General features: G+C 36.3%; 1 long non-coding RNA gene across 2 annotated transcripts; it reads left to right on the top strand.

The window, feature by feature from the left end:
* Positions 1-42,603: 42,603 nt before the first annotated feature.
* On the top strand, positions 42,604-66,517 carry LOC128576455 (uncharacterized). Of its 2 annotated transcripts, XR_008377379.1 has the most exons (6): positions 42,604-42,792; positions 44,385-44,556; positions 46,695-46,930; positions 55,087-55,219; positions 56,096-56,239; positions 66,025-66,517. It is a non-coding gene; the product is annotated as an uncharacterized LOC128576455 (long non-coding RNA). The 2 variants fall into 2 exon arrangements; XR_008377380.1 differs by lacking the exon at positions 55,087-55,219.
* Positions 66,518-72,089: the final 5,572 nt, after the last annotated feature.

Raw genomic sequence — 72,089 nt, 5'->3', positions numbered from 1 at the left:
GAAATCCAAAAACAGAATCAAGTAAGATATGAATGATATGAAGAATATAGAAAGGATATAGCAGAGCTAAAGGAACTGAAGCAGTCAATTAGGGAACTCAAAGATGGAACGGAAAGTATCAGCAACAGGTTAGACCATGCAGAAGAAAGAATTTTAGAGGTAGAAGACAAAGTTCTTGAGATAACTCAGATAGTAAAAGAGGCAGAAAAGAAGAGAGAGAAAGCAGAACACTCACTGTGAGAATTATGGGACCTTATGAAGCATTCCAACATGTGAGTTATAGGAATCCCAGAAGGGGAAGAACAATGCCCCAGAGGAATGGAAGCCATACTAGAGAATATTATAAGAGAAAATTTCCCAAATATCACCAAAGATTCTAACACACTGCTTTCAGAAGGATATCAAACACAGGGTCGCCTCAACTCTAACCGAGCTTCTCCAAGACACATTGTGATGAACCTGTCCAAAGTCAAGACAAAAGAAAAGATTCTGCAAGCTGCCAGGAGTAAGTGCCAGTTGACCTACAGGGGCAAATCCTTCAGAGTGACTGCAGACTTCTCTAATGAAACTTTCCAAGCAAGAAGACAATGGTCATCTACCTTTAATCTACTTAAATAGAACAATTTCCAGCCCAGAATTTTGTACCCTGCTGAGCTAAACTTTAAAATTGACAGAGAAATTAAATCATTTATGAATATACAAACATTGAGGAAATTCGCCACAACAAGACCAGCTCTACAGGAAATACTTCAACTTGTTCTACACACTGACCATCATAATGGATCAGTAGCAACGTAAAAACTCAGACATTAAAGAACAGACCAAACCTCCACACAGATGCAAAAGATAAAACTAAGCAATGCACTCTCACAAAATAAGATGAATAGAACACTACAACACTTATCAATTATCTCAATAAATGTTAATGGCTTGAATTTCCCACTGAAGAGACATAGATTGGCTGACTGGGTTAAAAAACACAAGCAATCCATTTGCTGTCTGCAAGAAACACACCTGGCTTCAAAGACAAATTAAAACTGCAAGTCAAGGGTTGGAAGACAATTTTTCAGGCAAATGGAGTTCAGAAGAAAAGAGGAGTTGCAATCTTATTTTCAGATACATGTGGATTTAAAGCAACTAAAGTCAAAAAAGACAAAGATGGTCACTTTATATTGGTCAAGAGAAAAATACAACAAGAAGACGTTTCAATTCTAAATATTTATGCACCCAATTTAAATGCTTCCAGATTCTTGAAACAGACCTTACTCAGTCTGAGCAATATGATATCTGATAATACCATAATAACAAGGGACTTTAACACTCCTCTTACAGAGCTGGACAGATCCTCTAAACAGAAATTAAACAAAGATATAAGAGATTTAAATGAGACCCTAGAACAATGGTGCTTGATAGACACATATAGAACACTCCATCCCAAAGATAAAGAATACACATTCTTCTCATCACCCCATGGAACATTCTCCAAAATTGATCGTATCCTGGGACACAAAACAAATATCAACAGAATCAAAAGAATTGATTGTATATCTATTGTATCTTCTCAGACCATACGGCACTAAAGTTGGAACTCAACGCTGACAAAAATGTTCGACCCCACACAAAGACATGAAAATTAAATAATCTTCTGTTGAATAACAGATGGGTGCAGGAAGAAAGAAAACAGGAAATTATTAACTTTCTTGAGCATAGCAACAATGAAGACACAATCTACCAAAGCCTGTGGGATACTGCAAAAGCAGTTTTGAGAGGAAAATTTATCTCTTTAGATGCCTACATTCGAAAAACAGAAAGAGAGTGCATCAACAAACTCACAAGCCATCTTATGGAGTTGGAAAAAGAAGAACAATCTAAACCTAATGTCAGTAGAAGAAAAGAAATCTCCAGACTCAAATCAGAGATCAATGAAATTGAAAACAAAAGAATCATTCAGAAAATTAATGAAACAAGGAGTTGGTTTTTGAAAAAATAAATCAAATAGATAAACCATTGGCCAGACTAACGAGGAATAGAAAAGTAAAATCTCTAGTAACCTCAATCAGAAATGATAAAGGGGAAATGACAACTGATCCCACAGAGATACAAGAGATCATCTCTGAATACTACCAGATTCTCTATTCTCAGAAATTTGACAATGTGAAGGAATGGATCAATATTTGTAATCACACCCTCTCCCTAGACTTAGTCAGGTAGAAATAGAGCTCCTGAACAGACCAATTTCAAGCACAGAGATTAAAGAAACAATAAAAAAGCTTCCAACCAAAAAATGCCCTGGTCCAGATGGCTTCACTCCAGAATTCTATCAAACCTTCAAGGAAGAGCTTATTCCTGTATTGCAGAAATTATTCCAAAAAAATCAAGGAAGAAGGAATGTTCCCCAACACAGCTATGAAGCAAACATCACCCTGATACCAAAACCAGGAAATGACCCAAACAAAAAGAAGAATTTCAGACCAATCTCACTCATGAATATAGATGCAAAAATTCTCAACAAAATCCTAGCCAATAGATTACAGCTTATCATCAAAAAAGTCATACATCATAATCAAGTAGGTTTCATCTCAGGGAAGCAAGGCTGGTTTAACATACGCAAGTCCATAAACATTATCCACCATATTAACAGAGGCAAAAATAAAGATCACATGATCCTCTCATAGATGCAGAAAAAGCATTTGATAAAATCCAGCATCCTTTTCTAATTAGAACACTTGAGAGTATAGGCATAGGTGGCACATTTCTAAAACTGATTGAAGCTATCTATGACAAACCCACAGCTAATATTTTACTAAATGGCGTAAAACTGAGAGCTTTTCCTCTTAGAACTGGAACCAGACAAGGTTGTCCTCTGTCACCTTTACTTTTCAACATAGTGGTGATAGTTCTAGCCAATACAATTAGGCCAGACAAAGAAATAAAGGGAATCCAAATGGGAGCAGAGGAGGTCAAACTCTCCCTCTTTGCTGACGACATGATCTTATACTTAGAGAATCCCAAAGTCTCAACCACAAGACTCCTAGAAGTCATCAAAGAATACAGTAATGTTTCAGGATATAAAATCAATGTCCACAGTCAGTAGCTTTTGTATACGCCAATAACAGTCAAGATGAGAAGCTAATTAAGGACACAACTTTCTTCACCATAGTTTCAAAGAAAATGAAATACCTAGGAAGATACCTAACGAAGGAGGTGAAGGACCTCTATGAAGAAAATTATAAAATCCTCAGAAAGGAAATAGCAGAGGATTTTAAGAAATGGAAGAACATACCATGCTCATGGATGGGAAGAATCAACATTGTTAAAATGTCTATACTTCCCAAAGCAATCTACTTATTCATTGCCAATCCTATCAAATAACAACATCGTACTTTCAAGATTTGGAAAAAATGATTCTGCATTTTGTATGGAACCAGAAAAAACCCCATATAGCTAAGGCAGTTGTTAGTAATAAAAATAAAGCTGGGGGCATCAGCATACCAGATTTTAGTCTGTACTACAAAGCCATAGTGGTCAAGACAGCATGGTACAGGCACAAAAATAGAGACATAGACACTTGGAATCTAACAGAAAACCAGGAAATGAAACTAACATCTTACAACCACCTAATCTTCGATAAACCAAACAAGAACATACCTTGGGGAAGACTCCCTATTCAATAAATGGTGTTGGGAGAACTGGATATCCACATGTAAAAGACTGAAACTGGACTCACACCTTTCCCCACTCACAAAAATTGATTCAAGATGGATAAAGGACTTAAATTTAAGGCATGAAACAATAAAAATCCTCCAATAAAGCATAGGAAAAACACTGGAATATATTGGCCTGGGAAAAGACTTCATGAAGAAGACTGCCATGGCCATTGCAACAACAACAAAAATAAACAAATGGGACTTCATTAAACTGAAAAGCTTCTGTACAGCTGAGGAGAGAGCAACCAAAGCAAATAGACAACCTACACAATGGGAAAGGATATTTGCATATGTTGAATCAGACAAAAGCTTGATAACTAGGATCTATAGAGAACTCAAATTAATCCATGTGAAAAAAGCCAACAATCCCATATATCAATGGGCAAGAGACATGAATAGAACCTTCTCTAAAGAAGACAGACAAATGGCTAACAAACATATGAAAAAATGTTCATCATCCCTATCTATTAGAGAAATGCAAATCAAAACCACCCTGAGATACAATCTAACCTCAGTGAGAATGGCCCGCATCACAAAATCTCAAAACTACAGACGCTGGTATGGATGTGGTGAGAAGGGAACAATTTTACACTGCTGGTGGGACTGCAAACTAGTACAACCTTTCTAGCACTCAAGCTAGACCTCCCATTTGATCCTACAATCCTGGCATGGATCTGGGCATATACCCAGAAGTAAAAAAAACCTTTTATCATAAGGACACTTGTACTAGACTGTTTATTGCAGCTCAATTTACAATCGCTAAAATGTGGAAACAGCCTAAATGCCCACCAACCCAGGAATGGATTAACAAGCTGTGGTATATGTATACCATGGAATACTATTCAGCTGTTAAAAAAAATGGAGACTTTACATCCTTCGTATTAACCTGGATGAAAGTGGAAGACATTATTCTTAATAAAGAATCACAAGAATGGAGAAGCATGAATCCTATGTACTCAATTTTGATATGAGGACAATTAATGACAATTAAGGTCATGGGGGGTAAGGAAAAGCAGAGAGAGGGAAGGAGGGCGAGGGGTGGCACCTTGGTGTGTGCCACAACTTCTGGGGGCAAGACATGATTGCAAGAGGGTCTTTACCTAACAAATGCAATCAGTGTAACCCAGCTTATTGTACCCTCAATGAATCCCCAACAATAAAAAAAAAAAAACACTTATGCTTAATGGGACTTCAAATTAACATATCTATGAAAAACAGTATGGCTATTCCTCAAAGAGAGAAAAGTAGACCTACCATTTGACACAGAAATCCCACAAAGGGTGTTTGCCCAAAGGAAGTCTACCAAAAAAGACATGTGCACTGGAATTTTTATTGCGGCACAATTCATAACTGCAAGGATCTGGAATCAACCCAAGTGCCCGTCAATTCATGAGTGGGTAAAGAAAATATGGTATATGTATACGATGGAATACTACTTAGCCCATTAAAAAAGATGAAGCAATACCTTTTACAGAAATTTGGATGGAACTGGAAACCATTTTCTTAAGTCAAGCAGCTCACAAATGGAAAAACAAGCACCACATGTACTCATTATTAAATTGAAACTGTGTCCATTGAATGCTTTTTCTCATTATTGCTAGCATTTGATTCTTTTTTCACATGCTGGATTTCATGTTTTTGAGTTCTGGATTATTATTTTGAGGGACAGATAGTGAAGCATTTGAAGGTGAGTTTTATTTCCTTGGGTTTAATTTTTAGCTTGTCTAGGAAGGCCTAATGCACTGTTAGGGAAGCCCTAATTTACCCCTACTCCTTATGAGCTGTCTACCGAATACATATTCAAAAAAATCTTTTTGTTTATCTGTAAAAGGTCTGGGAATTGCTCTTACTGCTTCCGGATTATTGTTCTTCTCTTGATATTTTATTTTCACTTCTAGCATAATAATACTTTATTCTGTTGTGTGAATGGTAGTCAGGAGAATCTCATGCGGAGAGTTAAGGGATCTCTAACTCAGCTTAGTTCTCTTCTCTGGAAATTTCCTGCAAATTCTGGCTAACTTGATTCCCTCTAAATTCATATCTTTGTATTTCCTCAACTCATTGAGCTGTCAGTGTTCTGCGTGGTTTACTCCCAGCTGTCTGCAGCTGGCAATTACCTTCAGGTAGTAACCAGGACCATCAAGGTATCACCCCATTTCTTTCCCTTAGTTTAGGAATCATAGGTCTTCATTGACACTCTCTAATGCCTGAATAAGTAATTTTACATATTTTGCCTTATATTCCACGTGCTCATGAAGGAAAAGAAAGCTCTGATGTAGTTAATACGTGATAGATGGAAGAAGTCCATTGCCTTCTCCAACATTTTTTCCCCTACTTGGTGTTCGTTATGCTGCATTTTCCTCCTCTACCTATAACCATGCTGGATGTCCTTTCTCGGTTCTTTTTTGTTCTATCTACCCCTTCTTTTAAACTCCTAATGGTGTATTAGACCTCTAATGTTTTAAATCTCTGTCCTCACTTTCCAGCTTATCTCCCGCAGTTCCATGGCTTCAAACACAACCCGTCCACCACAATCTATCAAAAATTAAACTCAGAATTTGCCATTAAAACCTGCTCTAGCCCAGTGAATTTCCTCACAGTAAGTGACATCATCCTGGACTCTCTTTTTATTTATTTATTTTTGTGCCTTACATCCAATTCTTCAGAAACTCTTGTGTACTTCCTTTTCTGGTATATTCTGAATCTGTCCATTTCTTATCCACCTTCACTGTTACAACTCTGGTCTAAAGCACATGATTGCCTGTTATATATAATTTTGTGATAGTCTTTTAACTTGTTCTCCACTTGGATTTTCACCTCCCAAGTTATTTTTTATACACAATTAGAAATTATCCTTTTAATACATGACAAATAATTTTCCTCAGCTGTTTAATCTTAATGGTTTCCATTCAAACTTGGGGGGGAAATGCAAAGTCTCACAAAGCCCTAAAACATCTGATCTCTTGCATTCTTTCCAATCTCATCTCTCACTACTTTTCCTTTGGGTTTTCATAGTCACATCATTCTCCCTGCTGGCCTCAGGACCCCTGCTGGTTCTGATCCCTCTTCATGTAACATTGTTCTTGCAGTTTTCAACATGGCTCTTGTTGCATCAAGTTTCTCATTAAGGGTCATGTCTCAGAAGCAATTTATAAGACTTTTCCCTATATTAAGAATTCCTGTCATCCTCCTTCTCCTTACTCTACATTTTAAATATTTATACATAGATTTTAACTTTACTACCTGAAATTATGCCAAGCCTCCACTTGCTTATTTGTTTTAGTCTCGTCTCTCTCACTTCACTGTAAGCTCCAAGAAGACAGAGATGTTTTGTTCACAGCTGGGCTGTTTTTTTTTTTTTCTTGCTGATTTGTTTTAGTTTCTTACAGATTTTTGATATTAGCTCTTTGTCCAGTGTATAGTTTGCAAATAGCTCATTCCATTCTGCAGACTGCTTACTCAGCTTGTTATTTAGTTTGCTTTAAAGAAGCTTTGTAGGTTAAGTAAGTCCCATTTGTTTGTTTTTGTTTTTGTTGTATTTGCTTTTGGGGTCTTAGTCATAAATTCTCTGCCTAGACCAATGTCCAGCAAAGTTTGTCCAAAGTATGGATGCAGGATCACTAGCTCAGTGGCCCTGGAAGGTAGGACAACCACCCAAGGCAGAACATTAAGTCAAAGGGAATAATTTTTGAGTCTTAAGGTCTCATACAGCTTGCTTTGCTAGGGTTTGGGCTCATTCAGAGATGTTCACACCCTCCTTTGTGACTGTTCTCCCTTGTGGAATTGGAATATTTGTCCAATGCCTATCCCACTATTGTATTTTAGAAACACATAACTTGTTTGGTTTCACAGGGTCATAGCTGGGAAAGAATCTTGCTTCAGGATGAGTTCAACCTCCAGTTTTACTCATATCTGAATTAGATGATATTTAGTTGAGACTTTGGACTTTAAACTCTGAAGTTGATGCTGGAATGAGTTAAGACTTCAGGAGTTGTTGAGATAAAGTAAATGTATTTGTCATGTGATAAGGACATGAATTTTGGAGGGCCCGAGTCACAACGATATTGACTAAATGTTTAATTCTTCACCAAATTCATATGTTGAAATCCTAACCCTCAAGTTGATACTATTAGGTGGTGAGGCCTTTAGGAGGTAATTAGGTCATGAGAGGGGGAACTTCATGAATGGGATTGGTGACCTCACAGAAAGACACCAGAGAGCTTGCTCTTTTAGGTTCTGTTCTCTGCTATGTGAAAACACAAGAGGTCAGTCATCTGCACTGTAGACAAGGGCCCTTACCGGAACCTGACCATCCTGGCATGTGGTCTCAGACATCTGCCTCCAGAACGCTAAGAAATAAATTTCAGTTGTTCATAAGCTACCCATTCTATGGTACTTTGTTAGGGCAACTCTAATTGACTAACAATTCTAGGCTGCACGGATGCTACTTTTCCTATTCTTGAGCTTCTGAAATCTTGATGGTTCTTTAATATGATTAATCCCTACTGCTAAGATTATAATATGTCATGCTCAATTTTTTTTTTTTCTGGCACTCACCTTCATAGCATAGATCTTAACTGTTTTTAATTAATACTTAATTCAGTGTTAAGTAGTCCTTGTTTCTTCTGTTGCTATGGTAGTTGAGTTGGTTTTTGTTTGTTTGCTTTTTTAGTTTCTTTCTATTTTCATCAGTTAAGTTGTTGAATTAGCTATGGATAGCTTTGCATGACACTTCAAACTGTTCAGCAACTAAAGTCAATTCCAGTTGTTTTTAGAAACATAGCTGTTCCCTAGCGTACTTCACAGTGTTTTCCTTCACTCTTTCAAATATCAATTGAAAAGAATTATTAATTGCATTGCAATAGTAGGTCTAATTATCAATTTAGTAGCCAAGAGATGACTTTCTTTTTTTCCCCCCTGGCTTTTTGTTCACACATTTAGTTCCTTTTAAAAGTGAATATTGTTTAAGCTTAGAAACAGAGTAACTAGAATTTTCTTTTTCCCAGTCCATACAATTTCATCTCCAATACCATGATGCATTTCTCCCAGTGCAGTATATGACCTGAATGACTGCTCTCTGACCTCCTTTGCTCTCCTTTAAATCTAACAAAGACTATGACAATTGCTTCACACTGGGGCTGCAGCTGCCTCCATAGTTCTCAGCATTTGACTTCTCTCTCTTTTTTTTTTGGTGTTATAGCATTGAGGATTTTTTTTTTTTTGAGGGAGTTTTTTTTTTTATTAAATCATAGCTGTGTACATTGATATAATCATGTGGCATCATTCACTAGCTTCAGAGACCATTTACCAAGTTTCACATATACCCTTGTAAGATGCACCGCTGGTGTAATCCCACCAATCCCCTTCCCTCCACCCCCTCCCCCTCCCTCCCCTCCCTTTCCCCCTTCTCCCTATTCTATGCCTATGCCGATAGAACTTTTTTCTGAAAGAAATGATTACATTCCTGTCTTTTGTCTAGTGAACATAAAAATGATATTAAATAGTAAAATATTCTTATAACATAAAAAATATATTCCTTACATTTCCCCAGTTTGACAGCCCAAGGGAAATGATGAAGCTGGTGGAACTTTGTCACCTGCTGTCATCCCTGCCTGACAGTAGCATGCAGTGCGCTCTCTGTGGTGGTCCAGCCATCTTCGTCTGCTTCTGTCTTCTCAGCAACCAGCTAAGATGATTTTTTTTTCTTATTTCCATCAAGCTCAGAGTTCTCCTGCTGAATTTTTACATGTATATTAGCTATTAGTTCTACTATTAATATTTAAATTTACTTTTAGTGTAAGTATCTCAGACAGAGGATCATACTCTGATTCTGCCTGTTCTTGCTCTATGAACTAGGACAAGTTGGTCATTATAATTTCACCTTGGCTTCAGTTTGTATATTTGCAAAAACAAGACTCAAAGCTACTTCATGAGACTTTCTATAAAGATGATGCACATTAATTAATATAAAATGATTAATGCAATTTCTGAGTGAAAAATAGATGCTCCTTCCTGGTGGGTTTCTTTGACTTTTGCAAGTGTGAGGAAGACTGAACTACTTTTCAGATTTTATCATGTCTTACATTTTCTTCCTTCATGAATAATGTCCATTGTTGATTATAGATAGGATTTGTATGTGTTATGACTTGCTGTGTTTTTCTTTTCCATTTCAGCATTATCTGATTATTTAACTACTAGGAAACTACTAGGTTTCCTCCTTATGCAAAGTATTAGATGGAAAGAGCTTATATGTACTGCATAGAGAGGATAAGACCCTTGATTTTCTTTAAAGGATTAGAGAAACCAAACTACTTTTTCTTTTTCAAAATACTTTTGATTGTCAGTGTAGAGAACCCAGAATGATAGAAGCTTCAAGTGGGTTGAGAACTCTGGGATCATAGTTTCATAACCCAAATTTTCTGATCCTTAGAAGGTTTAAGTACCTGTGTCCTCAAGAAACATGATTATTGTGGATCAGCTAAATTAGCTTATAATAAGGGTCTTTCCCCTTGGCCCAAAAGTATCTCCTCTTAGTTTATCTTTTGATTCTCGCTCAGTGCTCTATAAACTCACATATGTACACATTCTCTGAAACTATGTGCACTGCTGACAAACATGCTATAAAATTCTATGCAGCACATAAAAATATCACATTCAGTGAATGGTCATTTTACCCATAAACTATATCATCTTATAACCTTATCTCCAAATCTAATTATTTAAATATAGTTTCCTAAGGACAGAATATGGTGAATATATTTTATTCAAAGCCCATGCCAACCAACAAAAATACAACAATCATAAAATGGTTTAAAAACTTTCCCATTAAGGATGCAGTATGTAAATTCTTATCTATTGAACATGAAAGTAGGCCACTTTCTGGGTTAAGATGAAAAGCAAATGAAAATAAAAGAGAGAAACAGAGATGAAATTTGAATAAGAAAATCTAAAAGGCCTAGTATCCTAAATGTAATTTCAAACTAGAATTTATTTCTGTAATAAGATTCATGTAAATACAAATATAAACATAGTTTGTTGTGCAAATCACAACATTCAGAGAGCACTGAAAGAATTTTAAAATGAAATGTACACAGATGAAGGCATACATTTTCTATATGGGGATTTGCTTTTATTTTTTTAAGAAAAAAATTGAACCAGACAACCTGTACCTCCTTTTACAAATTAGGTTTAGAAAACTGTGGTCTTCATCACCATTATCCTCTTATACTGTTAGACAGGAGAGATTATTTCTTATACCAGATGTGATACACTGCTAGACACCTAATGTCAGAAAACTGATTGGGAATATTCTCCTAGATTCTGTCCTATGGGAAAGAGAAAGATATCTCTTGAGGTCTTTCAGACTACAAAACCAGATACCAATGGGTATCTACATTAATGAAGATATAAGCTCAGGAGGAGGAAGAATCTTCTTATATTTAATGCCATGCAGCAATGCTGTAAAACCCATTACTTTCCATTGCAAGGGAATCTAACAGAATCAGATAACCACATATCAAGTTGGTAGCTGCTGTGACTTCATTGTGGTCAGAAATTGAAATAATCTCTGGGCTTTTTCTTATGCCAAGATTACATGATTCCTACTATGGTATTGATTTCTCGGGTCTACAATTGAGCAAAATTCAGGAGGAGAATAATCAATTGAGATTTGTATCTTTTGCAGACCCTATGTTATCTGAGAGCAGATTGCACTGTGCTGTGCTTTCAACCCATTGTGAACATCAAATTCTAAATGGCAATGGTGTTTCATTGTAGCCATGTGATATGAGATCACTTAGAAGTGAAGGAGGAATAGAAGGGGTAGATAAACAGGAGGAAGTAAGTGAGATGTAGACATTCAGTCTCTCTTTTGGAATACAGACATTAGTTGCATGACCAATGCCCAGGTACTGATTAGTGTCAGGAGTAAATTTTTTGGGGGGAGGGGGTCATATATTAACCATAAAAATATGAGTATGATAGATTTTTACAGTGAAGAAAGTTTAGAGATAATATGTCCGTTAAATGTAATAGAAAATAAATGTCTGATTTTTGCAAAATTTAGATAATAAACCATTGTAATATTTGGAATGAAATTAACAAATAATAGGTTTACTGAGAAGAAAAGACTATTCAGATACTGGAATGCTGAACCACCATTCATGTTATAATGCTACCGCGATACAAAGTGGTGGGTCTACATCGCTGACCTGGGTGTGGTAGAGGAGAGGAGGAGAATTCTGGGATTTCTCACAGATTTACCAGACATTACACAGTGTGAGGAACTGATTAGAAACGAAAGGAAACAAAGGTGAAACTAGAGGAAGAAACCAGAAAAGGAAGAGAAAGGTGTGAGTGAGTGTGTGTTTGTGTGTTTGTGTGTGCATGTCCTATGTAAATCCCAACTGACTTTCCCATGGTAGAGGCTGTGGGTTTAATTGAGATTGTAGGATTCAATTACAGCCTGCTCCTATTCACCTATTACTGAACCATGTGCACTGCTAACAAGAGGGGTTACCAACTGTGCTGAAACAGAAGAGTCATGCACCTCACCAAATATTTCTTTTGTCTGTGCTATGCTTCCAGAAAATTCCTTAAGTAATCCCAGTACGTCTGTCTCCCCGTCATTCTCCGCTATGCAGCATGTAGGTTTTGACCATGACCTGCCAAAATCTGATCTTACTTTCTTGTCTGTCAGTTACAGATTCCATAGCAGGCCCGCCATCATCACTGCACAAATCAATTCCAAAACTAATATGTGTTATATAGAGTCAATTTGCTAGTGAGAAAATTTTTTTCACTGTAGAACAAATTTAATTTGTTTTTGTTCAGGGAGGAAGCCTGATTGTGTTTTATAACTTGAGGGATAAGTCTGCTTCAATGATTTTTAAAAGATACTCTTAAATTATCCAGGAGAGCTAAAGAAAACATGGACAATAATAACATTTACAGATGATATTGGATGTCTGGAGGGCTCAGTTGCTACAGAATTATTATCAGAAGCAATTCTTAAGACATTTTCTATTATTTCCATTACTAAAGCTCTTGTCTTATCTCCAAAATATAAAATCTGAACCACAAGAGGAAAAAATTAGGCTAAATTCTCCAAGAAAGTTATTAACATCAAAATAACTAGATGAATATTTTTCAAAGAAAATAAGTGGAAGATCCAATAGAAAAGAAATAAGCTGAGATAAGAACTTAGACAGCATCACTACTAGCTATAAAATCTTGGCAAGTCATGTAACTTCTCTGATTCTAAACCTCATGATTTCTTAATTGAGGAAATTGTGCTAAATCACAAAAAAAAATTTATTTAACTTGATCTTATTTTGCCAATTGGCACATGCCAGTTACAAAAGTATGGCAGAAGGGTGTCATAGTACTTTAACATTAAAGTAACTTTTAAGTCTAATTGTAATACCAATTTTCCCAAAACTGACTTAGGGTAGGTAGATCAATAGGCATATAGTGCCTTGATTAAGAAAATGGAATTTTCTATATTTCTTACTTGTTTTTCTTTAGTAGTTGTTAGCCATATACTTTAAGAGGGTTATCAGAAACATTAGAACACGTCCCTAAAGGGTGAATGAAATAACGTGGTAAGGAGGCTTAATTCTAAGTCATATGAAGAATGATTGCAAAGTGGAAACTCTTAGCCTAGAGAAGATAAACATTAATTAAAGATGTAAAATATTTGAAAAGTCATCACATGAAACAGGCATTAAATATATTTCAGATGATTAAAAATTAATGGCAATAATTGGAAGTAGAAGCAAGCAAATTTTGGCTTAAATCATTGTCACTAAATACAGCTACCCACAAAATAAGATTAGATTGCTTCAGAAGCTACTGAGATCAGTGAATCTCACTGGATAGACTTAAATGAGATGGTTATCATGAAAGAATAGTGTATAAAGAATTAATGAAATGAGAGAGGAAAGGACTTGATTATATATGAGGTGTCTTAAAGTCTTAAATTCCATTTGTCTACTTCCATTTTGTTATAATTTCTCAGGTAATGCTTCAATAAATAAAATACTTGAATGATAACAGACAAAATTTTTTATCCTAGCCAATCACTATGAGAATGGGAAGAAGTTTACATATATTTAATTTGTGATTTTTCAAGGTTTATTATCAAGTTTTAATGTGTGTGATATGGTGACATATATACTCTCTTTTGTTATAAAGTGTGCTTTTCTGTTTTTTACATTTTTTAATTGAATCATAACTGTGTACATTAATGGGGTTAATAGAAGCTAAAAAATCATAACACTTTCTCATTGCCTGTAAAGTGATAAGAATCTCAGTCTAACCATATCTCAAAGAGTTCTTTCACTAGATATAAAATACGTATGACTTAATTGACCTTTTTCTAATGGCATATGAAACAATGGTATTTTTTGCAATTGATAGCATCATAGATTTAATAAAATATTGTTCAGAAAATGTAAGAAAAAATAAAATATCTCCCTATTATATCTCTGTATAATAATATTTTCTACTTGAGGACTATAAGCAAGTTTATTTTTTTCCAGATCACATATAATCTAATAAATTAGACTCCCAGTAACTATTAATATTTGGAATGGACTAAGTATAGATATACATGGTTTTGAATAAAATCATGAGTTCCATATTGCCACTAGAATGACCTATACATAAAGGTGGGAGATTCAAATTGAGCTGAAAGCTAATCTATCAATGCTGGCATCCATTTGGCAACAACTTTGTACAGATTTTGCTAAATATAGTAATAGTGGGGAGACAAACCTATGACGATACTGAAGGTCAGTATATTCTCCCTCTTGAAAAAGGAATATATCCAGAAAGTGCATCAAGAAAACCAATGCAAACTCAGCTTCACCAAGCAAAATCACATCTGGTTGAATATTATGGTTAAATTTAGCCTTCCTAATTGATATACAGTAAGTAGAAAAGATTTCTTCTTTATGATTGCAGGCATGATCTAATAGAAAGAAGTAGACTGGGTTTGAAGACAAGTTCATTACATGAGTCAGATGAGGAAGTCATTAGCTTTTATTTCACTGGCAGCATTTGAAAGGTGTAACATTCATGGTCCTCCTATTTCTCTCAGAAACTGTATAATACAAACCTGAAAAGATATGGACCACTTGGGCCTTTACTGCTGCAATGGAAATAGTTACTCCCATTTGTATGGGCAGTTTATACATGATATGTGAGTTTGAGGTCATAAAATACATCACTGTTTTTCCCATGTTACTTGAGAATCAATTGAGAAAAAAGACCAAAGGAAAAACATAAAGTGCATAATATTGTCAAGTGTTTTTATGTTCTAAGTGATTTACATCTATTAACTAATTTCATCCTCAAGGGACCCGTGAGGTAGGTGATACTATCATCCCATTGTGCGTATAAAGAAGACTGATACAGCAAAATATTAAGTGATTTGTCCAAGGTCACATTGCTAGTAAGTAGCATTGCCCAGATCTGAACATTGGCAGTCTGGCCCAAGATTTTTCACGTTGCCACTGTGCTTTACTTTTTCTCTAACTGGTATTAGAGATTGTGCATTCATATCTGTGCACTCATGGGCACTCTTATCTATCTATAATCAGCAGATTCTCTGGCCTGGAGCAGAACTCACACAAAGGCACCCAGTTTGACTGTGGCAAAGTCCAGTAGGGAGAAGCAGAGCTGAAAGCATAAATTTTGTGGAATTCCTCTTGCTCTCAAGAGGAACCATGAGGAAGTTGGGCCATGTATGGCCATTTTCTTTCTCAAAATCTACCAATAGATCAGTGTCTTGCCCTCCCTAGAGGAGTGAGTGAAAAGATGGAGAGAAATATGTATCTTGTATCACGACTTTTATGTGGAAGAAACTACATGAATGGAGAGGCATCCCTGCCCCCACCCACCACCACTATCTTCTCCAACTTGTTGTTCTCTTGAATGTGGCTAATTCTATGGCCAGTCAGGGCTGTGGGCAGAGAGATCCGCAGTGTCAGGACAGACTTATTCCCATCTTCATGAGAGAACGAATCACTGCAACTTAGGGTGGTCTAAGAACCATTGGTAAGGATTTGAGATTTTGCCCACAAAGGGTTCTGAAATAAATTTGAATATTCCCAAATCGATAACTTTTCAGTTTACCAAAGCAGCCATTATCAAGAAATATCCTTCCAGTATTGAATAATCTCACCCAGAGGAGTTCTTTCCATAGTCCAACCTTTAAATAGTCCCAAATTTGATTTACTATTATCTTTATTCTTCTTGGCTTATCTTGAATATGCTTTATTTTTTCTTTTGTTCCCTAGAGTCTTAAGTCCAAAAATTCCATGGACATGGATCCTTAGGCATAGTTAATAGCTCTACAATTCCCTTCTTGATGTTAAATAAAGAGTGAAATTTTGGACACATAAACTATTGTCCCAGACCTATGCCAATTATCAACAATTTTAAATCAAAATCTCAGTAGTGCTCAGTAGCTCAAGCAAAAACTGTTTAAGAGCAGAAAAAAATGATTGTATGAATCATTGAAGCAGAAAGACCATCTTGTGCTCGAATATGTACTTCCTTCAACCACCTTTGCTTACACAGATCTTTGTGCATCTGTAGCCTGCTAGTGTCCCAGGGGATTTTTACAATGCCCATGCATGTGTGCTAAGGCCAACAGCTATGAATTTCAAGATTAAACTGTAGCAACACACTTTCTAGGTCCCACTCCTATAAAACTTTTTCATTTTCTGTCCAGTGTAGCCATACACTTAACTCTACCCATACACTACTTGACCTCTAGAAAAGCCATGTGTATCTCAGCATTTGACTAAGGCCCTCTTTCCTGAAGCTCACGGATCCTACCTTCCTTGAGACACTTTTCTATGCATAAAGTGGAAAAAGTCTGTAGGTAGGTAACTTAAGATCCAGAGTTAGATGCCCTGTCTTTATGAAATGTCATGTACCTGGGATTTTGCCAACAAGGAATGTCAATGGCTCACTAAAAGAAAATCCTACATAAGTAAACCCTAAAGTTAATGCAATGTGGCCAAGTTATAACAGCTAAAGGCTAAGCCTGCTTACAGAAAGAAGGGATGTGATTTATTTATGGCTTCTATAAATAGATAAGATATATAGCACCTTAAATCTTAAAGACATATTTCCTCCGAACACCTCAGAAGCTAATAACACTTCACATACATTTTGCTTCTTAACATTTCATTCCTTGATTATTGTCAGTTTTTTGGGTCCATGCAGCCAGTTTGAACATGTGTCTCCTGACTCATGTTTCCTTCCCTTATGAGCTCAAGCCCTTCTAAACTCACAACATGAGGAGCACAATAGTAGGCAGTTAGTTCACGTCTAAGGAAAAGCAGAGAAATGAGATGGACCACATATGCCAACTTTCTTCCAAGAAGTATTATCGGAGCTTCCTATATACAAAAGGAAACATAACGAGAAAGAAGACTGTAATTCTTCTGTGCTGAAATAGAATTAAATATGGCAAGCAGAAAAAAGCTAAAAACCAAAAATTCTTTAGAGAAATAAAAGCAAGGAAAGAAGGAATGAACAGAATTGAATTTCCAAATATCTTCTCATTTTCCTACATTACTGGATCTTTGAATTATTAATTTGATTTTGTGTCAACAAGCTCTGTACATTAAATTCTGAGGGTAATTTAATAATGACATGACAGATAGTGAAGGTAACCAAGGAGAAAGAAATCTAAGTTGTTTATGAGCAAACTTCAGACCTTACCAGATTGGCCTTTTTTTTATCCTGATAAGATGTAAACATGCAAACGGAATAGAAAAACAAAGAAACAAAACAGGTTCCAGTTAAAGACTGTATAAATAAGCGGCGCCCGTGGCTCAGTCGGTAAGGCGCCGGCCTCATATACCGAGGGTGGCGGGTTCAAACCCGGCCCCGGACGAACTGTAACAAAAAAAAAAAAAATAGCCAGGCGTTGTGGCGGGTGCCTGTAGTCCCAGCTACTCGGGAGGCTGAGGCAAGAGAATCGCTTAAGCCCAGGAGTTGGAGGTTGCTGTGAGCTGTGTGAGGCCACGGCACTCTACCCAGGGCCATAAAGTGACACTCTGTCTCTACAAAAAAAAAAAAAAAAAAAAAAAATCAATTAAAAAAAAAAAGGACTGTATAAATGAAAGATAACAAACATTGTATTAAAGAATCCAAGGAGGATCATGTCTTCTCAAATGATATTATAATTTTTTTAAAGATCCAAAGAAGTAAACATAACTGTACAATAAATACTTGTTAAAAAATTGTTAAAATTTTGACTCTGTACTAGTGTTTGTCAAACTTTTTTATCTCATGGCACACTTGACCCTATAGAAAACTTCTGAGGCACACTTAAATTATGTCAATCAAAACAAGAGTTTATAAAAGGCCAAAGCGAGTGGATTGCCTGAGCTCACAAGTTCAAGACCAGTCAGAGCATGAGTGACACCTCATATAAAAATAGCTGGGCATTGTGGCAGGTGCCTGTAGTTCCAGCTACTCAGAGACAAGAGACAAGAGAATCATTTTAGCCCAAGAGTTCGATGTTGCTGTGAGCTATGACACTATATCACTCTACAGAGGTTGACTCTGGGTCAAAAAAAAAAAAAAAAAGAAGAATATACTTACTGTGCTTTGAACTTCTTTTGGAAATAATTTAATTAATGATATTGAAAATTTTCACAGTACACCTAAGATCCTCTCATGGCACACCAGTTGAAAATCACTGCTTTATACATATAACTAAACAACTTAATAGTTTATTATGTATATCATGTCTATAATCATTAGCTCCTAAGAATAAGGCATTTTTCCTTTTAACAACACCACTTATGAAATTTGTGAAATTATCTCAATAGTTTTTATAGCCTCTTTATTTCCATACAAAGATCCAGTTATGATTAGCACATTGCATTTCATTGTTCTTTAATCTAGAACAATTACCCCTCTTTTATGGATTCATAGAATTGATGTTTGGAAGAGCCTAAGATGATTATTTTTTAGAATGTTTCCTGTATTGGATCAGTCTGTTTCCTCAGGCAGTTCTTTATTTCCTATCTTCTCTATTTCCTGGAACTTGCAAATTAAGTCAATGAGCATGTTTTCTAGTTTAGGTGATGTACAAAAACACGTATCCAGCTTAGTGGACAAGAAACGTAAAACTTCTTCTGTAACCTTGCTTCTGTGACTCCACCAATGCCTGGGAAATCTGTGCATCCTGGAAAAAGTCTGAGACATGGATGCAACTGATCTTTTTCCAAATAGCTATCCAATTGCATGAATTCCCTTTATTAAACATCCATCTTCCCCAGTTATTTGAAGTGCCATTTTTATCATGCTTTATATATTTCTATGTACTCCAGTCTGCTCAGGATTTTCTGTCTTGTTTCATCTGTTCATTAATTCATGCACTAATATCACATGGTTTTAGGGATGGGATAGGATGTTTTATATGTGATGTGACTACATTTCCTTTGTTACCTTTCCATTGGCAGAGTTTTCCCAGTAACTATTATTTATTTTTTCATATGAATTTTACAATCAAGTTACTAGATACACAATACAAAGTAGTTGTGGATATTTTTATTGGGGTTGTGATAAATTTATAATTTAACTTTGGGAAAGTTGACTTGTTTTATGATGTTGAGTTGTCTTATCCAAAAACAAAGTTCTATCCATTTGTATTCAAGACTACGTTTGTGACCTTCCAAAGTTTTTGAATGTCTTCTACATGTAAGGTTTTCACATTCTTGTTAGACTTTTTTCTAATTATTTTGTCTTATTTTTTTTACTGCAAATATGGTCATACCATTCATTATATTTATTTACCAGTTATTGTTTAAATTTAAATACACTAGAACCTCCATAGCTGACCACCTCGCTACATTAAAATGACCTAATTTTTATAGACTAGACATGTAGCACATGTACATATCTGTACAGTAGGCCTAGCTCCTTATGTTGATACCTCCATATGTTGAACAATTTGTTACAGTCCCTTGGGTGGTCAAGGGTAATTTAATAATGACTTGACAGATAGTGAAGGTACTGATTTTTGTGAATTTGTTTTATATCCTCTATAACTAGGAATTTCCTTATGATTTGTATTTATTTCAGCATTAATCTTGGGCTTTCACACTTAAAATTCTATCATCTTCAAAAAAAATCTTTGTGTTTTTCCATTTTTATCTTTAATGTTTCTAATTTACTTTCATCTGACTGCATAGCTTATATCATCAATGTGATGTCAAAAAATAATAGAGAGAGGTGATTCCATTGTAATGGTTGATTTTCAGTGTCAATTTGACCGGATTAAGTGATACCTAGGCAGTTAATAAAGCGTTATTTTTGGGTGTGTGCTTGTAGCGGGCTGTAGGAGGAGACTGTCAGGTGAGTCAGTCAACTGAGGGGAACAGCTTGGCCCTCAACATGGTGGGCACTAATCAGTTGCCTGGACCCTGCGTAGAAAAATAAGTGAATTTGTTTTCTCTCTCTTAGAGCTGAAAGACACTTTTTTCTCTGCCCTTGGACATAAGAACTCTAGGTTCTGTGGCCTTTGGATTCCAGAACTTATACCAGCACCTCCTCCACCACCTCCATCCCCCCCAATTCTCAGGCTTTTGGTCTCAAACTCAGAATTACACCATTGGCTTCCCCGGTTCTGAGCCTTTTGAATTTGGGCTAAGCCAAGCTACTGGCATAGGTCTCTAACTTAAAGATAACTTACTGTAGGATTTCTCAGTCTCCATAATTAAATGATCTACGTCCTCTAATAAATCCCCTCTCACCCATCTATGTATGTATGTATGTATGTATGTATGTATGTATGTATCTATCTATCTATCTATCTATCTATCTATCTATCTATCCATCCATCCATCCATCATACTGATTTTATCTCCACAGAGAACCCTGACAAATACTCTCACTTTGCTCCTGATTATAAAAGGTAGAGCTCTAGTATTTGTCCATAGAAGGACACTAGCTTTTAGAATGAGATATGTACGCGTTTTATCATTTTAAGGAAATATCAATTGATAACTTATTTAATAATTTCCTTTGAATCAGAAATAGATGTTGAGTGTTATTAAAGTCTTTTCAACATATATGCAGGTAATCAATTGTTTTCTTTACGTTTATTAATATGAATAATTATATCTATAGATTTCCTAAAATTAGATGATTTGTGAAATAAATCTTATGTAGTCACGATGGGATTTTATAATATATTTCTAGATTTCATTAGATTGTATTTGCACCAATACTCATAAGTGAGATTGGTAGGAAGTTGTTTTGTCATCAGATATTTTTAAAAGTAAGTTCATTTACTTATTTATTTGATGGTCTGTATTATTTTCTGGTATACTTTAAGAGTATTGGGGTTTATGGTTTCTGAAGCTTTGATAGAATTCTCTGCTGAAATAAAGTGATTCTCGTGTGTAGCTCTTTGAAACTTTTTCTATTTATTTTCCTCTTGTAATTGGTTGTTGTAAGAATTCTATATCTCCTGGGGACATTTTGGTAAACCATATTTCTCTCAAAATTATCCATTTCATGTACATTTTCAAATTTCTTTGCATAGAGTTATACCAATTGTCTCATGGTAATTTTGTGTCTTCATTTTTATTATGCATGGTTATTCATTCTTTCTTTTCCCTATTTTGAAAATTAGGTTAATTAAATGTTTTAGAACAATTTGTTAACATTTTCTCCATTTTCTATTGTTTATTTCTCTCTTATTCTTTTAATTTTCTTCTACTTTTTTAATAGTTATAATTTTCTAGTTATTCAAGACAAATATTAGTCATTTATTTCTATTACTTAATTTTATTTATATAAACATTCATTATTTTATTATCTTTCTATCACTTGTTAATTGTATCTCACTAATTTTGATAGGTAGTGATTCTATTGTTATTCTCAGTATTACTTTCTAAAATAATTATGACATTTTGACATGTAATCTCTCTTTGTGATGCAAGAGTTATGTAAATGGCTTTATGTTTTCAAAGTGGAATAGCTCCTTAAAATTGTTTGTAATTTGTTTGTTGAAAATGTAGTTTATGCTATTTCCACTTTATAAAAACTACTGAGGCTTCTTTGGGACCTAATTTATAGTCAGTTTTTATAATGCTTCATGTTCTTGAATAGAAAATATATGTTCTATTATAAGGAGGTAATTGGCATGTATTTACGGGTTCTACCTTTTTCATTATGTAGTGTAAGTCCTCTACATTCTTACTCTTTTCTACTTTAAACTAAGGTCTATATGTTAAATTCTCATATTATCAACTTAATGTAGTCAATTTCTCCTTGAATATTTTGCATGTTATCCTTTATATAGGTATTTGATTTGATAATTGATACATTGTCATAGATAATCATCATCACTCATTAGCATTCATAAAATGTCCTTTTTTCTTTCGTTTTAATGCTTTTGTGACTGAATTGTATTCTAATTCTTCTGAATTATCAAAACTATAATATTTGCTTCTTATGTTTGCATTCAGCTGGTCTGCTTTGTCTATCCCTTATTTTTAGCCATTCTACAACATTTTGTTTTATAAAAGTTTTACATGAGGTTTTCCTTTGTAACTCAGAATTACAAAGGAAACAAAACTTTTTGTGTACATTCCATTGGTCTATGTATCCATTTTTATGCCAGTACCATTGACTTCCCTGGTTCTATGAATATTATAATTTTTTCTATTAATAAGTTACTAAATAATATTTTGATTTATTACTAAAGCTGATCATTTTAATTTCAATTCAATCTTTTCTTTTCATTTTATTTTACTGTACATATCCTGGGACACATAGTGATGTTTTCATACACTTAATGTGCAGTGATCAGATCAGGGTAATTAGCATTCGTCTTCTCAAATATTTTTTATTTCTTTATGTTTGGAAGGTTCAATATCCTCCTTCCAGCTATTTGAAATTAAATAATCTATTAGTGTTAACAACACTCAGCCTACCATGGTACAGAATACTTTAGCTCATTTCTCCTATCTTGCTGCAATTTTGATCCTTTAGCAAATCTCTGCCTATATCTCCCTTCTCCCTACATTTTCCAGCCTCATGTAGGCCATGTTCTACTTTATACTTCTATGAGATCAATTTTTTTAACTTCTGCATATGAGTGAGAGCATGTAGTGTTCAACTATTTGATCCTGGCTTGTTTCACTGAACATAATGTCCTCCAGTTCCATCCGTGTTGCCCTGTTGACAGGATTTTATTCTTTGGAGCAGTTGAATAGGATTCCTGGTATAAATGGACCACGTTTTCTTCATCCATACATCTGGTGTTGGACACTTAGCGCTATTCCGTACCTTGGCTATTGTGAATACATGTAATGCAGCCATAAACATATGGGTACAAATATCTCTTCAACACGCTGGTTTCCTTTCATTTGGATTAATTCCAAGTAATGGGATTGCTCAATCATGTGGCAGCTCTCTTTGTAGTTTTATGAAGAACCTCCATACGGCTATCCATGGTGACTGTACTAGTTTAGTATCACACCAACAATGGATAAGACTTCTCTTTTCTCACCAGCACTTTCTATTTTTTAATTTTTTGGTATCATAACTGAGCTGAGATGATACCTCTCAGATGATACCTGACCTGATACCTGTAGTTTTGATCTGCATTTCTCTAATGGTTAGGGTCCATTTATATTTCTTCTGTTGAGAAGTATCTGTTCAGATCAGCCCCCAGTTTTTAGTTAGATTATTTATTCTTTGCTATTGAGATGTTTCAGCTCCTTGCACAGTCTAAATATTATTCCCCTGTCAGACTAGTAGTTTGCATCTTTTCCATGTTCACTATGTTATTTTCTGCACATTGTCTCTGTCTATTGTTTCCTTGCTGTGCAGTAACTTTTTGGTTTGATAGAATTCCCTGTATTTATTTTTGCTTATGTTGCCTGTGGTTTTGATGCATTGTCTTATTCAATAAAATTTTGAAGGTTTTGAGGTATTATTAATAAAATTTTTTCCCAGACTAATGTTCTCAGAGTTTCCCTTATGCTTTCTTCCATTAATAGTAAGTTTTGTTTTAGGTCTTAACATTTAGGTCTTTTTAGGTCTTTTGTCCATTTTGAGTTGATTTTTTTACAGAGGGAAGAGTTAGGGAGTCTAGCTTTTTTTTTTTTTAATTTTATTTGTTTATTTGTTTTAAAAGCCAGTGTCTGACTCTGACACCCAGGCTGCAGTGCAATAGTATCATCATAGCTTGCTGCAACCTCAAACTCCTCCTGTCTCAAGAGACTCAAGTGATCCTCCTCCTCAGCTGCCCGAGTAGCTAGGACTATGGTGCGCACCACCACCCCCAGCTAATCTTTCTATTTTCTCACAGGTACTTGGTCTTTCTTTGTTCCTTAGGGTATTCTGGAACTCCTGCCCTCAAGCAGTGTTCCACCTGACCTCCCAAAGTTCTGGGATTAGAGGTGTGAGTCACCACGCTAAGGGTGGTTTAAATCTCCTGCATACGAATGTACAGTTTTCCCAGCATCATTCATTAGACTGTTTTTCCCCAGTGAGTATTCTTGGCACCTTTGCCAAAATCAGGTGACTGTAGATAGGTGGTTAATTTCTTCATTTTTTATGTGTATTCCATTGATCTATGTATCCATTTTTATGCCAGTACCATGCTATCTTGGTTCTTACACCTTTGCAGTATATTTTGAGGTCTGACTGTGTGAGAACTTTGTTACAATACCTTTTTCTCAGGATTACTTTGGCTATTCATGGTATATTCTGCTTCCATACACCTTTTAGCATTTTGTATTTTCTCTTTCTATAAAGAATGTTTGGTGCTTCAGTAGGGATTGCATTGACTCTATATTTTTATTCTATAGTCTTCTATTTTATTTGAATATTTCGTGCTGTCAGTATATTTATTTTGGTAGACATCGTAATAACAATACCTTCTTAAAACCTCCTAGTTTACTTTTTCCTTATGCGCATTTACCCTATTTGGTTTTCTTTCAGCTTTAAATGGTAGCGTTTGACTTATACTTACTGCCTATGCTAACACAATAAACTTACTTTACTTTCTATGTATTTCTCTTGTTTGTGTTGTTTTATTTTTCATTTCAAAGAGTGTTTTATATGTAGTGGAGCCTTTACATCCTAGAGTGCCTGGGAGTTGTTTTGGTTGATTTTGTTTGTTTTGTTTTGTTTGTTTTTTTGAGACAGAGTCTCATTCTGTCACCCTGGGTAGAGTGCTGTGGTGTCACAGCTCACAGCAACCTCAAACTCTTGGGCTCAAGCGATTCTTTTGCCTCAGGCTCCTGAGTAGCTGGGACTACAGGAGCCCAACACAAAGCTTGGCTATTTTCATAGATGGGGTCTTGCTCTTGCTCAGGCTGGTCTCCAACTCCTGAGCTTAAGCAATCCACCCTCCTTGGCCTCCTAGACTGAAGGCGTGAGCCACCACACCTGGCCTATTTGTCTTATTCTTTAAAGTGAAACAAATTTATTTGACATGTTTTAGATTCAGTTCCTCTTTAGTGATCAGTAAATGGTTTTAGAATGCTGAACTAGACATTCTATTATCTAAAAGTATTTTTTTGAATTATGTGTGCAATTAAATCTATTCAGAATTCTTAGTGACTCCTTTATATACATATTTCTGTTCTTTAGCTATAACTTTCTCTTTATTTTGCCCCTTTATGTCCTTTTCTTCTTGGTCATAATTATGTCTCATTTTTAGCTGGGTTATTATATTTGTAATTATGTGTATTCCTGCTGGTAGGAATCATTCACTATCTATCACTGAGGTTGTTTTGCCTTTCGCTTCAATTTTTCTCCTGTTTCACTCCTTGTGTCTCTTTTTTCTTCTTGTAGTTTACAAATTTTTGATTTACATTGTGTTTTCATATCTTGTCTTCATACCTTATGTTGCTTTTTGTATATCTTTTAGCTTAATTGTTTAATTACATTTAATTAATGCTGCACTGCTGTGCTTTAGCTCATTTCTTTTGGGGAGGAAAATTTAATAATCATTATCTCTTTCTTGTTTTTGCTGCTTTTTAGAGATGCTGTATCTTTATTTTTTCCTATCATGATAATGCATGCAAAGGAATAGGAGCTCTATACCTTCATCTCTGTCTTGCCATTCCCCTTATCATGAGTAATTCCACAGTGGGGGAAAAGGATTTGGATGCCTAATTTGGTTTCTTACTTGAAGAGTGGTTGCTACAATTGGTGCAACTGGACTGCATTTAATTTAAAAATGCCAACTTTGGCAAAAAGTGTTTTACCTCCTAATTATCAATTTTTGTCATATTTAATCAACACTTTTTTTGGAAGCAGCTTCCTTCTTTCTCTTCATTACCAAGTCTCCAAGAGACATCACACTTTTTAAGATGCCTTCTTTTCCCATAGATAGGTGCCTTATTTAACTGTCATCTTCCAGTCTATGTAGTTTCCAACAATTTCTTTTATTCTTTTTGGATCCAGCGTTCTGCTTTACCAAGCGTTCCATCTGCTTTTATTATTTTTTTAACAGGGTGAACCCTCTACTTTTGCAGGTGCAAATTAGACGGTGTTTTATGTGTCCTGATGCTGACATACTCTCTACTCATCTAAGGGCTCCAGAGAGGATTCAGCTCATCTCGTGTGTTTATTTCCCAAATGACCTGTAAATTTGAAGTTGGTAGCATTTTCAATCTCCCACTTCTACTGTAGGTAATTTAACTTCCTTGAATGTGTTGATTTGCATGGTTTAGGGAAGATGTTTGAAGGTAATCCAATTTATTTGGACAACATTATCCTATGAAAATCAGTAATTAGCAGGATTATGTACATTATTAAATGTTTATTGTAGAAAATAGAGATAATATAATGAAACAGCCTTTGAATTTTCAGCAAAATCAAAGGAAACAGGAATTCAAAGAAAAAAAATATGATGATTGAATCCATACTGAAATACATTCCTTACAACAAAAGGCAGAAATGCAATGCACTATCATAATTAAAACCTGTATTGAAATTAGTAAGGCACAGAAACTAACACTGCAGAAAATCAAATTAATGATTTGATAGAGCCTTGATAAATTTTCCCAAAATAAATATAAAGTCAAGTTAGAGAAGGAATAAAATTATTTACAAATATATCTGGAAAAAACTCATAACAAGAATCTTTTTTCTTTTTAAAAAGCCAAAACAAACACAAAAGGAAAACAAACAACCTAATTAGAAAATGAATAAAAACCACAACCATTTATTTTACCAACCAGGAAATATGTGCATATGGATATCAAATAAAGCAAATGAAAATATTTTCTACATTATTAGCCATTAGGGAAATTTAATTTAAAACCACAACAAGATATTACTACATACCTATCAGAACATCTCAAATAAAAAAGAAAAATAGTGACAATGCCAAGTACAAGGCAGGAGGCAGAGACACTGGGTCTTTCATACATTCATGATGAGCAGGAATATCAAATGGCAAAGCCAATCAGGAAAAGAGTATGTCTACTTATAAAGATAAGAATGTATTGATCAGACAACCCAATGGGAGATTCTGCTGAGTGGAAAGAGTCGATCTGAAAAGGTATATACTATTCCATATGGTTCCATTTATAGAATATCCATAATGATGAAAAAATAATAGAAGGGAAGATCAGATAGTGTTTGCCAGGAGCTGGGGGGTGGGAAGGGGTCAGGTAGGTAGACTGCAACTATAAACAAAGAGCTGGAGGAAATTCCTTTGTGTTGAAAGAACAGCTTTATATCTTGATCATCCTAAAATCACAAATCATACATTGCATAGAACTACACACATACTCAAATAAATACACACTCACATGAGTACATGTAAAAACATAAAAAAAGCAGGGTGTGCAAAATCTGAACAGGATATGTAGATTGTACCAATGTCAATTCCTTGTTTTTAATCTTGTACAACAGTCATACATAATGCAGCCACTGGAAAATGTTGGGTGAAGAGATGAGGGTCACTCCAGGAGTTTTGAGACAGACTGTGTTATGATCCATTATTTCATTTCCAAGGAACACAGTTGACAGCATCCTTTCTCATTTACTGTGCAGGTTTCAACTTGTGTGACTTACCAGTGTTGCTGGAAGGGCCTCATTTGTTTCTGTTCATGTGCATTTTACATTTCTTGGCTATATGTATCTCAAAACTTTGTAAGGACCCACATATGGGACACATCCCGAACTATTTTTTTCAAACTTCCTGTGAGTCTATAATTCATTCAAAATAAAAAAATTAAAAATTCACAATTACCAAACAAATTATCAGCTAAAAAGTGATAAAAGGATAGGATGTGCTTTCAGTTTTAAATTCACTGAAGGAGACTTGTGTAATATCTAGACTATCTACAAATGGTTTCGATGGGCAGAGGAACGGTTGTGAAAAGGTTAGTTTCCTTTCCCACTTCTTTCACAAATCAAAATTCTCTCTAAAATTAAAATTTTTAATTAAAATTGCAATCATAAAATTACAGTATTTATCTCTTTGGGGAATTAAAGCATTGTTGAAATGGATTTCAACTACATATATTCTAAGTAAAATGCTCACTAAGAGTTATTCTTTCTAAGTTAGAGAATATAGCCTAAGGTTTAAGTCTTTAATCTGGCTATTTATATAGTAATTTTTCTTATTATTTTTAAAAGCACTTTTATTAACCAAAGATATGTGCAACTTACAGTCTACCTTTCTGATCCGGATGAGGTCAGGAGTACTATTACATTGAGTTGAAGTAATTCTGACCTAAAGCTTAGGAATATGATTATTTAGTTAACCTGGGCTACCTTACCTTGCAGACATATTTGATAAGTTGGAGTCTTTGAAATGACAAGAATGGGCTTTAGGCCTTTGCTCCTCCCCATACTACCCCCACAACATTGCTACTTTTGAGAACATGGAAGTTCTGACCCCTGATTTTATCAGTGTGTTCTATGTCTACCCATATAGACATGGGTAGAAATGATAAATTAAACTTGTATTTTTTATTTGCAAAATTAAAACAAAAAGCATGAAAAAATGACTGACCTTCTTAATAGAATTGTCTAATTTGCCGGAATAATCTGAATTGTTTGATAAGCTTGCTCAACTTAAATTTTTTTTGAATTTTCTTTATACATATACATGTGTTTATTTGGTTTCCACTTTTTGCCTTCACAAAATTAAAAAGCTTAAAATTTAATAACAATAACAATGTTTAAGAGAAGGACTAGAAACAAAAACCTCATAAAGAACAAATGAAGATAAATACATTCAAAAAAGAAATCAGACGATTGCTGCAATGAAATACTGAGCAATAATAATAATAATGCAAAAAAAGTAACATTCAATTGTCAGGTAAGAGTATGTCTGTCATAGAATACTTTGACTCTGAGATTCAGTATGGAGTCATCAGTTAACTTCTTCTTATTATTTTTTCCAAGGTCTCAAAAAATAGACAACTAATATTTATAAATAAAAATAAAAGATAATTTCAAAAAACAGATCATGCCAAATCTTTTTTTTTTTTTTTTGTAGAGACAGAGTCTCACTGTATCGCCCTCGGTAGAGTGCCGTGGCGTCACACAGCTCACAGCAACCACTAACTCCTGGGCTTTCGCGATTCTCTTGCCTCAGCCTCCCGAGCAGCTGGGACTACAGGCGCCCGCCACAATGCCCAGCTATTTTTTGGTTGCAGTTTGGCCAGGGCTGGGTTTGAACCCACCACCCTCGGCATATGGGGCCGGCGCCCTACTCGCTGAGCCACAGGCACCGCCCCGATCATGCCAAATCTTATAGACAATAGAAAAAGAAGAAATACTTCAAAATCATTCTACTTCATCTGGATATACCTGATATTAAAATCGGAAAAGATGTATTATTATAAAGGGAAATTACCAAACATATTTCACTTATAAATGAGGAACAATATGTTAATATTGTTAATTTAATAAACAACAATATGTTAATATGCTGTTTAATATCCTAAACAACATATTAACAAGTTGAATTAAAAATTAATGTTCAAGTAATGTACTTTGGTCAAAATTAAATCCAGTTTATGTGAGAATTAGTCACTATTTTCTTTTCCTTTCCCTCACCCCCACCCTCCTTCTCTCTCTGTCTGCTCTTCCCTTTCCCCGTTCCCCACTATGTCATTAATTGTCATTAATTGTCCTCATATCAAAGTTGAATACATAGGATTCATGCTTCTCCATTCCTGTGATGCTTCACTTAACCTCCATCCAGGTTAATAAAAATGCTGCAAAATCTCCATTTTTTTAATGGCTGAATAGTATTCCATGGTATACATATACCACAGCTTGCCAATCCATTCCTGGGTTGAGGGGCATTTAGGCTGTTTCCACATTTTGGCAATTGTAAATTGAGCTGCGATAAACAGTCTAATGCAAGTGTCTTTATAATAAAAGGGTTTTTTTCCTTCTGAATAGATGTCCAGTAATGGGATTACAGGATCAAATGGGAGGTCTAGGTTGAGTTCTTTGAGGTTTCTCCATACTTACTTCCAAAAAGTTTGTATTAGTTTGCAGTCCCACCAACAGTGTAAAAGTGTTCCCTTCTCTGCACATCTGCACCAGCATCTGCAGTTTTGATATTTTGTGATATAGGCCATACTCACTGAGGTTTAGATGATATCTCAAGGTATTTTAATTTGCATTTTTCTAATAATTAGAGATGATGCACATTTTTTCATGTGTTTGCTGGCCATTTGTCTGTCTTCTTTAGAGAAGATTCTGTTCATCTCTCTTCCCCATTGATGTATGGAATTGTTGGTTTTTTTCTTGTGGATTATTTGAGTTCTGTGTAGATCTGAGTTATTAAGCTTTTGTCTGATTCAAAATATGCAAATATCCTTTCCCATTGGGTAGGTTGTCTATTTGTTTTCTCCTTGGCTGTACAGAATCTTTTCAGTCTAATTAAATCGTATTTGTTTATTATTGCTGTTGTTGCTATTGCCATGGCAGTCTTCTTCAGGCTTATATCTTCCAGTGTTTTTCCTATTCTTTCTTTGAGGATTTTTATTATTTTTATGCCTTAAATTTAAGTCCTTTATCCATCTTGAGTCAATTTTTGTGAGTGAAGAAAGGTGCGGGTCCAGTTTCAGTCTTTTACATGTCAAGGTATGTCCTTGTTTGGTTTATCGAACATTAAGTGGTTGTAAGTTGCTGGTTTCATTCCTGGTTTTTCTATTCAATTCTAAATGTCTATGTCTCTATTTTTGTGCCAGTACCTAGCTGTCTTGACTACTATGCTTTGTAATACAACCTAAAATCTGGTATGATGATATTTCTGGCTTTGTTTTTATTATCAAGAACTGCCTTAGCTACACATTTTTTCTGGTTCCATACAAAATGCAGAATCATTTTTTCCAAGTCTTAAAAATAGGATGTTGGAATTTTAATAGGGATGATGTTGAATAGGTAAATTGCTCCGGGAATTATAGACATTTTAACAATATTGATTCTTCCCAGCCATGAGCATGGTATGTTCTTCCATTTGTTAAAGTCTTCTGCTATTTCCTTTCTTAGGGTTTCATAATTTTCTTTATAGAGGTGCTTCACCTCTTTTGTTAGGTGTATTCCTAAGTATTTCATTTTCTTTGGGGCTATGGTGAAGGGAGTTGTGTCTTTAATTAACCTCTTATCTTGGCTGTTGTTGATGTATACAAAGGCAACTGACTTGTGGACATTGATTTTATATCCTGAGATATTACTATATTTTTTGATGACTTCTAAGAGTCTTGTGGTTGAGTATTTGCAGCAAAGAGGTAGAGTTTGACCTCCTCTGCTCCCATGTGGATGCCCTTTATTTCCTTGTCTTGCCTAATTTTATTGGCTAGAACTTCCAGCACTATGTTGAATAGTAATGGTAACAGAGTACCATTGTCTGGTTCCAGTTCTAAGAGGAAAGGCTTTCAGTTTTACTCCATTAAGTAAAATATTAGCTGTGGGTTTGTATACAGTAATATATATTTACTATTAAAATACTTGGCTTCAAGAGACTGTACCAACTCTACTCCTTGAACCCCATCCCCGTTTTTATTAAATATTCGTTTTTCTCTCCTTCTCTGGCATCTTCAGGATTTCATTTTGACTTAGGTTGTCATCCCGATATTTTTACTTTGGATTCATTGCTTTGTGTATTTAATTGTGTAATAGAAATGCTATTTTTCAAAGGAGAGTCTAATTAGCAGTGTTGTTTTTGAGACATAAATGCTTTGCACACTTTGTATATTTGTGGATCTGAATTTATCCTCTGAGAACTTCTAAAATGCCAACTGTGTGTCAATTGTTATTTCTGGCAAAGGGTATAAGTCTCTTCATGTAACATCACTTCCCCCCTACACGTCCTACAAAGACCATTGACATCAAAAGAGGAAAAACATACTTTGTTAATTATATTTAATTCCAGAAACTTTTAAAGTTTAAAATTTAAACCAATCCAGAAAAATAAAAGCTTGAGTTCTTTCCTTTTTCTTTTCCCCGTGAAGAGGTAATTTTGAAGAACAAAATAATAATAAAAACATTAATCTGTTGGGCGTGGTGGCTCACACCTGTAATCCCAGCACTGTGGGAGGCTGAGGCAGGAGGATTGCTTGAGCTCAGGAGTTCAAGGCTTGTCTGAGCTGAGAGTGAGACCTAACTCATGAAAAAAATTGAAAAACCCAGCTGGGCACCATGGCAAGAACCTGTAATCCCAGCAACTTTGGAAGCAGAGGCAGCAGGATGCCTACAGCCTGAGTCTGAGGTTGCAGTGAGCTACAACACCATTGCACTCTGCTCAGGGCATAGGGTAGAACTCTGTCTCAAAAAAAGAAAGAAAGAAAGAAAGAGAGAGAGAGGGAGAGAGAGAGAGAAAGAGAGAGAGAGAGAGAGAGAGAGAGAGAGAGAGAGAGAGAGAAAGAAAGAAAGAAAGAAAGAAAGAAAGAAAGAAAGAAAGAAAGAAAGAAAGAAAGAAAGAAAGAAAGAAAGAAAGAAAAAGAAAGAAAGATTAAACTAAATATGGAATTGGTAAAATGCAGGGCTTAATTTGTGTTTGAACCAAAGAATTTTTTTAAAAGGCATGTTCACTCACTTCAGAAGCACATAAGTATTGCACAAAGCCAGTCTGGCCTGAGCAGGTGAGGAGAGAGCCCAGTGTTGACAGACAGTTGATCTCATTATCCAAAGATTCACATAGGTTTGCTGGTCTGATGGTGTCGGGCGCACACATTTTGGAAGAGACTTACTTAGCATAATTCTTATTTCAGGTGTCTCAATGATTAAGTTCTGTCCCCTGGAAATATAGAAGAGGGAGTGTGATAAAAAGAGGAACAGAATTGATTGTTTTGGGGGTGCGGAGAGACGGAGTGACAGAGTGCCATGACTTCGGTCTAGCTCACAGCAACCTCAAACTCTTGGGCTCAAGAAATCTTCTTGCATCATCCTTCCAAGTAGCTGGGGCTGCAGACACAGGCCACAAAGCCTGGTTAATTTTTTTCTATTTTTGGTAGAGATGGGGGTCTCACTGTTGCTCATGCTGCTGTTGAACTCCTGAGCTCAAGAAATTCCCTTGCCTCAGCCTTCCTGAGTGCTAGGATTAGAGGCATGAGCCATTGTGCCCAAAGTTGACTCTTTTAAAGGATGCTTTAGGACTACTACGAAATTGGGGGAAATAGTTGGAGATTTTATTTGTGTATATATATAGTAGAGCCCCTGTGAGTTGACCACCAGAGGGACAGTAACAAACTGGTCAACATACAGAAGTGGTCAACATAAAGAACTAGGCCTGCTGCACTGACACTTACATGTGGTACATGTTCAGCCTGTGAAAATTAGGTCAACTTAAAGAGGTAGTCAGTGTAGGGAGGTTCCACTCTCTGTGTATGTGTGTGTGTGTGGATTTGCAGTCACATACTGCATTACAACATTTTCAACAATGATGGGGTGCATTTATGATGATGGTCCCATGAGAATATAAAGGTGTTGAAAGATCCCTGTCACCTGGGATCCCTACACCATATGGTATGGTAAAATACAGGGCATAATTTTTGGATGAGCATTTTTTAAAGGCATTTTCACCCGCCCCAGAAGTGAGACACTGTAGCTGTACAAACATCATAGCTGGCAGCCATCCTACAATACATTCCTCATGTGTTTATGGTGGTGTGGTGTAAAAAATCCTACTGTGCTGCCAGTTGTATAAAAGTGTAATACACACAGTTACAAACAGTACATAATACTTGACTGATACTGGTTTATGTATCTGCTATACGATATCGTTCATCATTATTTTAGAGTGTAAGTTTTTCTACTTATTGAAAAAATAGCTAGGTGTAAAAGAGCTGAGGCAGGCCTTTCGGGAGGTATCCGCTCAAGGCATGGCTGTCACAGGGCATGACAACTCCATGCTCATGGCTGTCCCTGAAGACCTTCCAGTGGGAGGAGGTGTGGAGGAGAAGATGGTGAAACTGGTGATACTGTCCCTGTGTAGGCCTAGGCAATTTGTTTGTGTCTTAGTTTTTAACAAAAAAAGTTCAGAAAGTGAAATAAAATTTTGATAGGAAGAAACCTATCAGGATAAAGATGTAAAGAAAGAAAATATTTTTGCACAGTTGTATGATGTCTTTGTGTTTTAAGGTGTTATTATTATAACAAAAATTAAAAAGTTTAAAAAAGGAGGGAAGGGAGGCCAGGTGGCTGACTAGAAACCTCGTTTACTAGATTGTCTCAGAAAGAAGGAAAAGTTTTAGGTGAAGAAAACATAGCCCCGTGTAATTCTGACAGAAAAGTCAGAACCTACCAGAGATTCCGTGGGAAGAAGTTACAGGATAAGAAGGAGCAGGATTTCAGCAATGATGAACCCCCAAGGAATTCTATTCAGCATCGAGTAGAAATCCCAGCCAGAGCAAGCAGGCAAGAGGAAAATGAAGGGCACCCGCATCAAGAAAGAGGAAGCCAAACTATTCCTATTTGCTGATGACATGATTTTGTATCTAGAAAACCCTGACCACCACCCCCCACAAAGACTCTTGGAATTAATAAGTAAATTCAATAAAGTCTCAGGTTACTAAATCAAGGTACACAAATCAGTAGGATTCCTATATACTAACAATGGTCAAGCTGAGAGTCAAATCGAGATGCAATATCATTTATAATAGCTGCAAAGCAAATAAAATATGTGGCAATATACTTAACGAAGGAGGTGAAAGATTTCTAAGAGGAGAATTGTGGAATACTGATAAAAGAAATCAAGGTGACACAAACAAATGGAAAACATTCCATGCTCATGGGTTAGAAAAATCAATATCATTAAAAGGTCCATACTACACAAAGTGACTTACAGATTCGATGCAATTTCCATTAAAATACCAATGTCATTTTTCGCACATCTAGAAGAAATAATCCTAACTTTATATGGAACCAAAAAGAGCCCAAATAACCAGAGCCACCTTAAAAACACACACACACACACACACACACACACACACACACACACACACTCAAAATCTGGAGGTATCACATTACCTAACTTCAAGTTATTCTACAAGCTTATTAGTAACTAAAACAGCATGATTCTGGCATGTAGGTAGAGACAAAGTCAATAAAATAGAAGAGGGAACCCAGAAATAAAACCATATAGCTATGACCAACTAAATTTTGACAAAGCAGAAAAAGCATGAAATGGGAAAAGGGCGTCCTATCTAATAAATAGTGCTGGGGAAATTGAATAGCTACACACAGAAGAATGAAATAGGATCCCTATCTCTCACCATACATATGTACAAAACTTAACTCAAGATGAATTAAAGACCTAAATGTAAGACCTGAAACCATAAAAATTCTGGAACAAATGGTAGGAAAAACTCTTCTCTCCATTGCCCTACTCAAAGAATTTATGACTAATGCCCCAAGGGCAAATAAAGCTTCAGCAGAAAAAATAAATGGGACTTAATTAAATTAGAAAGTTTCTAAGCAGCAAAGGAAATAATCAATAGAATAAATAGACAACCTACAGAATGGTAGAAAGTAATCACAAATTATGTATGCAACAAAGGGCTAATACCCAGAATCTACAAAGAACTCAAACAAATCACAAAAAAAAAAAAAAATTAAATGGGCAAAACACATAGACAGTTCTTTTAAACAGTTAAACAAATCATACATGAAAAGATGCTCAAAGTCACAATGAGATGCTCCCTTACCCCATCACAATAGCCATTAAAAATTTAAAAATATAGATGTTGGCATGGATGTGATGAAAAAAGAAAAGCTTACCCACCATTGATTGAACTGCACATTAGTATAGAAAACAATATGGAGATTCCTCAAAGAACTAAATGTAGACTTAGCGTTTGCAGCAGCAATCCCACTACTAGGTTTCTTCCCAAAGGAAAAGAAGTCATTGTATGACAAAGCCACTTGTACCTGAATGCTTATCACAGCACAATGCAAAATTGCAAAGACATGGAATCAACCTAAGTTTCCATTACTTGATGCATGGATAAAGAAAATATACTACTCAGCCATAATGGTGGATGTAGTAATGCCTTTTACAGCAACTTGGATGGGACTGTAGAGTATTACCCTAAGTGAAGGATCACAGGAATGGAAAATAAGCCCTGAATGTTTTAATTAATAAGTGGGAACTAAACGCTACCACACACGGCCACAAAGTGATATGGGGGACACTGGGAATTAAGGAGGGGGTGGGTGGGAGGAGTTTGAGAAATTAAAACTTATTTATGAGGTACAACATCTACTATTCTGGTGTCAGGCACACTAAAAGCCCTAACTTCAGCTTTGTACAATTCACTCATGTAACAAGAACACTTACACCCCCTAATATTTTGAAATAAAAATTATAATGAATAAATAAATAATTTTTATGTTAAAAAATGAAGTTTATAAAGTCAAAAAGTTACAGTCAACTAAGGTTTATTATTGAAATAAAATCACTTTTTAATAGACTTAGTGTAGTCTAAGTGGACAATTTTTATAAAGTCTGCAGGAGTGTGTGTCCTGGGCAGCACATTCACTCAGTACTCACTGACTCACCTACACCAACTTTCAGACCTGCAAGCTCCGCTCATGCTAACTGCCACTACTGGTGTATCATTTTCAAAAATCTTTTCTACAGTATCTTTAGTGTACCTTTCCTATATCTAGTTATTTTTAGATACCCAAATATTTACCTTTGTGTTACAGTTGTCCCACGGTATTTCATATAGTAACATGCTGCACAGATTTGTAACACAGGAGCAACAGGCTATACTGTACAGCTTAGGTGTTTGTAAGCTCAGCCACCTGGGTTTGGATAAGTCCACTCTCTGGTGTTCACACAATGACAGTACATTTCTTAGAACATAAGCCTGTCATTAAGCAATCCATGACTGTATACATTAATATACAACATTATATATTATATATACACATATATGATATACATGCACATATATGCATTATGTATAATGTTTACAGACACCCACATACACACAGTCAAGCTGAATAATACTATATTTTCTTGGGTACTGATGTGAAAAAGGACCAGTGGAGTTGCTCGGCTGAAGCTCCCCATCTAACATTCATTTATGTGAATTGCCTGTACAGCCTGCTTACCCATTACTACATTCTTCTCCCCAAAATGAGAAAGACCACAGAAACTGACATTTTGTTTTCCTACTGAGAACTTAGGCTAGTGGAAGGAAAAAGTCATTATTGAAAGTTTTATTTCTGAGTCAGAAAAACAAAGAATAAGAATATGAATATTTTATATTTCACCTGCCAAGAACTCAAATCCCAAATGACATAGCAAACTTAAAAACAGTTATTATGGCCATATACTTTTGATCTGTGGCAATATAGCATTTATTAAAAGTGTTAAATTGCTAGTGTTCCAAATCATGTAAAGGTGTGTGTGCATGTGTGTGGGTAACTAAGTATCTCTCTCCAAATTCAAAGGGAAGTTTGTTAGTATGAAGCTTGTTTTAGCAGAACTGTCAATTTATGAAAAGCTTAAATGCTGTCTGCCACTGCTGGACACTAAGTTGATTTCAGCATGGAGTCATTTCCAGCTTTGTCAAGCTGTGTGTTGAATCTCCTAGTACCCAGGCATGGCTCATGAAAGAACAGTTTGTCCTGCCCAAAGTGAACAATATCTTCTACCCTGCATTTCTGGCTATAGGATTTTAAATCCAAGAGTGAATTAGACAGTTTGACACATTTTCATCACACTGGTTAACATAGCCTTCCTGGCATTTTCTTAGTTATTGTGTTAAGACAATCACATTCTACATTTACTAACTTTCGCATGTACCCTTGTAAGATGCCCCGCAGGTGTAATCCCACCAATCACCCTCCCTTTTCCCATCCTCCCCCTTCTTCCCCTCCTTCCCCTCCCTCTCCCACTTCCCCATATTCTTAGGTTATAACTGGGTTATAGCCTAACAAAAGTTGCTTCATTAGAACAAAGATCCTCCTAGCACCTTTATTGATTTTTAAAAATCTTTTCATGTGGTTTTGAGTAACTAATGTCCTTTCATTTCAGCTTGAAATATTCTCTTTAGCATTTCTTTTTTTTTTTTACCGCAAATTTTCTGGATTTTATTGAGCCTGTGGCTCAAAGGGGTAGGGCACTGGCACTATATGCTGGAGGTGGTGGGTTCAAACCCAGCCCCGGCCAAAAACTGCAAAAAAAAAAACACCTAAATCATGATTGCATTTTTGTACACAGCTAAGATTTAATAAAAACAAAAAAACAAAAACCTAAACTGTAGGGTTTGGAGAATTCCTCAATTGGTGAACACATTCATGTACTGGGACGGTGACAAAGCCAGTGATAGGGAACAGAAGTCTTTGTGCTTGGAACACTGCTGGACCTTACTCTGTGTCTCTCTTCATCAGGATGTTTATCTATATCCTTTGTAATATCCTTTATAATGAACCAGTAAATGTTAAGTACTTGTCACCCTAAGTTGTGTGAACTATTCTAATAAATGATTGAGCCAAGGGAAAAAAAAAAAAAAATAACTGGGTTATAGCTTTCATATGAAAGCCATAAATTAGTTTCCTAGTAGGACTGAGTACATTGGATACATTTTCTTCCAGTGTATGGTGCCCCATGATCACATTGATGTACACAGCTATGATTTAATATTAATAAAAATAAATAAATAAAATGTATTGTTAAGTAAAAAATGCTAAATGCACAACAGATGCATAGTATGCTACCGCATGTATAAAAAGGTGGAAATATATACTTTGCACATATTACATACAAGCATTCATAAAAGTACCTATTTTCATTTGTATATGAATAGAATCCAATACTATATTAATAAAATGTTTTGATTAGAACCATAAAAAAAAAGAGTGAATTAGTAGACTAGTTTAAATTCATTTGGACAGATTTTATGCAATATAACAGGAAGAGTTTTATCCCCTGGTTAATAAATCTAACCCCATGCAGAAACTTTGTGTTCAAAAGGTTTATGATTTTCAGAGTACTCCAAACATACTTTCGCCTTTTCTTTGCTCAAGATAATCCCTTCCCAGGAAATGATTTCTTTCTCTCCTTTTGCTTGCTTATACAGTAATAGGTAGAAACTGTTTCTCCAGGAGTAAAGAATTACTTTCCACAGAGTATGTTGTTCTGTTCTAAAATCCTCCCAGGCTGGACTGTGGCTCTTCCCTGAGTGATGGCCACAGACTTCATTGAGCGCCCCGATCTGCTATCCTTCTAGTTCTCACTCCATACACAGGTCAAGTGGTAGAGCACCCTGCCCTGTGACTCAACCAAGAAGCCCCCTCAAAGCTGGAGCAAGGGTCTCACCTGAATCTGGTGGCTTCTTACTTTATTTGGCAAGTCGATCAATGTGGTACATTTGCCTTTAAGGTTCAAAGAATTCCCAGCGAGTATTGCTCCCCCTTTATAGTGGTAAGTGTAATAAAGTATAGAAGCTTTTTTTTCATTCTGGTGATAAGGCAAATACTATTGAATCACCAATTCCCATCATCCCCAAGAATGCTACCCGCCTGATGGAATCCTGAATATTTAGGGAGTTAATCTTCAACCTCCGTCAAACTTAACATGTGTCTGCTTCTTCCTGGTGGCTTGATGCTATTAATACAGCAGACCAGTGGAACATCTGTGAGATGGTAAGAAAATCTAAGTTCCTGTAGATTAAATCAAGAAAAAGTATCCAAGAGTTGGCATAGTCTTGAGATAGGACCAGTGCTCTCCTTCTGATGGGATGGTTGATTTTAGCAGTCTCTGATAGTTGGACAGATGGGGAGAGGGATGTTTGGCTCAATATTTGCATTCCAGAAGTAGAGCATGTGGTTTTAACTCCACTCAAGCAACAACAAATAGAACAGCAGCTACAATTTGTTCACCCCTGATAAAATTCATGAAATCTACTGTCATTTTCTAATACCTATCTATCTTACCTCTCTATCTTATGGACAAGGTATAAGTCTCCAAAAAAGAGACTTAAATGGGATTGTGATAAGAATCATTGAGTTGATGATTCAACTACTGGGTGATGGCATCAGTCTTTGTTATTTCACTGGGAGCATGGTACTCATTTGTGCATGTTGTTTTGGTGTGGTATCATTTCTAGGGAGAGCTTCCTTCCCTCCTTCCTTCCACATTATCACTCCAGGAGGCAGTGTGGGATCTCTGCCAGTCGTTTATTTCAAATAACAAGAGCTTAGTTTTGCAGACTCCTTGGACCCACAGTTAATTTAACTTGGGATATTAAATTATTTATCACCTGAACCCCACAACTTTGACTCTCATAACTGGACCAAAGTAATGTTCTTAGTCCACTGAGACTGGTGTTTTCTCAGAACTAGAAAAGATTAAAAATTTGCTTTTCTCCTATGCATAGATTTCCTGGTAGAAAAAGATCCCTTTGGAGATGGCTATGAGGAGATTCGGAGTCATAATTCCTGTGCTATAACAGGATGGTTGCTGAATGTTCACAGACTCTCCTTTGAGCAAAATACTCTCATTCTGTAAACTAACTCCAATCCACAGAATGCTGGTGGTTAAGAAATGCTGCCGTGTCATTTTGTGCACACTGGGATCTGGTCATATCCACCCCAAACAAGGAAAACATGAAGTGGAACATCTCCTAATTTCATCCTTGGCTTCTAGAGGAGGCCACTGTAGTTTGATTTATTTATGCTTAAGATGTTGGGCCGCCCTTCATCAATGTACTTCTTTAAGCCTTAGTAAAGGCAGTATGCTCTGGGGCAGCAGTTCTCAACCTGTGGGTCGCGACCCACAGGAACTGTATTAAAGGGTAATGGCATTAGGAAGGTTGAGAACCACTGCTCTGAAGCCTCTAAGAGGGTGTATTTTTAGGCTAAATGTATAGATTACATGTGATTTTTCTCTGAATATTTAGATCCTGTCTTTACAACATACCCATAAAGTTCTGGCATCATAACTTCATTTAGTATAGTCTATCCCAAGTCTATATTTCAGCCAATCAGCTGAGTAGTTATTATGACTAGTCTCAGCTACCTACATTCATCCCCTGAATACAGAATGGCTGATAAAACTATCCTAACTGTGGCTCAATATAGAATCTTAGTCTTTCCACCATGCCATAACTTTCACATATATTCTCAAGGTTTCTGCTGATAGACATTAGCCAAATCTTGCAATTTTTTGGTGCATAACTGTCCTTGAAGGTCAAACTTTATTCTTGTACCCCTGAAATACAAGAAACTATGAGTGTGAGAAGTGGCAACAGAAAAGAGGTATCAAAAGAAACCGCCTTCCTTTACAAGTAGATTTTTGGATGCAGTCATTTCAGGGTTCACCCCAGTCAGGGTGGGTCACACCAGCAGGGAAGAGGGCCTACTATGGCCAGCCATGGGATTTCAACAGGCATTTCAGCAGTGTGTCTAGTGATCCAAACCAACATGAAAGTTCTCAAGTAAATTCTTGGACTTTAACTTTTTTCCCCAAATTTTGCTCAACCTTCACTTCAGAGAACTGTTTAATCTATATATTAAAATTACTGTGAATCAACAGCACTCAAAATCTGGCTCAGTTTCTGATTTAAATATAGTATTCCCTGCAATGAAAACAGAGAAGAAACTATTTGGGAGAAGCGTGCCTGGCCTCTTGTTCATGACTTCAGTTAAAAATTTAAAACCATGAGCTAACTAACCATTTGCTTCTTTTAAACTGTCCATTACATTTCTTGCATTTTGCTTTTGTACAATAAAGATTCACAGAGCAAGAAAGTCATTTTCCCACTGAATTTTTGTCTTCAATTCTCTTTTGCTTAATTAAATACATCATGTCTGCCACTGGTCTCATAGATCACCACCATGTTAATTTCATCATCTTTGTGTTTGCAACTAACTGGTTTGGATAACCAAAATAAAAATCTCATTTTCTTTACTCTCCTAACTGCAACCCCCATTTGTTTTCATTAAAGTAGCCCCTCCTTGTCCATGGGGGATATGTTCCAAGACCTCAGTGGATGTCAGAAACTGTGGATAGTATATAACCATATATATACTATATTTTTTCCTGCACATACATACCTACAATGAAGGTTCGTGAAGAGTAAGTCAATCTGGTAACATGGTCAGAACATGGTTTCTGATCACATCTTCCACCCACAAATTTAATGCCTTCACTACTTTAACTAAGACTTTATGACATACTGTGGCCATACTTTTGTAGTTTGAGATGTGACAGGAAGCCATGAATTTCTTTACCTTTCTTCACAGTCTAATGAATAGATTTGTTCTTAACACGCATTTTAGCAATCTTCACATATGATTTTTTTTCTTTCTAATTAAATGGAGAATGTTCACCTTTTCACTTAAAGGAAGCACTTGGTGGCTTCTCTGGAAGATCAGAATTGGCAGCATCACTCCCCTGTGCTTTGGGGCCAGTGTGAAGTAAGATGAGAATGACTGGTTTCAAGAGATCCTCCAGCCTCAGCCTCCTGAGTAGCTGCTACATAGGCCTAATTTTCTGTTTTTCATGGAGATGGGAGCTGTGTTGCTCAGGCTAGTCTTTATCCCTGGCCTCCAGTGGTCTTCCTACCTCGACCTCCAAGAATTACAGGTACTGTACCTGCCTGAGGTATTTATTTTATATGAAACCAGAATAACTCACCAGGCCTCATAAGGGCATTGTGATAAGTCAATGGCATTGGGCCATGACGGATGAGTAAAAACAAAATTGCCAAAGAGCAGAGTCACGGCTTCTCCTCATTCAGATACTGCTTGTGTTCTCCTCCTCTCCCATTCCTCAGACACCCAAACACTGAACTTGGCATATGATATCCACAGAATATCACATTGGCTAATACTGCGAACATATCCCTTGATTAGATATTATTTGATAATGAATGAATCAGAATCAAAGGGGACTCCTCTGTCCCCTGATGAAGCTGGCTTGCCTTTGGCGTGTGCCTGGAGCATATCTTCCCGGGGACGCTGGTCCTGACTGATCACTGCCTCCACACTGTGCATTGTGAAATACGTTGAATGCCTCTCAGGGGTAGGTATTAATAACGAATAAAAGTAGTCAAATCAGAGGGCAAAGTGAACAAGTCAGAGCCTGAATATGAAGAGGTGCCTAAGGATGAACAGACACATGTAATCCAGCTCCTAAGGGGAACTTCTCCCCCACCTAAAAGTCACTTTCATGCAAATGAGAAGTTTCTTCTTTCAAATTTAATGTAACTTCTTATACTGCTTTATAGTTTACTAAATTTACAACTACGCTGTTGTACCCACTGCTCACAGCCAGCCTGTGAACTGTGAAGCAGGACTTGGCACTTGTTAGAATCACTGCCTGCCCCTTACACTAGGCACATAATACTTACTCTCTGGGTTATTAAGTACGGGACCTATACCAGAGAAAGATGACTGTGTATGCAGGTGGAGGGACCATGTTTAAAGAGGGAGGTCAGGTTCCTTTGTCATAGATTCTCTAAGGTGTGTTCCCAGAACTAAATAAAATTCTAGGTAGGAGGAAGACATGTTCACATATTCTTACATGTGAACAAAGGAACTAAGATATCTAAGAAATAGATTTTGTGTTGCAGATTCAGTGATAGCTCCTGAAATAGGCAGAAAACCTGAGAACAAACAGATAAGAAGACACTTTGTATCTGTCCTCTCTGTGTGTGTGCAAGTGTCTATTTGTGAATGTTTCCATTTAAAGACTTCATTCCCATGTCCCTGGGTACAGGATATATGAATATACAAGGTCTGGCAATTAAGTTTGTGAACTCTTCCTCAAAAAAGTGCTATATACCTCATTGCTGAATACACTGTGCTCACCTTGGAGAGGTCTGAGGAGAGGAGGGGCACTGCCAAACTATATTTTCTCCAACAAATGTAACTCAGTGAAAAATACTCAGTATCAACATAGTCAATTCCTTCTTGTCACTTGAACAAGTTTTTTGCTCTTTGCATAATAAGCCTCATAAGAAGTATCCTCTTCTTGAAAATTGTTGGTGCCATTTAACATTTAACATAGATTTCTTATATATGCTAATTTCCCTACTTTAGGAATAAATAGATCAAAACATAAGTGAATTTACTTCAGCAAGATCCAGCAGCTAGTAAATGTTAGAACGAGGACTGAGAGCTCTTAATTCCAATGTTCTTACCACTTCTACCGAAATTTTCTTTTCTTAACATTAGAGTTCCAGGGAAGAGAACTGTGTGTTCCCAGTCTCTGAAAGAGCCATCACCATAACTACTTCTGAGATGGGTCAGGGACCAAAGACATCTTAGAGACAGCAGCTATACAGTGACAAAGTGTCTCCGGATGTGCATTTGACCCAAGAGCCACAAAGCTGACAGATACTCAGAGGTAAGAATTGTTCATTTTCCCAGTGTTCTGTATCACAGATGGGTAAGATTCGATTATCTCAGCTTTTGCATTGTTCATCCACGAATTTGTACTCAGGATGTGTCCTGCTTATGAAAACTCAATAGCAAAACAAAATTGCCTAATATTTTTCTTACTTCACATCTTTAAAGAACAAAGAAGATAAGGAAAGCAGTGCAGAGAGAAAGAGAGAAAAAGGAGAAGAGAGAGGAAAGGAAGGAGACTGAAGGGCAGGGAAGATGGAACAGGAAGGGTCCTAATAGATAGGATCACACTGAGAGGTGGAGACAGACTCACCCACCTCCGGATGCAGGGCCATTGCACTCTTCCCAACTCATGGCATGAATAAGTGGGAACATGCTATTATTTTTTCCAGCAGAGATAATGACAGTGTGCTTTACTCACATTGCTTCAAAGTTTTTTGTTTTTTTTTTTTTGTGGTTCTTGGCCGGGGCTAGGTTTGAACCCACCACCTGCGGCATATGGGACCGGTGCCCTACTCCTTGAGCCACAGGTGCCGCCCTGCTTCAAAGTTTAAGAAGAATGTTTTGCCTTGTGGAAAACTATTGTTCAAACATTTACTACAGAGACACTAGGAGTTCATGTCATAAGTGGGAAGAAGATAGTCAAATAAACACTTGGGATATAAAATAGTTTGTGTTTTAAGAAAATGCTAGCTTTACATCTGATTTCTATTTTTTGTTGTTGTTGTTGTTGTCGTTGTAGTCTTTGGCTGGGGTCAGGTTTTTTATTTTTTTCTTTTTTTTTTTATTAAATCATAGCTGTGTACATTGATATGATCATGGGGCATCACTCACTAGCTTTACAGACCGTTTACCAAGTTTCACATATACCCTTGTAAGATGCACCGCTGGTGTAATCCCACCAATCCCCTTCCCTCTACCCACCTCCCCTCTCCCTCCCCTCCCTTTCCCCCTTCCCCCTATTCTTAGGTTGTAACTGGCTTTCATGTGCAAACCCTAAACCCGTCACCTCCGGTATATGGGGCCAGCACCCTACTCCTTGAGCCACAGGCACCACCCAACATCTAATTTCTAAAAAAACCCAAAAAACAAAAACACACATAAAAAAAAAAAAAGCAAACAAACAAAAAAAAAAAATAAAAAAGATATTTTTATTTTGGCCAATCCCCTCCTCTCACTCTCTACTCTCAAGCTTAAAAGAACTTCAGATTGGCCAAAAGCATAGAGTCAGGCCAGATATACTGAATCAATAAAAAACACTAACATTCCCATCATCCTTTAGTCTTTCCATGGAGATTTCTTCCCTGTCTAGATTTCTTTGTTTACTCCTCTTATTCTCATAATCCAGGCATAGGAATATTCCTTCATGTGAGAGGGGGTGTCATCACTCATCATCCTTCTAGGATGATGAAAAGAAGAATGAGAAAAATAGTATGTGAAATCAGTGAGGGATAGAGCTTCAGAACTGAAGGCATAGAGAAATGCCATAGAGAGGCCACAAAGATTGTAGGTAGATAATAAGATTTCTTTGTCAGGCAGTGATTGGCAATTAGTAAGTCACGAATGACCTTCAGAAGATCTACGTTAGTTGTGGGTGTTTCATAAGAGTTACTGCATTCATTTGAGGCCCACCTTAGTAAACTATCACAAGAATGGAAAAGCAAGTATCCACAAAAAAACAATGCTAATATGGAACTAGCAGATGAACAATTACATGCCCACATGAGAGAAAAACAATTAAACCCAAATAGGGGGAAGGGGGAGGACAGAGAGGGGAGAAGGAAGAAGGGAGAAGGGCGAGAGGTTGATGTGCTCTCACCCAATGGGTACAAAGTAGGCATATAGAGCACACCTCCTGGGCGAAGTCTCCACTACAACTTTGACTTCACCTAATAAATGCAAACAATGTAAACTAATCATTTGAAAAAGAGTAACTTCAGTGGAGGGAATAAAATGAAAAGAGAATAATAAAGAGAATAAGTGAGCTGCTCTTTATTTTTTAAAACATTTAGGTCAAATATAACCTCCTTAGTAGAGATTTTATACAATCAAATTCAAGAATGAATTAAAATATTTGAGTTATATATTATCATATACAACATCGTAGCTTAAAAATTATTTATGTATTTATTATAGAGTTTGTTGACTGAGTTCAAATGGTGGTTCTCTCTTGAGATTCCTCATGGCAGTGGTCACATGTCATCTGGAGACTTCACTGACCTGGACGTCTACAATGGCTCACTTGCATGGATGTTAGTTGATGCTAACTGCTGGCTGCCAGCTAAACTGATGAAGTGGACCAGAATCCTACATAAAATATCTCTATGTGAAAGTTTAATACAATGGTGGTTTCCTACAGGACCTCCCTAAGAGTAAGTGTTTGAAAAATACAGATAGAAGCTGTAGTATTTTTTATTGTGTATTCTCAAAATCATACAATATCACTTTAATCATATTCTACTGGTCAAAATGAGACAGGATCAAGTGCATTTCCAGGACATAAAATACTGGATACATTTGGAATAAAAACTATATCATTAGCAACTCCCCTTGAGTTGACTTTCAGATATTATTTTGAAGGACATATGGCAGTGGATTATGATCAAAATGTCCATCTTCATAAGAATTTTTCAAAATTATATGATTACATGGTCAAGACGCTATTTCAGAGCATCTCCTTCTACACCACCTTCTGCAGAGTGGAGGATGTAGGATATGATCTCATTTATCCAGGTAAGTTCCAATTCCAACGCTGACTGACATTACTGATGATGTGGTCATGTCCACAGAAGCAGTCAGGACCAATAAAATGAAAAAGTGCCTTTGGCTGGAGAAAAATCAATGTATACATATGGGAAAATAAAACAATGTGAGAAAAGAAACAAGACAAGCTTCAAGAGGGGACAGACTAATCATTAAAATAAATAAAGGAACTAACACACGATGTAAGAGGAAGTGCCAACTGCAGTTCGGTGTTAGAGTCATTTAGAATAAGAGCCTATTTGGCCTATAGAACATGGTAGTGTCTTACACAGACTGGACTGAATTGAGCTCTTATTTTGAATACATAAATGGCTAAAAAAAGGACAAGATGGATTTTTTTGTACACATGCACTCCAATGCCCGCATTTGCTAAAGCATCATGCTCCCAGTTAATAGTACCCTTGTAGCTTGTTTGTTTAATTGATTGCAATGCTGTGTCAACCTTCATGGCCAAAGCGTCAAATATTTACAGACTGGAACACATAGTGTTTGGCGGTACTTGGTCCTCCCTGCAATGCTGCTACAGACACAGCAGTTTACATAATGTAACCAGCCAGCCAGAATCCAAATTCACTAAATTAAACAGAGTCATGTCCATAGACTGCCACAAGTCCATCACTATTATTGACAATTGTGATTAAAAAGAAAACAAAAATACTAGGGTTTCCAACACATTTGTATTGCTGAATGATAAAAATACTCTCAGTATTATATGATTTAGTGAAAGGAAGACATTTATTCATTTTTATTTTTTGACATTTAAGAAATGTTTTATTTTTAATTATTATGGGTACATGATAGTTGTATATCTTTATAAGGTTTGTGTGATGTTTTGATTCAGTCATACAATGTGAATTAGTCAAATCAGGGCACTTGCAGCATCTACCATCCCAGTATTTATCATTTATTTGTGTAAGGAACATTCCTATGCTATTCTTTTAGTTATTTTATTTTATTTTTTTATTTATTTTTATTTTTTTTGTAGAGACAGAGTCTCACTGTACCACCCTCGGGTAGAGTGCCGTGGCATCACACGGCTCACAGCAACCTCTAACTCTTGGGCTTACACGATTCTCTTGCCTCAGCCTCCCGAGTAGCTGGGACTACAGGCACCCGCCACAACGCCCGGATATTTTCTTTTAGTTATTTTAAAGTATACCCTAGTTTATTGTCGATTATAGTCACTCTGATGTGCTATTAAACGTTACTCATTCTAACTATGTGACTATACTTTCCACCCATTAACCATGTCCACTTTACCACTTATCTGCACTACCCTTCATTTTTTGGTAACCATCATTCTTCTTTCTGTCTCCAGAAGATAAATTGTTTTTAATATTTAGCTCCTGTATATGAGTGAGAATTTGCAAGACTCGTCCTTCTATACATGGCTCATTTTACTTAACAATGTTCTCTAGTTCCATCCATGTTGCTGCAAATGGCAGTATTTCACTTTTTATAGGTATATAATATTCCTTTGTGTATATGTACCACGATTTCTTTATCCATACATCCATAGATTGATGCTTAGGTTGATTCCAAAGTTTGGCTATTTTAATGTGAATAGTGGTGCAGTAGACATAGGAGTGCAGATATGTTTTAATATAACAACTTCTTTTCCTTTGTGTAGATACCAGATAGTGAGTTTGCTGGGTCATATGGCTAACATGCCTTTGGTAGTGAAACTGCAGGGACTTTTGGAGTAGAGAAAGTTCAAGAATGTAAATTAATTCTCTCAAGACCACTGGGCATTATGAAGCAGAGACAGTCCAACCCACCTTCATCAGGCTTCAAGATTTATCATTTTTAATTTTTCCATAATTTTATGCCAAAAAATCTACCTGCATATAATTAATACCTACTAAAAATGACAACAGGGTATTTCATATAGTTGATGCAGGACTTTGTCCTCTTTGACTAACTTCATCAGCTTTGTGAAAATGACCAATGCCAAGGAACCTGTTGTAAGTCTGGATGGGAGGAAGAATTTGTCTTTATTTACCACATTAAGAAATCATGACACAGTTCAACATGAGCAGTACTGTGTATAGACTTACTTACCAATTGATGTAAGAACTGTATGGCATTAATAATATGACAGACAAAGTCAAATGCCATTTTCTAACTGAACATGCCATGTTCTGTGTTGATATAGCTAAATTGTCTCATTTACTCCTTATAATATAGTAGCATTATTTTTTATTTTATAAATATAAAAGAAAGTTCAGGGTTTCATAAAAAGATGTGGTGACCAGATTTAGTATCTTGCCAGGTCTGATTCTCCTGGTGTTAGGAGGCAGCCTTCATAGTTTGAGCAATGCTGGAGGGCTTCCATGGGTGGGTGAAGAGACTACAGGATTGCTGAGATAACCTAAGTTCCAATACTGGCAAAATTCCACCTGAATTCTTGCATGTATTCATTTATTTATTTTTATTTAAAATTAATATGAGGGTACAAATTTTTAGATTGTATTGTTCTCACTTGCAAGGTAAAATTCTAGTTGTACAAGAACCCCTCACCCAGGGGGCATGGTATCTACCCATGCCTTGTACCCATGAGGTGAGATCTGACAAATGCCCTCCCTCCTTCTGCCAGTTGTCCACCCTTTCTGCCCCTTTCCCTGTACTAGATTATATTTGTATTTTATTGTTCATATGAGCATGTAATTGTTTATACATTGGTTTACTAGTATTGAGTATGTTGGATATTTATTTTTCCATTCTTGTGATACTTTACTATGAAGAATGTGTTTCAGCTCCATCCAGGTAAACATAAAAGTTGTAAAGTCAACCCATGAAGGGATCAACAAATTGCGGTATACATGGAATACTATTCAGCCATAAAAAGATGGAGACTTTCCACCTGAGTTCTTGATAGTATAGCACATCATCCTGAGTGCTCTTACTACCAAGCAACTCAGACTTAGCTAAGCATTAAGTGAAATTGTCAGGTGGAAGAGTGCAAATGTTATTAAGTGGAGAACTGATTTATTGTGCAGGTGTCATTGGTGTGGGGCAGACTACGTAGCTTCCTAGTCAACAAACTGAGTATTCCATAATGTTTTTCTTGTTCTCTGGCACTTAAAAAATGTAAACCTTCAATCAACTGTTGCTTACACTTTGATATACTGAGAAAATCATTCAGTGGTTAAAGAGAACCAAAATGTAACTCTGGATCTTGAACCAGCATCTTCCCATCTTTGTAATTTTATATCTGTACACTTCAGCTTTCTACCTGTGACTGAATAAGCTAGATAATTTTATGGTAAAATTAAGTAAACCATTTTTAGAGAAGGAAAAAAAAAAACCCAGCATACTGCTTCTCTATCCTGCAGAATGGTATTATTGTGTGAAAAATATGTTGTGCTCAGAAATTTAAGCCTCTAGAACTATGTGATTTCCCATTTAGAGAAGAGTTTTTCACAAATAATTCTCTAATTTTGAAATCAAGATTTGAGAGACTAAGTAAAGGATACAAATGATCTTCCCTGAGTTGCAAAGGGCCAGTGCACACAAGATCACAACGTAGATCTACATCTCCAACATAGGCTGTCCTTGGGAAACTGAAAAATTCTTTTTATCTTCAAAGTATATCTGAGATGGACTTCTCAAGCTTGCAATTAAAAGGTTCTGGACAATTTGGGAAAATATAAATAATACCTGTCCATTGATATTCTTAGAGGAAATTACACTACACTAGTAATTACTGTGATGGTCTTTGTATGTCTGCACCTGATTTATTCCACTCAGCATGATATCATCCAGGTTCAACCATGTTGTCAGAAATGACAAAATTTCCCTCCTTGTTTTTAAGGCTGAATGAGCTGAAAAATATTCCATTACTCACACACACACATCACATTATCACCTAACATCACATTTTCTTTATCCATTTATCCATTGATGGACACTTGGGTTATTTCCACATCTTGGCTACAATGAAAGTGGGAGTGTAGATATCTCTTGGAGGTCAGGTACTGATTTCGTTTCTTGAATAAATACCCAGAGTGAGATTGGCTGGATCATATGACAGTTTTATTTTTGATTTTTTGAGGAGTCTCCATCCTTTCTCCATTATGGCTGTACCAATTTACACTCCACTGACAATGTGCAAGGGTTCTATTTGCTCCTCATCCTCCCCAACACTTGTTATCTTTTGTCTTTTTGATAGTAGTCATTCTAAGAGGTGTAAAGTGATATCTCATTGTGGTTTTAATGTGCACTTCCCTGATAAGTAGTTAGGTTGTACATTTTTTCTAATATACCAATTGGCCATTTGTATATATTCTTTTGAGAAATGTCTGTTCTGGTCCTTTGCACATATTTTTTGTTAGGTTGTTTTCTTGTAATTGAGTTGTGTGAATTTTGATGTATGGTTTGCAAATTCAGTCTCCTGTTCTATAGATTTTCCCTTCACTTTGTTTATAGTTCCTTTCCTGTTAAGAAGTTTTTTAGTAAGATGAAATCCCATTTGTCTACTTTTCGTTTTGTTGCTTATGCTTTTTTGGTCTTATCCAAAAATGAATTGCCCAAACGAATGGCAAGATGCTTTCCTCTCTGTTTTCTTCTAATAGTTTTACAATTTCAGACCTTACATTTAATTTGAGTTGATTTTTATATATGGTATAGGATAGGATCCAGATTTATTCTTCTGCCATCTGGATATCTGTGTGGATATCTTGTTTTCCCAAACCATTTTGAAGACACTATTCTTTCCCCATTAAATGTGCTTGGTAACTTTGTTGAAGATCAACTAAACATAACCGTGTGGATTTATTTCTGCACTCTTTGTTTCACTGATTTATATGTCTGTTTTATGCCAGTACCATGATGTTTTGATTACTATAGGTTTGCGGTATATTTTCAAATCAGATAGTGGTGTCTCTACATTTGCTCTCCCATCTGAGGTTGCTTTGGCTATTGGGAATTTTCTGTTGTTCCATATGAATTTTAGGATTTTTTTCCTATTTCTGTAAAAAACACCACTTGAATTTTGGTAGGCATTATATTGAATCTATAGATCATTTTGAATAGTATGGACATTTAGAATATTAATTCTTTTAATGCAATTCTTTTATCCACACAGGATATCTTTTCATTTATTTTGTGCCCTTAATTTCTTTCATCAATATTTTATAGTTTTCAATGTACAAATCTTTCACCTCCTTGATTAAATTTAGTCTTAAGTAATTTATTCTTTTTATACAATCATAAATGGGTTGTCAATTTCTTTTTTAGATGGTTTGTTGCTAGTGTATAGAAAAGTAACTGATTTTCATGTGTTAATTTTGTATCTTGCAACTTTACTGAACTTCATCTGTTATAAAAATTATTTTAATGTATTCTTGTAGAGTCTTTTAGGTATAAGATCACATCATCTTCAGAGACAGTTTTACTTCTATTGTTCTTATTTGGATGTTTTTTATTTATCTTTCTTGCCTGATTGCTCTGACTAGGATTTTCAGTATTATGTTGAATACTATGATATGTTCCTCATACATATATATATATATATATTATAATATATATAATAATATATATTATAATATATAAATATATATTACTATATATGAAATATATATGTATTAAAATATATATATATAATATATATATATATTTTAATCATTGGGGAATCATTTATGATACAAAGAACCAGGTTGTACTGCTTGCATTTCTTAGGTAAAGTCTGTATTATAATTGTGTCCCACCGCCAAGAGGTGTGTCACACACAGTGGCTCCCCATCCCCTCCCTCCTTCCCTCTCTCTGCTACCCCATCTCCCTACCCCCCTGCCATGTACTAGTATCAATTGTCATCATATCAGAATTGAGTACATTGGATTCTTGCTTCTCTATTCTTATGATGATTTACTAAGAAGAATGGGTTTCAACTCCATCCAGGTTAATACAAAAGATGTAAAGTCACTATCTTTTTTAGTGGCTGAATAGTATTCCATGATATACACATGCCACGGTTTGTTAATCTATTCCTGGATTGGTTGGCATTTAGGTTGTTTCCACAAATTGGCAATTATAAACTGAGCTTCAATAAACAGTCTAGTGCAAATGTCCTTATGACCAATGATTTTTTTCTTTGTTTCTAATATTAAAGGAAAAGCTTCAGTTTTCACTGTTGAGTATGACATTAGATGTGGGTTTGTTATGTGTGGCCTTTATTATGTCAAGGTTCATTTTTTCTATGCCTAAATTGTTGAAAGTTATTACCAAGAATATATTTTGAAATTTGTTAAATGCTTTTTTTGCATGTATTGATGTGATAGTATAATTGAGAGGATACTATAATTCTTATCCTTCATTCTACTAGTTTGGTATATCATTTTTATGGATTTGAGTATGTTGCATGCCCCTTGCACCCCAAGGATAAACCTCTCTTGGTGGTAGAATATGATGCTGCATGATCTCATTTAATGTGCAATCTATAAAAGTCAAACTTATTAAATCAGAGAGTAAATGGTGGTTGCCAGAGGATGGATGTGGAGGGGGAGGGTAGAAATTTTGGAAAGGTACAAAGTTTCCATCATGAAATTTCTGAAAATATAATGCACAGTGCAGTAACTATAGTTAATACTTATTGTATACTTGAAAATTGTTGAGAGTAGATCTTAAATTTTCTCAACACACCAAAAAAGGTAACGATATGAGGTGATGTATAAATGGCTTGATTGTGGGGATCATTTTACTATGTGTATATATATATATATATACACAAACATCACATTATATACTTTAAATATGTAAAATTTTATTTTCCAGTTATACCTCAATAAAGCTGAAAATACTTTTTTAATAAAATAAGTAATAAAATCTAATAGTACTCAAAAATAGTATGAGAATTTTTAAATGCTATTAAATGGTTTTGTTTTACTGGGGATCTTAATTATGGCTATTACTGTCATAAATAGTGGTTATAAATAGCTTACTATATAATGATAATGTTTGATTTGTCCAAGTTAGTGAGACAGTTCAATTGACAAATTCAGAAGTGGGTCCAAACCTAAATAATCTGTCTTTATGTCTCTGTCCCTCTCCATCTCTGCTTTTTCTCTCTCCCTCCTTCTGTGTACCCTAAGTCTCTGTCATAAGCACACAGACTAATACAGGCATTTGCATATGACAAACATTTAGGACTCGGCACTCAGTAATAACACCATATGAAATTTCCTGTCCATTAGAATTTTCTACAGAGCTTTAAATAACTCCAGTGGTATAGTCAGTTTCTTTTTCCTTGCTTATTCCCTACACCTCCCCGCCCCCCCACCTAGTGGCAGCTAAAAAGGCTGCCCTTCACCTGAACCAATTTATCAGTTTCAAAGGAAAGGATCATAAAACTGTCATTTCTGGCCATAGCATCAAGGGTGATACTGATAGCCTGATATTAAAGCTTATTAAAAGTAGAGCTGTCTCTTAGTTTTTGATGTCAAAATTGCTTCCAAGTCTTGTTAAGACTCCATGTTATTCTAGATGGAAGAGAAAGAAAAAAAGAAAAGAATCGAAAGTGATCCCAATGGGGCATAGAAGTGAGCAAGCTATTAAACACCTGGGTATGTAGATGGCTTTGTGGAGTTCTTCAATTTATCACAGATATGACCTGCTAGAGAAAATTAATTTAAAACTCATTTCCTTTGCAGACCTGCTCAAGATACTCAAAATGTGGGAATGGTTTATAGAAAGGAAGTCAAAATAATTGTTGACTCTCAAAAGGCATTCCTGCCTTCTATCCTTCCAATAACTTGCATCTTCCAACAGCCTTTTATACACAGGAATTCTGAATGAAGGAAGCAAGTAAATAAATTTTTCCCTAATGTGGAATAATCTACAGGAAATGGTTCTGTCCTGAGCCAAGGGAAGGCAGAGGAAATGATTTCTGCATCAGCTAAGGGTGAGGAATCTTGCTTTCCTAACAAGAGGCGGTGTGTGTTAATAGAAAGAGCTCTGGAGTCAAGCACAGCTTTGTTCAAATTCTGGCTCTATGACACATTAGCTGTATAAATTTGAACAAATTATCTAATACCATACCATGGTAAGTAATACCATACTTAATGTAAGTAATACCATGGTATCTAACACCATACCAGGGTAAGTAATACCATACTTAAGCTTTTGTCATCAATAAAACAGAAATATTAGTGCCCATATTCAGAGCTGCAGAAGGAATGAGTGAGGTAGCATCCCTCCTGCTAGGAATATCCTTTCTCCAGATTGTCATAAGCCCTTTCCTTTGCATCATTCAGCAGCTTTTCGAAGCCATCTCTTCAGATAGGTCTTCTTTCACCACCCAACCTAAACATGCCCTATCATCAATCTTATCCCTCTAGCTCCTTTGCTTTAGTGATCTGTCAGTATCAGAAATTATTTTGTTTGCAAATGTCCCGATTGTTCTTCTCCTCAAAGTACCCACCTCCAGCTCTTAGAGCACTGGCTGACACCCAGGGCAGCTTTGTACATATTTATATTTGGAAATGAATGAAACACAGAGGTAAAGTACCCAACCTAATCTACTATAGATGCTCAAAACTTTGCCACAATGATCCTTTTTGTTGGTGTTGTTATTTTTAAATGATGTTCTGTCTGTAAGATGAATACCTATACCGAGATATTAAAGTTGGGAAAAACTTATATAGATATTTGAATTATGTTTAAGATAGCTATCGCTGGAGACATTTGATATGAATATTAGAGTGATGGGAGAGGAAAGTACACAAATCCCCCTTTCTGACTTTACTACGTGTTGATTGTATCAATTCTTTTTTGGCAGAATAAACTCTGATTCACTGCCAACTGCCAGCATTGCAGCGACACTACGTGGGCTAACGTTCACCTTGGAAGAAATTGTCCCATCAGTGGTGGAAAATAAAGATGCTAAGCAATAGATTTCTCAGTTTAAGAGCTAAAGTTTAAGGTATGTGAAAGAGAGAAGATTAAGAAGATAAAATGAATTATTTCTAACTCTATCCCCTCTACCAACTTCCTAGACACTAGAAGAATTCTCCAGATGAGAGAAAGGAATGAATTTAAACTGGAGTGATTTGACAAGCTTTGCAAATGCCTGTTTTGTGGCCTTCCCCCAAACTTACCCACTCAGGACTGAGGTGGGAAATGAGGGCGGATTGCTAATAAAACTCTTTCTTTGAAGTTGAAAGAGATAAGAGAATGGAAAAAAAAAAAAAAACTGGGCTACCTTGATCATTTCTAGGAATGAATAAGTTATGCCCAGTAGCTCTTATAGCTGTTAGGAAGAGGTAGTTATGAGAGACTCAGAAGCAGACTGTACCCATTTACTGTTCTGAATTTCCTGCAGCCCCCAAGCTTTATGGGGTAATGTTCATAATCTCCTACAAGCTTGGAGGGTAGTGCAAAAGATTGCTAGGATGGAGAAGGGGAAGGGAAGAATAGGAAGGAGTGGGCTATTTCACTGTGAGGATACAGACATCTGCTGAGGGAGCACGTGGCATGCCCACTCCTCCTAGGTGGTGGGAATCCTGACTCCATCTCAGAGGCCCGTCAGCACCAGGAAGCTGTCCACTTGCATCCCAGGACACCTGTGTATTACTGCACCAATGATCAGCACAGCAACACTCGTTTTGACAGAATCCTCAGAAATTACCCTAAGGGACTGTTTTTTGTTTTTTTTTTTTAAAGCAGTTTTTGGCTGCCTTCCCAACAAAACTTCTCCACCAATTTCTTAAACCTTCCCACTCCCCTGTCTATCTGGAAGTCTTAAAACCACTGAAGAGGAAAAGAACAAAGAAATAAATATATAATCAGGAGGAAGGCACTAAATGAAGAATTAGTTTAATACAAGCCATGCAATGTGAAGTTGGGAAAATATTGAATTTTTTCAAAATTCAACAATTCAACTGAAAACAAAAAGTAACAGCCACCATCACAAGAGCAGACACGGATGTGATATCATACTGCTCTGAATCCCTCACACCAGGGAGTACAGATCATACTCACAACACCTTTATGATTTAGTTACTATTTTCATCCCCACATTGCAATCAGTGAAACTGAGGCACAGTGGGGCCAGTGTGACTTGCTGAGGTTACACAGCAGTTTAAGTGGCAGAGCATAGAACTAGTGCATGTTCCTAACCACTACACAACTTTATATATGAAGTAAATATAATTGCATTTGCATACCCAATTTTGTGACTTTCAGATTTATACATACCATCTGACAGTGACACAATTCCAAAGTTTAGGTCTCCACCAAACGTTAGGATTCAATATGAAAAAGCATCACATTAAGAGGACCTTTCTAATTAGACATTGGAAGAAAAAAACATATTTGCTAGTATTTGCTCCTAGCAAATACTTTGTCTTGTCACCTTCTGATTCTTCAAGCTAGATAAGTGTTTGCTATAGTGAAGTGCTGCTATTAAGCCCTCTGAGCTGTTTGTTTAACCCAATGTCAGACCGTGAGAATGCCTTCACTGCCAAGTGGACTTATCCACTCATGCCTAGAAAAAAAATGCTCTGGAGGTACAGACCTCTCTGCAGTAATATGTGCCACAAGATAGTAAAATATATACAAATGCAGATAAATGCATTAGTTGTGGTGCCCTTCTTCCAGTTTCTCTTTTTAAATCTCATCAACGTTTAAAAATAAATTTCAAAATTATTCCTAGATCCCTCTCCTAGAAATAAAAATTCACCTTTGGTTGTTTTTCTTTCACAGTGGAGAAAGCTAAGAGGGGAGGATTTGGTTAAGAAAAGAGTGTTAGATTCTTGCTGTGTGTTCCATTGTGGAGTAAACCACCCAGGTCTTTCATTTAAAGAGGATCAAAGCCTGGACACCTTATTCCTTATTGTTTAGCTGCCTGGGTTTAGGATGAAATTACTGGCTGCCCAGGGACCCAGTATTTTAGCTTCAGATCCAGCTGTGTTCATAACACAAGGCACAATGCTCAGTGGCATTGCCAGCCATTTAACATAAAAAGAACACACTGTAATCAAGTGGAGACTGTTCCACTGTGTCACCCCTGGGGACCATTTCAGGGAACCCAGGGAGCCTGATACTGAGTTTCAAAGGGAGATGAAAAGAAAACACAGAAAATGTTTCAGGGGGGCAAAGGTAATTTTTCTCTACACATTTTTTTTCTAAACAAAATCTGTAGTTTCTTTCATAACATGTCCCCAATTCGAAATAGTTGTACTGATGGCTGTAAATCTAAGTTACTATCAGATTTTTAGCTTTTTTGTTAATCCATGGATCAGAATCTAAGAAAAATCAGAAGTTCCCAAAATGTAATATTTAACACATCTTGGTTGCAAAAACCCTTGAGAATGGGATCTAGTTCTTAGCAAGAGTAATGTTACCTGCCACCTAAATAAATGCTAAGGTTTAGAGTTTGGAAACCATAAAACCGGAGAGATGAAGTGAATTCCAGACATATTAAATCTGGGATAGCTTCAAATAACAGCCTTAAGCAATAAAGTGAAACTTCCATCTGGTTTTCATAATGTCAGTGTTACTGTGAAAATACGAGCTTTAAAATACAAGCACCCAAGGTGGTCTCCTCAAAAGACTCTCTTAAGATATTATTTTAAGTCCTTTTGAACAAAGGAGCATAAGGTCACCAATAATGTCACCAACAGAAGACCCTCGAGTTCTGATGCATTGAATTTCTGCTGACATTTTAGTGCTAGAGGTATTTCTTTTGAATTACTTGGAAGTGAAGTCATTTCCATATGGGTAAGTACTCATTTCAGAAAGAGAGAATTATGGTTAAAAAAAAATGTAGGCTGGATGGAAAGATTGACTAGCTGTGCCATTTTTGAAATTGTGGAACAGAAAAGTGGCAGGATTGGGATAGTTTGAGGGAGACGGTGAAATACAAATAAACTCAAAAACTACTGTGCCCAAGTGCAAAACCCACCACAGGCTTGAGGTGAGACTACAAAATAAATAAGCATCGAATGTCCTTCTCTTTACTTCTCTAAAGAAGTAGAAATTCTATTTGACACATTTGAAAAATATAAAATGTGAAATCAGAGGTTGGATGGAGTCTTGACTCTGTCTCTTAATTAGCTGGAAAACAACTGGGTAAACTTATACAAATCAGTTCATTTGAGTCTCCATTTGCTTACGTGTACATTGGAGCTAGTAAAGTATTATCTAATTCACATGATTCTTATGATAATCAAAATCTTTAGTGCCTAGAATGCTGTCAGGTACGTGGTAAGTGCTCAGTAAATAACTGCTGAATGAAAAAATAATCATCTGACTTATTTTTAAAAGGTCCTGAAACATTCTCCATTTGTTTTTGGAATTCTTGTCTAATAACACCATCCCCATGTCAATAATATGAAATCATTTGAAGCCCTTTTCCCTCACTAAAATGAGAATATTATCTTACTTTTCATCTCCAAAGAAGAAAATAGTGTAGAACCTCCATAACTGACCACCTCCTTACATTGACCACCCCCTTAAATTGACCTAATTTTCACAGACCAGACATGTACCACATGTACGTATCAGTACAATAGGCCTAGTTCCTTACATTGACCACCTCTGCATGTTGACCAATTTGTTACAGTCCCTTGGGTAGCCAACTTATAGAGGTTCTACTCTACATTGTTTTATTTGATCTATTTCAATAATTAAATGTTGCAAAACCTTGTGTGTGTTGGGAGGGGTGTTCATACACACATCAAGCTTGATCAATAGAAATGATAACCTACAAAAGTTAACTTATGGGCTCGGTGCCTGTAGCTCAGCAGTTAGGGCGCCAGCCACATACACCAGAGGTGGCAGGTTCAAACCCAGCCTAGGCCTGCCAAACAACAATGACAACTGCTGCCAAAAAATATCTGGGCATTGTGGTGGGCGCCTGTAGTCCCAGCTACTTGGGAGGCTGAGGCAGGAGAGTCACTTAAGCCCAAGAGTGTGAAGTTGCGATGAGCTGTGACACCACAGTACTCTACAGAGGGTAACAAAGTGAGACTCTGTCTCAAAAGAAAAAAAAAGTTAACTATGTAATCTAATCATATGCACCCCCATATTAATCTAAAATTTAAAAAAAGAAATGCAAATTTATATCTTTTGTACCAATACTACCCTTTTTATAAAGTTTAGCTTACTAACAAAATAGACAATTGCCAATGTCCTTATTTGTGAGAATAACTAAGAAAACAGTTGGTTTATCTGCATACACCCACAAACACACACAATCCCCTCATTCTGGTCTTTGGTCTAAAATATGATCATACAATAACTATTTTAAAAAGAATCTCAGTTTTAGGATTAAAACTGTCAAACCATACTATATCCTTTGGTTGCATTTTTCTCATTTATTACTGTCTCTCAGATATAAAAATTCATTGGTATGCAAGTAGCTCTTTCTTTATAACAGCAACTAAATGCATAGAGTACTAGTTAGCCAGCAATAAAATACATCAGACAGCATTGCATGAAACATTTTGATAATTCCGATTAGGACTGGATGGAATTAGATCTTTGTGTTAGCAATAGAGAAAGGATTTCCTAAATAATTCATGGTATAAATCAGTGTGCCAGAAAGATATCTAAAACACTTTACAGGTACGATTGTTTTCAGGGGCCCTCTGGCACTTGAGAAGTACTATTTATAAACAATTAATTGACATAGTCCTTATAAATCATCCTTATGTAGGTGTGAAAAGCAGGTGCCTACAGACCTCAGTTAGAAAACCATTTGTCGCCTGCTTCCATCTACCTTAAACCACCTTAAAAATAGTTTAAAATTCATGTTTTTTATTTATTTTCTGCATATTCAAACTGGAATGTCTCCCTCCCCTGCCCCCCTGTAAGAAACACAGTCCTACACTTCTAACACATTCACTCTGAAATGGTGAGGTTTTACTGTGAAATGGTTTATTTTCTCATTCAGAGAGTAGAACTCTATATCAATGGTCCTTGTCTTGCAAAAATAAGAGCAGGATACCCAGAGCCTGAATTTCACCTGTTCCTTTTCCTCTCCACGCCTCTCTCCCACCGTGGGCTCAGTGAGAGCCTCTCCCACAGTCTCTGCCTTGGATCCTTGAAAGAATTATTCTTACCTGTTTCTCTCCCAGGTTTTGGCAAAGAGCAGAGATCATTGAGGCCAGTTTTCCTTGGGGAATGGTCCGAATTGCTTGTCTGCTTGAGTGATGGCCCTGGCAAAATGTCCAACTGATTGAACTGCCTGGTGTTTATTATTCTAATAGTCCTGAAGAAAGGCTGGATGGTTTCCCCATCAGCCCATGATGGAGCTCTGGGGGAGCATTTCCACAGCACTTCAGAGCTTGTTAACCTAAGAGTAATTGGGTAGATAAATTTGGTGGGTCTTATTTGTTCTGCCAGCACTAGGGGAAGAAAAGAATGGCCATATTTACTCTATTTAAACATTCTATTCAAAGAAAATATGCTGAAAGGATATTAGCTATCCAGGGTCCTGAGAGAGAGATCTTGGAAAGACAGCACAGCGCTCACATGAGCCATTATGCCACTCGCATTTGATCATAAATGGCCATATATGACTGCCCTAGCATCTGTACCTTTATTTGTGGTGGCAGATGAAACAACAAATGCATCCACTCCTGAAAATGATATGCTGCTCCTTGTTAGCACAAATTTCCACAGCCAGTTGGTACTGACTACACAGAGCATGCTAAGAATGGATGGGGTGGCATTACCAAAGTGGCCTGAGAGCGTAAAGTTGATACAGAAGAACTTTCTAAGAATTTGGTGGCATGGCAGGATAGCAGTGTTTAGCAGGGTCAGCACCAAGGGGAACCTTAGAGAGGACAACCACAGAACTGAAGGCAGAGGGCTGAGGACTGAGAGCAGCAGAAGGGCGGCAGGAACTGGAAATGATTTGCCAGGTTTTGGCCACACTGCATTCTGCTGAAAGTGAGGAGGGGGGTTGCTATTGCACTTTTATTTCATCCACAGCTGGTGTTTGGCTCTCATTCAGAAGAACTTCAAATGGTTATGACTTTCCATGACCTACGTCTTCTTCGTAGAGTCTTTCCCTGAGTATTTAACTCCCTGGGATGAATCAGTAGCAGACTGATGGGCACCTTGCAAGGAGAGTTACATGGGCATAGTGGCTCACATGACTGAGCCACTGCTATGATGAACAAGTGTCTCAGCTGGCCTCATTCAACAAAAATAACTGAGTGAACTGGAGTAGGTGTGGGCATCTCACGTGATGAAGTTTACCATTCGTTGGGGCAGACACTTCTGTGCTTCACTTTAAATCTTTTTGACTTCACCTTTCTGTGAGCCCTTTTGGTCATGTTTTCTAAAACCAGACACCCCATTGTGATGAGTAAGCTTACATGGCATCTGAGCAATGTCATGAGGCCACTAACCAAAAGCACCTTGCACATACCTACCAAGTGGCCTCACCTCTGGCCCAGGCTGAGAAGGCACAAAGGCTGCTAGGTGCCCAGGCACATACTACCAGGAAATGTGTGAGGATGACAATCTATGGGAGTACAAGACAGGACCCAGTTTGTATGTCTGCTTCCCATTCTCCTTGAATAGCCTGTTTAGTGACTTAAATACTCAGAGGACAGATGTGGGGGCAAGGTAGAAGTACAAGGGAAAAAAGCTGCCTTTATTGGGGAACAAATGAAATCTGACTTAATAGCATGGACTGGGTTATTGTAGCAGAACACTACAAAGGATTGGAAAATGATTCAAATAAGGGAGCTCTGGAAATTTCACCCCAAATATGACTCCTTGGAATAAAGAGTATTTTGAATTAAAGGCCCTTAGAGATCAGCAGGTTTGGAAGGAGCTTTCCCTCTTTCTTCAGAGCAACCAGTTGGACCATGACCAAGACCAACTGCATTTTCATCTCACTGTCATCTAAACACCTTGCAGGGAAGAAGATCATGAGTCCAACCAGACCTGGCCTAAATCATTATTGCCTTACTGCAATGGCCAGGATCTACAAACTAGAAACAATGAATAAATAAGTTCTTCAAACTGATAAAGACCACTTATAACAAATCTTTGCTGTCATAATTAGCAATGAAAAATGGAATTTTTTACCCAAGTATTAAAACCTAAGGCATGAATGTAAACTTTTGCCACTTTTGTTGAACATTGTACTGTAGGTCCCAGCTATTGCCATAAAGCAATTAGATGAAATACAAGAAACAAAGCTCAGGAAGGAAAAAGTAAGCCTCTTATTGTTTCCAAATGATATGATTTTTTATATAGACAATACCAAAGAATCGAAGGAAAACTACCAGGACTATAATACACGAATTTAACCAGATTTCAACAATATAAGGAACATAATCAGATGCTAAATACATTCTTATAAATTAGCAGTATGTAATTGAAAATAAAATTTAAAAATAATTGCATTAGAATAGCTCTCCAAAACATAAAATACTTAGTACTCATGTAACAAAATTGGTTTATGATCTCTATACCAAAAAAATGAGAAAAAAAATTTAAAAATAAATGGAAATATATGCTGTGATTGTGGATTAGAGGCTTCCTTTATTATAAGAGCTATCTCCCAAAATTAATTTACAGATTCAAAATAATCTAATAAAAATTCCCACTGTGTTTCTTTATAGTAGAATTTGGTAAGATTTTTGGTGTATAAACTAATGCAAAGGTCTTAGAATAACTAGTGAGTTTTCTCAAAGGAAGAACAGATTGACAGAGTTACCCTACTTTATTTCAAGACAGTAACTCACTTTGGATCAATGAACTAATAAGTCCACAAATAAACACAAACATGTATGAACTATTGATTTTCAACAATGATACCAAAGAAATTTGGGGGAAGGGGAATATATCTTTTTAATAATTTTTGCAGGATCAACTGGATATGTATTTGGGAAAAGGTTAGCATGGATGCTTACCTAACTGCATACATAGAAATTAACTCAAGCTATCTCATAGGTCTAAATATAAAACCTAAAATCATACAATTTCTGGAAAAATATACAGGAGCCACTTTTTACAACCTTGGGTGAGGCAGCATATTCTTAGAACACAAAAAACCTAAACCATTCAAAGAGAGAAGAAAGAGAATTTGGATTTCATCCAATTAAAAAAAATAAACAACTTTACTCCTTGAAAGATAGTACTATGAAAGATAATATTATGAAAAAAGCCAAGCCACAGAATTAGAAAAAATAATATTTGTAATTTTATATTAGACAAAGGACTTTCAACTAGAAGCTGTGAAGAACCCTTGTAACTTGATAACAAGAAAACAAGCAATATGAGAAAATGTAAAAAAGTGTTGATCAGATCCCTCACAAAAGAAGTCCAAGAATGACTTAAAAAAGATATTCAATGTCCTTAGTCATCAGACACATGCAAATTAAGAGACAGCACCCGACACGTATTAAAATGACTAAAATTGAAGTCACTACCTATGCCTAGTAACTGTGAGAATCTGGAGCAACCATAGGTCTCATGCAGTTCTGGTGGAAATGCAAAATGACTATGTCTACTTTGAAAAATAGCTTGAAGTTTCTAGAAATGCTAAATAATTACTAATGAAAATAATAAAAATTCCCATAGTGTTTCTTTATAGTAGAATTTGATAAGATTTTTGATGTGTAAACAAATGCAAAGGACTTACAATAACTAGTGAATTTTCTCAAAGGTAGAACAGATTGACAGAGTTACCCTATTTGATTTCAAGACAGTAACTCACTTTGGATCAATGAAACTGAATAATCAGTCCAAAAATAAACACAGTTAATTCTATTTCTAGGTCTTCACTTGAGAGAAATGAAATCATATGTCCACAGAATGACATGTCTGAGTGTTTTTAGTAGTTCTATTTGTGGTAGTTCCCAAATGGAAAGAACTCATTGTCCACTAACTGGTAAATGAGTAAACAAATTGTAGTACCTCCAGGCAAGGGAATTATTAATCATTAAAAAGAAAAAACCCACAAACACACAAAATATAGATAAGTATTAAAGTGATTATGCTACATCAGCAGTTCTCAACCTGTGGGTCGCGACCCACAGGAACTGTCTCAAAGGGTTGTGGCATTAGAAAGATGGAGAAACACTGTACTATATGAATAAACTAAATTTTAAAAGACAATTTATAGTGGAAGAACGTATATCTGTAGCTGTCTAGATTTAAAGAAGAATTAATGGACACAGTGAAAAATGCCAGAAGAAAACTTTTGAGGATAAGACCATTGTTCACTACCTTCATCATGTGATGGTTTCACATTTCAGTGATATGTTAGAACACATAAAACTGTGCCTTTTGCATATGTTAAATTTATTTTACTTCAACTGAAACTCTCAATAAAGTTATAAAAATTATGATAATTACAATAAGAGCACAGAGAAAAGGAACATAACTTTGTTGGGAAATTAAAAAGTGGATTTCTGGATAAGAAGTATCTTTAGCTTAGTGTAAGAAACCCAGTATTTTTAGAAAACCATAGCTTGGTCAGTGAATTTTTTCCTGAGCACCAGATTACTAAAAGATGGACATGTACATACAGGTAAGAAAATTTTCCTTCCTACTTTTCAGGTGTCAGTCAGAAGGAAAATCACTAATAAAAAAATAAAGCTATGGACTTTACCAAACACATGCAAGCAGTGTAACCTGGTTTCTTGTACCCTAAATGAATTCCCAACAATAAAAAAAAAATAGAGGGCTGCAGACCCCTAAGTCAGTTGAGCTATTTCGTTTCTTTTCCTCTTTCAGATATGTGAATACTTGATGACCCAAGACCTCACTGGTACATCTGAAGCTTCAGTGGAGCACAGATGTAGCTTCTGGCTGGAGAACTCAGTAGTGCAAGAGGAGAGATTCTTGACCCCATTGGGATGTGCTCACATGGAGTGTACACATGGACGTCTCCGCTTATGGCTGAGCTTCCTTAGGTTAACCTGTTCAAGATTTTAAATATATCCCAATAATTTTTAAAAAGCAAACATTTATGTAAGTAGTAAGCAATATTTTATTGATTGATAATACAGATAATACTTGCAAGCAATAACTGTTGTCTAAAGTGCTCCTTTGAAAGCTTCTGCCATTCCTCAGTCTCTTTTCTTACCGATGGTTTCATCTCACAGGTTCTTCCCCTGTTCTCTCCAAAACGTCTGTCACTGACACTGCTGTGCTCTTACATTTCTTCAGCTACTCCCCTTTGACTAGCGAGGTTTCACAAAATAAAAAGACTGTTCTTTTTATCACAATTTTTACACTTGAAATTTACTATGTAGAAGTAAAATTTGTTGTCAATTTGACATTATTTCCTTCTGTTTAATCAACTATTTCTTTCTCAGATGATTAGAGAATGTTTTTTATTTACAAGAGAATTTTAAAATTTCACTGAGGAATATTTCAGTATGTTTTTTTTTTTTTTTTTAAATCATTCCCACAGGTAGTTTTTCATGTTGTTTATCAAATATTTATTTCTGGCTGGGCACGTGGGTCACGCCTGTAATCCCAGCACTTGAGAGGTTGAGGTGGGTGGATTGCCTGAGCTCACAGGTTCAAGGCCAGACTAAGCAAGAGCTAGACCCCATCTCTAAAAAATAGCTGGGTATTGTAGTGGGTGCCTGTAGTCACAGCTATTTGGGAGGCTGAGGCAAGAGGATCACTTGTGCCCGAGAGTTTGAGGTTGCTGTGAGCTACAACACCATAGCAGTCTACAGAGGGTGACCATGTGGGACTCTGTCTCAAAAAAATATATATTTATTTCCACATAGATCATTTGATAGGATCAATCTTTCCTGATCACTTCAAGATTGGAGTAGCCATGTGACTTGCTTTGACCAATAAGATGTGAGACAATCTATGGTTTGTCATTTTAGGGTAGAAGCCCTAAGAATCAGTGTATGATGTACATTTTCTTTATGCTGATTTATCAATGAGGAGATTGAGCCTCCAACACCCAGATTCACAAATGAGGGTGACATGGATCATATAGTCCCCCCCACAACGTGTACACTATAGGCCATGAGCAGAGCAGGGGCTTTGGTGGTTTTAAACCCGTGAAATTTGGGGATCTGTTTTTCACGTCAGTGTACCTGGTCTGTCCTCAGGGGTAAGCATGACAGGATTACAAATGTGTTAAACTTTTCTTAAGTAAAGAATAAAAATGTTAAAAAAAAGTTCAGAAACAGAAAAACCAAAGCAAACCAAACAAAAGACTACTTGAATCCTACTTCCGGCTTAGCAAAATTTTGTTTTCTTATATTTTATTTTAATTTTTATTCTTAATAGTTTATCCACCACAGAAAAATCTAATTTTTAAATGTAATCTCCAATGATTTATATTAAAATTTATATATTTCTTTTTATCATTTTCACTTTTTTTGACGTTTGCCCTTAAATATGATGGTATTTCTCAAGCTTGTCCTCTAGATCACTAATTTATTTGTGTGTTTATTATAAAATCACTAATAAAAAAATAAAGCTATAGACTTTACCAAACAAATGCAAGCAGTGTAACCTGGTTTCTTATACTCTAAATGAATTCCCAACAATAAAAAAAAATTAAAAAAAAATAAAGTTACTATTAATTTAATAGCTTCTTCCTACTTCACATAAGTGAGATTTTTCCTCCCTATGATAGATACCTGGGATGTAATTGCTAGGAGTAAACGTAAATGAATTACTCATCTTCATAGATGTTGTCAAAACATTTTCCTTAGTCTATGTCAATTAATAACCCTTCTTGGAATTTATAAGTACCAATTCTCTACAGCCCTGATAATTTTAGCCGTAACATCTTTTTTTTTTTCATTTAGTCTACCTTGTGGCAGAGAAATTCAATGATTGTATACTTCCTCTCATTAATGTCAGTTTGACTTAAATTAGTACAGTGTCACACAATATCCCAGTACGCTCTACTCACTATGATTTTTTTGTATCCCTTTTTTCTTTTTCTTTCTTTCTTTTTTTTTTTTTAATTGTTGGGGATTCATGGAGGGTACAATAAGCCAGGTTACACTGATTGCATTTGTTAGGTAAAGTCCCTCTTGCAATCCTGTCTTGCACCCAAAAGGTGTAGCACACACCAATGCTCCACCCCCCTCCCTCCCTCTCTCTGCTCTTCCTTTCAAAACTCCTCCCTCCTTCTTTCTTTCTCTGCTCTCCCCTTCCTCCTCCCCCACTGCGACCTTAATTGTCATTAATTGTCCTCATATTAAAATTGAGTACATAGAATTAATGCTTCTCCATTCTTGTGATGCTTTACTAAGAATAATGTCTTTAACTTCCATCCAGGTTAATACGAAGGATGTAAAGTCTCCATTTTTTTTAATGGCTGAATAGTATTCCATGGTATACATATACCACAGCTTGTTAATCCATTCCTGGGTTGGTGGGCATTTAGGCTGTTTCCACATTTTAGCGATTGTAAATTGAGCTGCAATAAACAGTTTAGTACAAGTGTCCTTATGATAAAAGGATTTTTTCCCTTCTGGGTAGATCCCCAGTAATGGGATTGCTGGATCAAATGGGAGGTCTAGCTTGAGTGCTAGAAAGGTTGTACTAGTTTGCAGTCCCACCAGCAGTGTAAAAGTGTTCCCTTCTCTCCACATCCACGCCAGCATCTACATTTTTGAGATTTTGTGATGTGGGCCATTCTCGCTGGGGTTAGATGGTATCTCAGGGTGGTTTTGATTTGCATTTCTCTAATAGATAGGGATGATGAACATTGTTTTATATGTTTGTTAGCCATTCGTCTGTCTTCTTTAGAGAAGGTTCTATTCATGTCTCTTGCCCATTGATATATGGGATTTTGGCTTTTTTCATGTGGATTAATTTGAGTTCTCTATAGATCCTAGTTATCAAGCTTTTGTCTGATTCAACATATGCAAATATCCTTTCCCATTGTGTAGGTTGTCTCTTTGCTTTGGTTGTTGTCTCCTTAGCTATACAGAAGCTTTTCAGTTTAATTAAGTCCCATTTGTATCACTTTTTAAAAGTTTTTTAAAATTAAATCAAATGAATATAAAAGTACAATTTTTAGATCACATTGTTCTCACTTCCAGGGTAAAGTTCCATTTGTAGAAGAGCCCCGTACCCAGGGGCGTGTTATTCACCCTTGTGATGTATACATTAGGGGAGATCCTGCCTTATGCCCTCCTTCCTTCTGCCAAACGTTCTCCCCCTTTTTCTTGTATGTAACCTGGCTTATTGTACCCTCAATGAATTCCCAACAATAAAAAAAAACAAGAACAACTAGCCAGGCATTGTGGTGGGCCCCTGTAGTCCAAGCTACTTGGGAGCCTGAGGCAAGAGGATCGCTTGAGCCCAGGAGTTGGAGGTCACTGTGAGCTATAATGCTATGGGAATCTACCCAGGGCGAGAGAGTGAGAATCTAAAAAAACCAAAAACCAAAAAATTTGGTTTCAAAAAACCAAAAAATTTGGTCTCAAAAAAACAAAAAATTCCCATGTGATGATGTGCGTAGAAACAAAATTAAAATAAAAACTCAAAAAAAAAAAAAGAATAGTTTTCTATCCCTAGATGATACTATATCCCACCATCACTTCTTTTTTTTTTTTTTTTTTGTAGAGACAGAGTCTCACTTTATGGCCCTCGGTAGAGTGCCGTGGCCTCACACAGCTCACAGCAACCTCCAACTCCTGGGCTTAAGCAATTCTCTTGCCTCAGCCTCCCGAGTAGCTGGGACTACAGGCGCCCGCCACAACGCCCGGCTACCACCATCACTTCTAAAAGCTTTGTAACTGACTTCCTGGGGTTTTCCAGGTATAATATTATATTATCCACAGAAAGCAAGAGTTTAACCTCTTCTGTCCCCATTTGATTACCCTTGATCTCCTTCTCCTGTCTGATGGCAATGACTATGATTTCCAGCACTATGTGAAATAGCAGTGACAATAGTAGGCATCCTTGTCTAGTCCCAGTTCTGAGTGGAAATGCTTTAAGCTTTACTCCATTCACTATGATATTGGCTGTGGGTTTATTGTAGATATCTTTTATCAGTTTAAGAAATGTCCCACCTAAGCCTATTTCTTTAAGTGTTCTTTTTTTTTTTTTTTTCTTTAGACAAAGCCTCATTCTGTCGCCCTTGGTAAAGTTCCATGGCATCATAGCTCACAGCAACCTCCAACTCTTGGGCTTAAGCGATTCTCCCACCTCAGCCTCCTGAGTAGCTGGGATTACAGGTGCCCGCCACAATGCCCGGCTATTTTTAAGTGTTCTTATCAAAAAGGATGCTGGATATTGTCAAAAGCCTTTTCTGCATCAATTGAGAGAATCATATTGTCTTTGTTTTCCTTTTTATTTATGCGATGAATTACATTTTTGAATTTACACATGTTGAACCAACCTTGCATCTCTAGGATAAAACCTACTTGATCATGATATATAACTTTTTTAATGTGCTGCTATATGATTTTTGGTAGGATATTATTGAATATTTTTGCATTAATATTCATTAATTGCAGCAACTCCCAAAATAAGTAAATGGTATAAAATCAAGTTAAAAGCTTCTGCATAGCTAAAGGTACCACACTAAAACAAACAGACAGCCTTCGGAATCTGAGAAAGTTTTTGCATGTTACAAATCTGACAATGGCCTTAGAGCTAGAATTTATAGAGAACTCAAATTAATCAACAACAAATGAACAAACGATCCCATTTATAAATCGGCAAAAGACTTGAATACAAACTTCTCTGAAGATGACAAATGAGTGGCCAATAAACACATGGAAAAATGGTCATCATCTCTAATCATCAGAGAAATGCAAATCAATAAAACCCTGAGATACTACCTAACTCCAACAAGATTAGCAGCTCAATTTATTGCAGCTCAATTCACAATTGTCAAGTTGTGGAAGCAACCCAAATGCCCATCAACCCATGAATGAATTAACAAACTGTGGCATATGTATACCATGGAGTACTATTCAGCCGTAAGAAAAGATGGAGACTTTACATCTTTTGTGTTTACTTGGATGGAGTTGAAACACATTCTTCTTGGTAAAAAATAAACATCTTGGAAAAAATAACATCTAATGTACTCAATACTAATATGAAACCAATATATAAGCAACTACATACCCACATGAATGATAAGCTCAAATGTAGTTTAGTAAAGGGAAAGGGAGAGGAGGGAGGGCGACAGGCAGAAGGAGAGAGGACAATTGTCAGGATCTCACCTAATGTGCACAACGTGAGGGTTTTTACCATGCGCCCTGGGTGAAGGGCTCAACTACACCTTGAACTTTATCTTAAAAATGAAAATAATGTAATCTAAAAATTTGTACCTTCATGCTAATTTAAAATTTTAAAAAGGTATGTAGATGTCCCAAGTGAAGATTTCACAAAGCCCTGTTGTCTGCCTTACCCACACGTGGATCTTCAGTTCTTTCTGTTCATCAAGCATGGAATATTGCTTTTTCTGATAGAAGGGAAATATTTTTCGGAAACTATGAAAAAAAGATTTGTGAAAGATATAAAATAAATGAATAAATAGAAATGTTTTTTGACAGGCTTTTCAGAATTAAGTTGATTCAGTGAATTTCTATGAATGCAATCCTACTTTTTTTTGTTGGGTCTTGAGAGTTCTATGTCTTACTGGAAGTAGCAGTCTGACATTAGTGATCATGGGAGACACAAGAAGAGACATGTAATAGGTGTGACTTGCTCAGAAATATTTCAAGATATCAGGGAAGTCAGCTCCCTATATTTTGGTCAGTTCAGTTCTTGAATCTGAGATTCCAGAAAAAATTATAGGAGGATAAAATTACCCTATTATTTTCATGGCAATATACACTGTCCTGATT

This window comes from Nycticebus coucang, chromosome 24, assembly GCF_027406575.1.
Source record: "Nycticebus coucang isolate mNycCou1 chromosome 24, mNycCou1.pri, whole genome shotgun sequence".
In the NCBI taxonomy this organism is placed as follows: domain Eukaryota; kingdom Metazoa; phylum Chordata; class Mammalia; order Primates; family Lorisidae; genus Nycticebus; species Nycticebus coucang.
The sequence above is the reverse complement of the archived record's forward strand: the minus strand, read 5'-3'. Positions and strand labels throughout refer to the sequence as shown.